We start from the raw sequence: 72,089 nt of genomic DNA on the forward strand, positions 1-72,089 counted from the left end.
AATTCTTTGGAATATTACTTTTTATGAGGTGATCATGGTCTAACCACTGATAGGATACATTTGATTAATTTAATAATATGTATTAATACTTCCTCCCAATGCCCCCAGTGCCATAAAGTTAGAAATTGTGCAGACTTATTTCATTACACATTTTAGGTTCATGCATTTATTAAAATGTGGTGTTCACAATGACACGCACTGGAAGTATTTTTCCTAAAATATACATGAGCTTAATATTTATTTTCAATAAAAACAGAATGATAATTATTGAGAAGAAAAAGAAAAAATCTTAGTGCCATATGGAATCTACTGTCCTGGAGAAGTGGTTTGGGTCCTGCCAGCACTCTTTGACAGGTTACTCGGACTTCCCTTCTGCGTCTCAGGATGCGCAGCTCTCTGCATGTCACGGCCAGTGCAGGGTACGTGCACGCATGTACGTGTGCCTGAACTCACTCAGCAGGTGCGTGCGTGTGTGTGAGTGTGCATGCTTGTGCTGCCCACCAGTGACCTTGACCGCCATCGATGCTCTTCATCCACAGGTGTCACCTACGCCTGGGCCACCGAGATCTCACGGCGAGTGCAGCTACGTGCTGGACGTCAGAGCCATAAGCCCTCTTCTCCACGCCCCTTTTTCTGATAGTTTCTCCTGTGTGGAGAACTTGGAGAGACTGGGACGGCAATGATTGTGTTCAAACAGTGTGACACAGGCATGTGTCTCAGTCCTGTGCTTGGTCCTGGCTGGGATCTCATCAGTGCTTTGAGGCAACTTCGTTCTGTGTGGGTACCTGAGCTTCTCATATTGCTCTACCATTTGGGGTTTGATAATTCTTTCATGCGTTTGGCCTCGAGACTCCAACATTGGAAATCAGATGCAGTGCCTTCCTATAATGTCTTCCTTCTGATGTGTTTGGCCTGGTGTAAAATTAAGGAACTGGTGTTTCTGCCTTGCCTTCCTCGTTGCTCCAAACTCTATCAGTGGCTCCCGAGCCTGGCATAACCGTGTTTCCCACAGAGATTACACAGATATTTCTGTCCAGCTACATGTCCTGCAGGGCTGTTCTGTGGTCTTCCGATCAGTAAAAATGTAATAACATTTTCACATAGTCAATATTTAATTCTGTAAATGCAACTGGTAGTTGTAATCTAGGTTATTAACCACACAGTGATTTATGGTGGAGGGCAGACAGTGGTGGGGGTAAAGCAGCAGGAAAGTCCTCTGGTGACAATAAAAAGGTTATAAATTTCATAGCTCTGCCTGAGAAATGTATTTATATCCTATATTAAGAATAGCTTTTTATAAATTTTAATGATCTCTGTTATTAATGCGGCTGTCATCATCGTTGCCTACTGGAGACTGCAGTCCTTGTATTTTTTCTTTTACTTTTCCATCAGCTGAAGGTCTTGTGAAGAAAAAAACATAAAGAGCAGTTATTAGCTATTTGCAAAAAAAAAAAAAAAATTCTGTCAGTGTTATAAGCCTGGCCTTGTTTCCCTGGGCTGCAAAGGCTGTGAGCGGTAGTTTGCATAAAGTTTTATGACCAAGCCAAAGGTTGAACTAATTGGACAGACCACAATCAGTGCTCTATCATATTTACAAAAGCTGGATCAATATGCAGGGCCGTATCAAGGAGAGAAATGAATGCAATGGGAGCACTTCTCTTTGGCTGCTGCTGCAATCATTGGGACTCCTTTAGTTTCCAGCCAACACATAAATACACACACACGCACATACACGCGAGCATACACACCCACACTCACACACATGAGTACACACACACTCACTCCCAACTGTAGTTCTGCATACCCCACAACAGTCCCCTTTCCCATGTTTATGTTACAAAATAAGGGATGAGTAAGCCCATGAAACGCTTAGCTGGTGTCTCAGTCCATTTTCTGCTTCTATAAAGAACACCGGGGCCATGGGTGATGAGCGTGGTGGCCTGGCTTGAGGAGGCCTGAGAGCCAGGAGCTGTTATTGGCTCTGCCTCTAGCCGGAGCCCTATACTGCATGCGGTGAGGGTGGGTGCAGACATTGAGGGAACACAGAACAACCTGCTCTCTTGGGTCCTTCCTCTTCTTTAGAAGCAACTAAGGCCATTACGGGCATCCCCGCCCTGGTGACCTGGGTTTTTCCTGCTCATTCTTCAAAGGCCTCGCTTCTGAGGATTCACACATGGCCTTGCACACTACATTTCCAAGCTGCGAGCTTTGTTTTAGGGAGGTGGGACACCACCTGGACTGTGGTGACACTCACGTTGAATTTGGCATTGCAGTGCTTCCTGTACCCAGACATTTCCTGAAGCCAGGCGCTTGTGACGAAGCCCTGAGTACTCCACACCGGCTTAGCTCCCCATCCGTCGACGCTCTGATACAGCTGGACAGACAGCTTCCAGGTGCACGCCAAGGCCTGGCTACTCCAGAGGCAGACGGGAGCAGGCAAAGGCCTGTCTCCTAACAGATCGCTTCAGTCAACTCTTTATAAAACTGGCTGACACTAGTATGACTTCCAGTAAAATCTGCATGGCATGGGCAGTGAGGATCAGCTGGTTTTTAATTGAATGTTGTTAAGTAGTTTATTCTTACAAATAATAAGAAAAACTTTTGAAAAAAGTTTTTGAAAAAAGTTTTCTGAAATGGGCCTTATTAATTGCAGTAGAAAACTTTTTAATAAAAGGTACACAGGGATGTCTTTCTCCCCCATTTTTCCTTCTTGTACATTCTCTTTCTTCTCTGATCAACACTTGGTCAGTTTATTTTTCCAGATCCTTCCAGAAGGTCAGCTCTGCTCCAGTCGGCTGCCTTCTTTTCAGTCACTGGTTCATCTACTGACAGAGAAGCTCTGGCGCACGCTGTGTCTGCTGCACATCGTCCGTGCAGTGTCTTTGAACCTGTGCCTCGACCCTCTGTGTTATCTATACTCTGGAGAGTACCGTCCCAGGAGGTGCTGTGGTCTGTGTCACCAGCCATGTGCCCCTATTCAATGACATGAAGGCACACAGGGCCAGCTGGTCTCCTTGCTAAGCTCAGAACTACGCAGTCCTAACAAATACGCTGTTCCCCATTTGAAGCACATAGGCCATGGTTTGGACACCGACTGAGCAACTTTGCCTGCGCTAGCTATTGTATGGGGGTTGGAACAATGATAACTTTACTGTGATGATTTTTTTGTAAAGAATTCCCCTCCATCATCGACGGTTAGACTGTTCTTCCTCTTGATCCAAGGAGACAAGCAGCAGCCCGTGTGCTCAATTCTTTATTTACCCAGCTTTGCAGTACCTTAAGTGTACCGGCGAACTCCAACGTGGCCAGATGAGTACTCTGTGGCCTGCTTCCTCTTCGCTGGGTTACTGTGCTCCAAAGCCTCTTGCATTAATTTTATATTTTGATGCCCCAAACCTTTCTACATGGCAGGGTGAGCTCATCGCTGCTCCGTCTGTGCCAGCAGGTCTGTCCGGGCTGGTTTCTCTGCGTATCCAGACACCAGCTGCACGTCACACCTTGTCTGTTTGTGCCCAGTCTTTGGCCTGGTGGGGGATGTGGGACTCCTGAGCAGGGGTCACATGGACACACTGAAAATCCAGCACAGAGCATATCCTTTGCCCATGACATCACAGCCTCCGGAGTTGTCAATGCATAAAATTGGCAAAAACACACAAAACATTTTGAACATAATTATTTTGAACTGTTTGAATTGACTGTTTTCATTACTGTCTTTGATTTTATGCTCACATGTATTTTCCTTTGTACATAAATTCATGGTTTCAAATACTAGAATATATTTGCTTATTCTGTGTGAAATAGATGAAATAGTTTAAAATTCATGCAATACTATTAGCATGTTCCATAAAATGAGTGAGTGAAGTTTAAAGTAATTTTTATTCTTTACTTGTCCTTTGAACATGTCCCCCTGAAGAAGAGATGGGGGCCCATGCTGGGCGAACGCTGTTTGCAGCTCTGTTCTTCTCTGCGTGCCTGTGTTGTCAATCTGGCATGTTGTTGGGGTTGGACAAGGGCACTTCAAAATGTGGATGGAAAAAATGAAATTCAAAGATACTTTTATTTGATACAGACACTTTGAAACACATGCATAATGTTTCTCATCAGGCTCATTTTCCATGAACTCATTGAAGATAGATCCTGTGCTTCTGTTGCTTTAATTTTAGGAATAGGTTGTTCCCCTCTCTTTTTGCCTTAATTTGCTGAATGTCATACATTTGAATGCCTTAACTAATAAGCTTCAGGGACGAGGATTCTCAGGCACCTGACATGTGTACCCATGCCTCTAGCCATCACTACCAAATAAGAACCCCTCCAGCTTCTGGCCTGTGGTCTCCCTGTCTGCCTTGTGTGTCATAGGCACTCTGCTTGCTACCCTGGCACAGAAGTTCACCATCTCTGGGCTCGATTCAGGTCTCCTGTCCCGTGTCTCACTTCATAAATATCAGAATAGTCAAAAAACAAAACCAAAGAGTACCCATCAACTGGCTGTGATTGGCAATATTTCTGGCTTTGAGAGAGACAGAGGGAATGAATAAATGAGAGAGAGAGAGCAATGAGATGAGACACAGAGAGAGATCTACCTGCTGGCACACACCCCCACATGGCCACAATGTCTGGAACTCCATTTGGTTCTCCCATGTGAGTGACAGGGTCCTGCATGTTTGGGCCATCATCTGCTAATTTTCCAAGTGAATTAAATGAAGCTGAATCAGAAATGGAGCAACCAGGGCTTGAGCTGGAGATGGGGGCATGGTCTGGGATCAGGGCATCGAAGAAGGCTTTAATCCTGTGCCCCATGGGGGTGATTTGATTGAGTCGGTTTTGCCAGGGCTTAGAACAGCACCTGAAGTAGAGTGACCACTCAGCACCATAAACCAGCATGACCCTCAGCAACACTTCTTAACCTGTAGAGTCCAGTGTGTTCTCCAGGGGACACACGGGCAGCTCTGGAAGCAGTTTGAGCTGTGACAGCTGCAGAGGGCAGTGGTGCTGCCCCCAACATCTGACAGTGCATGGCACAGCCTTCACTCAAGGAAGAGGTGCCTGGTCCAAGGCACAGGGAGTGCTGATGTTTGAAATCACAGCAAAAGTGAACCATTTCTCCCAGGGGTCGACGTGAATAAAAAAGCATAATTCTAGTAGCTAAGCAGAAGTTTGTTTTATCACATCATATCTCACTAGAAATAATTACTCAGTGAATACAGCAATCCCCTTCTCTTGAGTTATTCATGCATTTATTTAATATTTACTTATTTTTAAAAGCATCACTTTTGTTTGAAAGGCAGAGTTACAGTGAGAGAAGGCAAGACAAGCAGAGAGAGAGGAAGAGAGATCTTCCATCTGCTAGTTCACTCTTTAAATGGCCACTGTGGCTGGAACTGTGCTAGTTTGAAGCCAGGAGCCAGGAGTTTCTTCTGGATCTCCCATGCGTGTGCAGGACTCTAAGATCTGAGCATTGTTTATTACTTTCCCAGGCACATTAGAGTGGAGCTGGATCAGACATGGAATCAGTGCTCATATGGGGTGCTGACATCACAGACCAAGGCTTAACCTATTGTGCCACAGGGCTGGCCCCACATCAATCTGTTTTAAAGATCTCTCACCTCCCTTCTCCCTAACGCAGTCAGTGGCTGCACCCTGGGTCTCTCAGACCAGCTAACACGGAAATGTTCCAGATACCTACCTTTAAACACAGGGCTCTGCAGAAACTGTCCCTGCCTACTGAAGTTGTGACGAGGACGGCAGCCTTATGGTCTAGAATTCTCACTCCTTTGTTCCTTATTTTTAAAAATGAATGTCAAATGTGTATATTGTTACTGAATTCTACTTATCTGCATATCTTGGGGACTAGGAAATGATGTCCCCTTAGTGGGTAGAAGGAGTTCCTTTACACGATTGGAAATTCATGTGACAAGCAAGGGTGACATGGGTCAGACTCAGGTTGAGTCCCAGCACACTGAAAGACCATGAGCCCATGCCTCGGGTGTGGGCGCCCTGGAAGCCAGGGCACCTTGTGACCTCAGCGTGCTCTCTGTTTCCCATCCCCGTCAGGTTCTCCAGGGGCATGCTGAAGAGGACAGCTGTGAGCATCCTCACCCCTTCTCCCTCAGGGTGCCTGACCCACAGCAGGAAGTGTGCAGGGACCCACGCTTGCACACAAGTGACCAGTAGCTGAGGGCAGCCCTGCCACCTCGTGGGGGTCACAGGATCATGGCAGTTGAGTCAGGAGAGACTCACAGGTGAAGGGAGAGAGAATCTGAAACTGACCCCATAGTGGCAAAGGGTACTTCATGGTTGGGGCGGGAGGGCACCTGACCCCACGGTGGCAAAGGGCACTTCATGGTTGGGGCAGGAGGGCGAGATGTTCCACATGACTGCACAGTGCATAAAGGAGCCAAGCCTCGGGACCTGTGAACTGACTTCTGAGAATCGCTGCCTGCCCTGTGTCCTTCCTGGCTCTGGGTTCTTCCAGGTAGTGTGTGGCAGTCTGGGCCTTCTCCATGAGCCCCAAGTGGCTCTTGGCCAACGGACCTCATGTCCTCCTGGTCAGCAGAAGGTTGTCTTCACTAACGCCAAGGGAACGCTTTAGCACGTGCATCCCTTCACCTCCCAGGCACAGGAGTCTCTCTTGCTGAGCCTCGGCTGTGGGGACTGCCCCTTGGCACAGGGCAGAGTCACTCACCACAGGTGCTGGGTGCCCCATCAATACTCGGTGGTTTGACTGATCTCAGGGCAAATGTATATTCAAAGCAAAGCAATAATTTATGTGTACTAATGTGAGCACAGACTCTAGTTTGAAAAGCAAATACAGAGAGAAGTGAAAATAAACGCCAAGGAGACAGATTTGAAGCAGAGCTCTTTAAGTGCACAGTAAGTAGTAATCTGTCGTCATCATCTTTGCTATGACATTTCTTTGGAGGTTAAGAGGGGCTCACATAAACAAATAATATTAGCCTCCCATCCAGTTCAAAGCTCCAGACAAAACTGTCAAGTCACACATCCAGGCAGAGTGCCAACTCTGCTGGGTGAATTTGAGCCTTCTCGTGAAAGCTGTGCACAGGGAAAAGCTCTTGTGAACATGAGCAGTTCAGTTACTGCTGGGTGACCGCTCAGCCATGGCTCTCCAACACTGCGCAGACAGTGGGAACGCACACAGTGGGAGCACAGACAGAGGGAGTGCAGACAATGGGAGCACAGACAGTGGGAGCACAGAGAGTGGGAGCACAGACAGTGGGAGCGCAGACAGTGGGAGCGCAGACAGTGGGAGCGCAGACGGTGGGAGCGCAGACAGTGGGAGCACAGAGAGTGGGAGCGCAGACAGTGGGAGCACAGTGGGAGTGCAGACAGTGGGAGCGCAGAGAGTGGGAGCACAGACAGTGGGAGCGCAGAGAGTGGGAGCACAGACAGTGGGAGCGCAGAGAGTGGGAGCACAGACAGTGGGAGCACAGACAGTGGGAGCGCAGACAGTGGGAGCGCAGACAGTGGGAGTGCACACAGTGGGAGCGCAGACAGTGGGAGCACAGACAGTGGGAGCACAGACAGTGGGAGCACAGTGGGAGCACACACAGTGGGAGCGCAGACAGTGGGAGCACACACAGTGGGAGTGCACACAGTGGGAGCACAGACAGTGGGAGCACAGACAGTGTCAGCTCCCTCCAGGTGTGAGTTCGAGAAGACTGGCTCCCCCCACGTGTGTCCTTGTGCACAGCTCACATAACCTGAGCTCTATGGTGACTATGATAAAGAACAGCATCACTCTCCTCAGTCAACATCACCAGATTTTGTTCAAATAAATGAAGTTTTGGTTGTGTGTGTTGGGCTAACTGATGTTGGCAGTGCATTCATATTAAATCTGCCTTTGTGGAGCCATTGCCTCTGACCAGGTCACATGGTTCTTCTGCATCCTTCACAGTAGATTGCCAATGATAGAAACATTCCTTGTTGTCTGTAGTGCATCCCCCCCCACTGCCTGTCTTCTGTTTCCTCTTTGTACCACCCTCCCCATGCAATTAGGCAGCTCAATACTCTGAAACATATCACTGACCCACTATGTACAAATACTGTCACTTTGCTGCCCAGCACATAGGAAAATGTTCTAGTTTATGTCATGTGCACATTAACAAAAGTAATAGCATTCCAGGCATGTGAATTAAAGGTATTTTGGAGACACGTTCTACTCTTGCATGAACACAGGTTGAGAATCAGTTTTTACCCTTAGAGATGGTGCTTGAAGTTTTATCCTTGGAGAGCCAGGTTCAGCTGTCAGACCAAAGGACTTTTGATTGCCTGGTGCCACCTCTGAAGAGTCTGTAGTAACATCCACCTCCAGTGAGGTCTTTCATGAGAGCTGTGCTGAGAGAACTTCAGATAGGAAAGGTCTGGGGCATGGACAGGGATCATGACGCTAATCATGTCAGCCTCGCTGTCTCCATCCACCTGGCAGTGACGTCGTGTAAGAGCTGCTAACCCTCTCCCACATCACACTTATTGGAGTGGACTCAAAGGAACACCTAAGACTTAGCAGAACCTGAGAACTCAGCGTAGCGTGTAATCTAGGGTGGACCTTGGAGGAACCTATAGGCCCTAGCTATCAGGAAATGGTTAGTGACACGGAAGCTGACCCATTACTGGACAGGGCGAAGGGCTGGCTGAGAAAACTCAGCTGGGAACACCAGCAGGGTGAGGGAGCCCCAACTGTGGAGGCCAGGCCCAGGCAGGAAGACCAGCAGGATGGGAGGACCCTGAGGGTAGCAGCCAGGACTGGAGGAGGCAGGCAGGACTACCAGCAGGGTGGAGGCCAGGGTTGGAGGAGGCACCACACTGAATTCGGCCTTGTAACACGCATGAATCTGGGTTACTACATGCATGATTTGCACATGTGTCCTTGGAAGGCAGGATTCTGTGAAGCTGTGTGTGCAATATACTTGGAAATTGCATCTAGGGACACCCACATGGTTGCATCCTGTAGGTTGTGTGGAAAGGAAAATGATGGTGAAAGCCAAGGGGACCATGCTGAGGGAAGAAAGGACTGAAGCAATGCGCAGAGGAAGGGGCTATAAGGAGGGTCATTGTGCTCCAACAGGCAGCTCAGGGTAGGCAGGTCCGGGCAGAGCCCGGTGGTAGCGCCAGACCAACCACAGTACCTGGGATCTGAAAAGTATGGCAACAGAACCAACGTGAAAGGTGATCCGTAGAAAGGTCAAGATCCACTGAAGTACTAGAAGAGGGCAGGGGGCATAACCAGAGGAGAGACCGATGTAGCAGGAAAGAGGTTTGCTAAAATAGTGAAGAATGAGAATTGTGAGCAAGGCTACCCTGATGGGTCCTGGTGAGTGGCGATTCCCAGGGGACACCTGCTAGCTGATGAGTAGTTACCTGAGTGATTTGTGGAGTCAAATCTAGTGCAGGTTTGGGAATCTGCAGTCTGTGGATGGTGATCAGAGTCCTGCCACGCTCTGCATGTGCAAGACCGCATGTGGTGGGAGGATCGAGGCTGGAGCTGGTGGCAGAGGAGGGATAGACAAGGAGACAGTGAAGGAAGAGATGTCACAGATAGAAGATGAAGGGGACAGTGTCTTGCCCACGCCACCTGCTATCCTGCCGCTGTGCAAAAAGGCATTCACAGAGTGCAGCAGTGTGGCCACCCTCAGCCTCCATCACTCCTTGTCAGACCTCCCAGTACCTTCTTCACCCGACTGTGGGCTTCCCAGGTCCTTTCTGGACTGTCACAGTCCATATCTTCACCCCACTCTTGCATTCCCAAACTCCTTTAAGTGAAGGATATTTCTCTATTTTATGATTTATTTACTTTAATTTGAAAAGATTTACAGGCAGTAGGAGAGACAGAGAGAGATCTTTCATCTAATGATTCACTCCTCAAATGGCCATGACTGCTGGAGCTGAGTTAATCTGAAGCCAGGAGCCAAGAACCCCTTCATGCAGCTTGCAGGGACCCAAGGACATGAGCCATCCTCTGCTGTTTTCCCAGACCATATTTAGGGAGCTGGATCAGGAGGTCAAGTAGCTAGGACATGAACCACTGCCCATATGGGAATTGTACCATAAAACTAAAAATAAATAAATAAAAACTATGGGTAATCTTACGGAGGTATCCCAAAGCTCAATGGGTGTTGTGTCTACAGGGGTACCCCTTCTGAACTCCTACATGAGGCCAACAACTGGGGCAGCTCTGTCTTTTGCTGGAGAACACTCTGGGGTGCTAGGGTGCTCACTGTTTACTTTCCCGCTTCCACGCCCACTGCCCAGTTATGACAGGTGGGTCCCTGTGTGTGTCTGCATTTACCATGCTTCTATAGGTCCAAGCAAGAAGGCAAAAGACCATCATCTGCTCCTCTACTTCAAAGAAAAATCAGCAGATTCAGAACCTGAATTCACTCAGCAAAGTTGACCATACGTGGCCTCTCCCCACTCTGCCATCCCCAGGAGAGAGCCACATCTCAGCTGCACAGAGTTCAAGCAGCAGACCCAGAATTCTGTGTGGAAGTACAGGAAACAAGTGAGCTCAGCCCCACTGCCCTCTGGTCCTTCCTTTGCTGTCCCCAGTCATTCAGCCCATGGCCATCGGTCCTTCCCTTGCTGTCATTCAGCCCACGGTCATCCGGTCCTTCCCTTGCTGTCCCCAGTCATTCAGCCCTACGGCCATCCAGTTCTTCCCTTGCTGTCCCCAGTCATTCAGCCCTACGGCCATCTGGTCCTTCCCTTGCTGTCCTCATTCAGCCCCATGGTCATCCGGTCCTTCCCTTGCTGTCCCCAGTCATTCAGCCCCACGGCCATCGGTCCTTCCCTTGCTGTCCCCAGTCATTCACTGTCACAGCGATTTCTTCTGACATCCATCGTGTACTTCCAAAGCCTTGGGCTCTATCAGATGAATGAAGCTTAGTGTATTCTAGCAAATATGCAAACCTTTCTACAGGCAGATTGAACTATAGAATCTCAGAGTTGTTTGGAAGTTCATATGAGCTGATAATATGGATATGGGAGTGATGACTAAAAGGATGAGTGCTTTTATCGTTGTAATAAACATTTTTAAACTCACCATTATTTTAGAGAAAGTTAATACACTGGTAACTATGGCAGAACAGTGACATTTGATTATGAAAGTGAATGAATGAATTGTATGGATTTCATTGTTTACATTGTCCTCACAATGCAGTGTCGTACTGCTGTTTGGTTAGTGCGATCTTTGTCCCATATCTGGGGGCAGGAGTGTTTCTGCTCCAGCCTTACGCTACTGAGCCAGGAGCTGAGCAGTCGGGCGGCTCTCATTCTGATTCTCTTAGAAGTTGACAGATGGCCTGGGAAGTTAAAGCAGAGGTTTCCTTGCTGTGTCTGACTTGCCCTTTACCACAGAAAGATACACATAGATGACTTTACCCCATGCTGAAGGGTTGAGGCTGCCTAGAGGCTGCCAAGACTTCCCCAGGGTGTGCACAGAAGCAGGCTGAGTGCATCTGTAAGAGCAGAGTTATCTCCATGACTTCAATGGCCCAGGGCCGTCAGGGTTTCTGGAGCCCACGCAGAACACTCAGGGACACAGCTAGGGGACAAAGCCATCCGCCCGCTCCCTCCTACTCCTGTTCCTGACAGCAGGCTTTACTACATATTCCTTCCCCAGTGGTGAGTGCTAGCTTTCATTGCTGTCACTTGGTTTTAGATTTGAATATTGGTCAGGATGGCCTTTGATGAAAATGTGCTCACAATTAGAAAACCAAGTAACATGGAGAAATAGAGGCAGTTACTTCTAAGTTAGTTTTTGGAGCTCTCTCTGTTTCTGCTCAAGCCAGAAGGCAGCGTTTCCAGACCTCAGGCCCCAGCCATTGCGGAGACCCCTCTGTGGCCCTTGGTTATGGTGGCCTGAGCAATCTGATAGCATCCTTGCTTGTGGCCACCCTCTCTGCTCTGGACCTTTGTGGAATGGGAACACCCAGAGGGCACATAGCTTGGCCATGGCCACTCTGTGGGGCTGGTGGCATTTTAAGTTTGTTAATGTGGGGAAACACCATGCTACAACTTTCCAGGTTTAATATTATCACTTATGTTCAATTTATCAGACTAAGAAGGTAGTTTTGCTTCTGAAAAATAATGGGAATATTTTGTTTTGTTTTTAATTAAGGCCAGCGTACAGATTGCCACAAACAGTTAATCTCCTGCTGCTCCGCGACACCAGGCAAATTACTGCATGTGTAAATTGCTTCAGTGCTGGCATCCCTTTCCCCAGCACCCCGCGGTGATTACCGAATGTGGTGAGGACGGTAATGAGAAATGAATTTTTCTCTATCTTCATGGAAAATCGTATTAGGTGTAATTGGATAAAACTGCGAATAAACAATCCATCATCCCTCGTTTGGGCTCTGCTATACAGGGAGACTGTCAGACATTGAGGACAGCACCACCCTGCATCTTGTTTTGAGCCCCATGCTGCACTAATTACTCGGCCAGTCAGGGCCTGAAGACATGCCTTGAAGGTGTGAGAGTTGAGACTGCCTGAACTAGAATAACTGGGAGAGCTCCTTAGCATAATCAGTATTCCATGGGTGGACTTGCTCCTTGTCTGAGACAGGTGGGTTTTCCCAATCCACCTCTGTTCATATTCACAGGAGGACTGGGTGGTGATGCAGGAGGTTTGGGCCTAGATGGAAGAGGTACCATGCACTTGGCTGAGCCAGAAGGCAATGAAGGAATGCTGGTGAGTTCCATCCCTTTCCTGGGACCTGTGGAGCCCCCAGCATCTCCAGGAATGGCTTTCACAACCATCAGCCCACAGGCAGGTGAGCAGGCATGAGGCTGCTGCACGCCCTGCAGAGCCAGGATCCCCAAGACAGCTGCTCGACACAGCCCGGAGCTGGGATCCTAAGAAGAGTGTTCCCCTGCGCCGACACCAGTAGACCGTTTTAACCAGATATTCCACTTTCTACATCAAAGCTGAGAACAACTCCTAATGTACATGGTCTACATGTGATTCATTCCAGGGCTGATAACAGAAGAGTCGGCAAGGAAACCTTGCGGTTGCAGCAGCTACTGTCAAAGGCACAGAGCAGGCCAAGATTCCAAGTTCTCCCTTTGGGTGTGCATGACCTCAGCTGCATTTCTGTGATTCAAGGTCTGGTTACCCTAACCTCATTCACATGGTGATTTGTGTTCTACTTCCTGCCAGGTAAACCCAGCCTAATCATGGCCCAGTCCTTCCAGGTGTCATTCAGATCAGTGCAAGATAGCAGGTCCTTGGCCTCCTGTTCTCTCCACTCTGAGGGACGTCAGATGCTTCCTCAACTGCCTTGGGCCAGCAGGGCTGAGTCTGGGTCTCCCATGCCCTCTGCCAAGGCTGTACACAAATCCTCAGTTTCTTTTTAAGTGGAAACTGTAGACCATGCTGTTCTGAGAATAATATAAAGATCCATTCTTGATCAATAGCCACAACCTAAGAGTTGGACTCTACTCATAGCAGTGCCAGGGGGCAGGGAGCTCAACTGACTGCTCACACCCATCCCACAGCTGGACACCTGGGTGATGCCCATAGTCATATGCTCTTGAGGGTTCTGGGACCTAAAAGCCTTATCCACCACATTGTGGGTACCCCATCCTGCTGGGAGTGAGCAGAGCACCACCATCCCTCAGCCACACCATTGTGTGCTGGACCCCGTTCCTTGTTGCCATGCTGAGCTTCTGTTTAGGGCAACAGAGGAGAACTGGCCTTGATACACAGGAAGACAGAGCAAGTCCTCTGAGGCCCTAGGCACTAAATCACCTCCTCACTGTGGATACACCGTCCCAAAGTTCTTGCCAGGACCCCACTCTGTCACCCTTTATCCACCATGCTTCTGCATAGCTCGTGTTCAGGACACACGTGGAGTGAATCTCTCCTCTACTTGCAACAAGAGTGGGTACCAAACTTGGCAGAAGTTTCCCAGAGCATCAAAACTCTACTTCTTGCAGCCCCCAACTTGCTAGAAGTATTACATTTTAATTTTATCTAAGTGGTTTTTCTTATCCCTCTGACACATGCCTGGCTTTCACAGACATTTTCTGTAAGCAACTTGATGAGGAGGGGCTTACATGTGAAACTCGGGGTTTATTTAGGAATACATTTTGGCTGGTTTTGGTGTGTGCACACAACCATGAAGCCATAGTGGAAATAGCTGTGCCTTATGATTCTGGCACAGTTCTGTCCATCACATTCCATCTCAACAAGCACTGCTGAACACAGATCTGACCTCTGCCAATACATGAGAGGCATTTGTCTAAATGCGGTTCTAAGGCATATACTGTACCTCTCCTCTATGCCATGATCATTTTGAAATTCATTCCGATTGTACAAGTCAATACTCACTCACTTTTTGTTCCAGGTAGCCCTCCATGGAATGACTATCCTGCAATCTGCTTGTCCACTCACCTGCTGACCGGTATCTGAGTTGGTTCTAACTTGGGCTGCTGTGGACAGCCCCTGATGAGGGGAGCAAGTCTTTATTTTGGGTAAGTGCTTATAAAGAACTGCTCCGTGTAGTATAGACACATGCTTTATGCTTTAAGCGGTTGCCAAATGTTTTCCCAAAAACAGTTACAACCTATACTTTTAAATTTCCATTGTATTTGAGAGGCAGAGGGACACAGACCTTTTAGCTGTTGGTTGATGCCGTAATGCCTGCAATAGCCAGACTGAAGCCAGTCTGGAGCCATGTCTGAGTCCCCCGCAGAAGTGACAAGAAGCCAACCAGGCGAGCCATCACCAGTTGCCTCTTGGGTAATCACTAGCAGGAAGATGGACGGGAAGAAGGAGGTGGTTTGACCAGACACTGACGTGCAACATCACATTCACTTTTTACTCTTACGCTTCTTAAGTTTGTAGGTGCTAGACTCAACATTTGGTGTCTGTAACATACGGTTCTGTTTCTGCTGTCTCCTTTTTCTCTAGAGAGGCTCGGACATTTGTGCGTTTCCAGGGATGTCTCGTTTCTCTCACTTTGTCAAATGTTCGGCAATCTTTCGTGACAGTCTGTTCTGTTTTCAGTCTCTGCAGAGTCGTAGCAAGGTGGCCTCTCTCATTCTTGGTAGTAGCGATGCGTTTTTTCCCTTTAACTTTTTCCTAATGAGTCAATTTATTAACCTTCTCAAATAAAGCTTTGACTTCACCAAACTTTAGCTGCTCTTCTGTGTGTCTCACGTAGTCTGTATTGATCTCTACTGCTTCCATTCTGCTGCTTGTTTTGTGCCGAGTTTACTCGTTACTTTCTAGGACAACATCAGCCACTGACCTGAGGTTGCCCCATTGCAACAGTATTTCCCCACAGTACTGCCCCAACCTGTGTTAGTGAGGTCACGATTCGGTCCCTCCACCTGGCTGTCCTATCTCATCGTGCCTGCACTGATGCTGTTGTCAGGAGGCTGAGGCCACAGTAACCAACGTAGATGTAGGTAATCACCATTTCTATTGTCTCTCATTTATAATCCAGCTCTCTAACTGGCATCATTTTTTCCCCACCAGAAATGCTTCCTGTAATGTTTTAGGTAACGTATCTATGTTGAGCAATTCCTTCAAGTCTCCTGAATCTGGAGATGTCCTTGTCTCCCTTTGGTTCTAGAAAGTTTTGCTGGGTATAAAAGACTCGGTAGCCAGCTCATTTCCACTGTCTTGTCAATTTCCCAGTGGCCAGTGAGGGGAGCTCCCATCTGTCTTAGCTTTGTCCCTATGTGGACAGCGTGTCTTTCTCCCTTCATAGCTGTTAAAATTGTACTGGTTTTGGTAAGCAGCTACTGGAGTTGCCCTTAAGATTCAGCATCTTCTCCATCCACAGTCTCTATGTTCTCTTTCCCTGCAGAGTGGGCTGGACCTCTTTGCTCACTTGTCATGAAGACAAAACAGAAGTAATGAAATATCCCTTCTGATGTATCAAAAGGTGTGGCGTATTACCTGTGTCTCTCTCACTTCTTCTAATGCTAGCTACTCTGTGACAAAGCCCACGTGGCAGGCAAACGTTTCCAGCCAGCTCCCTCAGAGGACCTGAAAAGCACAAATGCCCCTTGCTTAAGTGAACTGTTGAATCCAGGCTTGGAGAGACCAAATCACTGGCATATAAACTTCGCCCAGTGTCAGGAGCCTTATCTGTGTATTTATGTGTTTATTGATTTAGTGGCACAAATAAAGTCCTGACATAACAATGTTCTGGGAGCTCTTGCTCTGCTGCACACATGCCTAATACAGACTTTACGGAGAAAATTGCTGTAGCATCCTGTGGTGTGTTTTCCTGCATCTTTGTTGCCCTTGGGGTTCGCTTCACTTCTATGATCTACAGTAAAGTTCCATTCTGTGCAGGTGTGTGAAGAGTTCTCGTTCAGTCTCTCTGTGGAGACTGGTTTTATCTGTGTGGGTCTGTGTGAACTCACGCCGCAAGCAATGATGCTCTTTTCAGTGGGTTAGCTGGTTTTCTGTTTCTCATTTTGCACACTCTGTTGCTCAAGCCCAATCCTGCTACATGTTCAAGTTCAGTTGTGTCTTGCAGCATGTAGTACTTACCATTGATCTTGTTAAGAGTATTGTTTATCCGAGACACTGAAATTTTTATCTTAGCTTGTGGTTAATTTCACTACTTTTCTGTCTCCTGTGTCCCTACCCAACATTTAGAACTTATGCAGTATCATGGTAAGAGTTGTTTTAGTGCGTTTACCCTCTAACCCTGCCAACCCTACGTCAACTTGGAGGGATTGGTTTTTCTTTTCATTGTGGGTCATATTTTGCTGCTTTGTGTGTTCTTGATGATTATTTTTTGATGGCAGCCCTTTTAAACCTTTCCTTATTTGGCCTAGGATAATTTCACTTTTCTGTAATAGTCACTGAGCTTTGTCACTAGGTACAATCAAATCGGATAATTTAATCCTTAGGCGCCTCAGTTTTAGAACTTTGTGTTGGGCTCATCATCTCCAATTGCCAAGAGAAGGACTATTTCTTGGTGCTCTTTTTAATGTACCACCAATTGCAAGATTCTACTTTCTGCTTGACAGAAATGATTGCAGCTCCCGTGAAGGATACACTTTGCTTTCTCCTTTCTTCTCTGATCGTGGTCTCTGCACATGTAAGAGTAGAGGCTGATGAATCCCTAAGGGACATTGTGCAATGCCCCTAAAAGTTCCTGTGTGCACCCCTGTGACTGCTGTCACCCCACCTCGGAAGCTCTACTATGTTCTCTCTGCACCTTCCCCAAGTGTTGTTAGGATTAAAAGGTAGAATTTCACCCAACATACAGTGGTATTTTCTTGACTCTGTTCTGTCTGTGAAGACAAGTACAATGTAACCTGAAAATTACCTTGGGGACAAAAGAAGCTGGTGTGTCCTTAGGAGACACGAGGATTGTGGAGGGACCCACGGAACTTTGCCCCTCCTCTGGTCACAGGAAATGTGGCTTACTATGTGGCTGGCTACTGTTTTCAGCAATGAAATAATGCCCTTTTAATGTACTTCTCTTGCCAAAAACAAAACAAAATGAAACAAAAAAACACATACTCGGTGACATGGCCAGATCTCTCAGATCTCTGGATAGTTCTGCTTTCCATTTGTTTCATATGTGTCTACAAAAAGATGTTAATGAGACGTTTATTGAAATATGAGATCTGCTTTCTAGGATGAATGAAGATTGATGACTTTTGATAAAGGAGCTATTTAAATCTAATTATTCATCTAAAATGTAGGAAATTAATGGGAGTATTCAACTTTGGGTCAATTTGTATTTTTACTTGCCAGTCTGTTTTACCAAGATCTGTGCTAAATTCTGCTGAACTTGGTTATTTGAAACTTCCACAACTGGTAGATGAAGTCATTCTCATAGCACATTCTGCTTTCTTATCTTTATGCCAAATATTTTTATTTTTAATATTTTACTTAATATGAAAATGCCTTAGGAGTATATATTACCAAAAAATTAAAAACACTGACAGCCCTGACACGACTGTGTTCTTTATTGTAGTAACCCTTCCCCGATTGCAACGTCCAGCTGTTCTCATCTGTCAATGTCCAACTCAATAGATCCTAATCACTGGCACCGAGTTTATTTTAATTAGAACTTTAAGCTGGGTTGTTGCATTAGCTCTTGCATTTATTCTTTGTTTCAATATCTCTAAATGATAAAACTTTCAGGCGTTTCTTGACTGTAAGGTGACTAAATTACTCTAATGGATAGTATGCAGCAGAGAATTAGAGTACTACCAGCCAAACACTCAAGACACTGGGAAAATTATTTTACACAGTATCTGGGGACTTGGTGTGAAATGTCATCCTCTTAGGTTTGAAAGCCATGTGTCGGACTCATGTGTTAGAGGACTACAGTCAAACTGCTTTCTCCAGACCTTCAGGCATTTAACTTTAAGTTCACCCCCAAGGGAGAGAGTTCAATTCCCCTAAAATGTTTACACCATGCAAAGCCAGTTCCGCACAGAGACTAGAAGGATTAGATCATCAAGTTTGTTTAGACGGATTCTTGAGTGCCTGCACTGTCTGAAACAGGAGGATACTGGCCGTGCGTTATAGATGCCAACAAACACTGTCCTCTTCTGGTGGTAGCTGAGCCAAGGGCGGCAGACCGGCAGCCACACACTGCGAGGCTCCCTGACCCTTCCACATTGTTGGTTCTGTTAGCTTCTCCTACTCATAGAAAAAACGGTGTTTCGCTCCCATCAGATTAACAACCAGCTTTGGAGGCAGCAGACACTGAAACGCACAACTCATGTCGCGTGCCCCATACAAAGGCATACAATCCGTCCCTTGACTGTGCTGTTCACCCGTTCCCTCAATGACATATGCACATCAGACAATACTACAATGAAAATGCCAAGTTTTTGTTGGGATTATTGTTTTGCTGTGTTTTCTTGTTTGTTGTTTCTTAATAGAGTCAATCCACTCACACGTACGTCTGCAGCTACTCTTTTAAGAACAATGACATTGTCCCAAGTGTTGCTGGGCTCAACATCGTGGCACAGTGGGTTACATTGCTGTCTTTGACAGGGGAATCCCATAGAGGCACTGGCTTGAATCCTGGCTGTTCCACTTCCGATCCCTACTAACACACCCAGAAAAGCAACAGATGATGGCCTGAGTGTCTGAATCCTGCCACTCACATGGGGGACCCTGGCGGCTTTCCTCCTGGCTTCCGGCTTTGTCCTGGTTCAGCTGTGGCCGTTGCAACCAGCGAAGAGTAAACCAGCTGTTGTACTATAGCTGTGTGACAAGATGGCTCCCCCCATCACAGAGTCCCATGGCCATCTAAAGGATTGGCTCTTAGAGGAGCATCCAGCCAGTTTGCCATGGAAGGGAAACAGACTTGGGAGTAGATGGATCTCAGAGCAGTGGTCAGCCATATGCTAATAGGCAGCCTCTGAGGCTGGGGTGCCCATGGAAGACCAAGTCAGTGGACCCCTTGTCTTTGTGCTATCCACTCAACGGATTTGTAATTGAATTTTTTCATGTAGATGCCATAGTCAGGCACACAGTGGTTGGCTTGTTTGCCCAATGGAAAATGCAAGCATGTACGGTATTGCTGGAAAATAGTGTCAGTGGTGTTTGAAGTTGGTTTGTTTTTTAAGATTTATTTATTTTTATTGCAAAGTCAGATATACAGAGAAGAGGAGAGACAGAGAGGAAGATTTTCCGTCCGATGATTCACTCCTCATGTGACCACAATGGCCGATGCTGTGCCAATCCAAAGCTAGGAGCCAAGAACTTCCTCCAGGCCTCCCATGCAGGTGCAGGATCCCAAAGCTTTGGGCTGTTCTCCAGGCCACAAGCAGGGAGCTGGATGGGAAGTGGAGCTGACGGGATTAGAACCGGTGTTAATATGGGATCCTGGTGTGTCCAAGGTGAAGTAGTTGCTAGGCCACCATGCCTGGCCCTGATTTTTTTTTTTTTTTTTTCAAATCAGGCACAAAACTCCTCTCTAAGCTGGGGTTTCCAAAGTGAAATTCTGACTCAGTGCCATTGATGAAACAACAGTAAATTGAATAGTGAGTTTTTCTGTTGGGTTGCAGACAGCCTGAAGGAAGGGACTGGACCTGAAGCCAGTCGCGTGTTCCGTGATGTTCCCAGCATGGGCTGTGCACATCACAGGAGCTGAGCGAACACTTGGTAACAGGGCTGGTTTATCTTGTTGATAGTCTCTCCCTATGGCACATGCACTCTAATTCATGTGCTAATGAGCCAAACGACTGCAAGACTCTGCTAGCTGACAATACAAACCCTACACTGGTAATTAAATGGCATATTTAACAAGCATTTCACTTTGTCCCAGGTCTCCGCCCTCCCTGCCCTCTCTGCTTTCCTCCTTCCTTCCCCGTATTCACCTGCATTCTTCTTCCCCCTCTTCCTTCTCCCTTCCCCGCCAGGCTTACTGGCTGACTCTTGTGCTGCCCCTCTCACGCCGGTGGGATGCGTTTTGGCTCATGCCATTTTGAAGGAAGTGAGGTAAAGGGAAAACTGTAGATTCATCTGTTTGTAAGAACATGATGTTGAGCTCTCTTGCAGGGGCTTTCTTAACACTTCACTTCTCTTGTGTAGATGAATTTTCAATTTCCAATCTGCCTCCTCCCTGCCAGGAGTGTTTCATGGTTGCAAGAATGAAAATGCTCATTGGGGGGGTTCTGAGGCTCACAAACAATGGATTTATGCGACTTTTCACTGTCCAAGCTTTAGGCACATGCACGTCTCTAGAACAAAGTCATTAGCAGGGAGATTAAGTAAGAACACCACCTTTTCTTTCCTTGGGTCAGGCTGTTTTTTACTGTTTGACCCATGGGAAGAGTCTTACAAAAACTGCCCTGCCTCAAGCATTTTGTAGCAACTATCCAGTAAAAATGAAAGATCAGTTTACTGATGTTCTGAAACACATCCCCCACACAGTGTTGCGATGACACACGCTCTGCTTCTGACACATCTGGGCACTTGCTGTGTAATGCTGTGTGAGAGAACTGTCCTGTACTGGGCACGTGCTGCTCAGGAGTGGTGGGAAGCAGCCTGGCCTCCTATGACACTCTCTAGGAAACTCTCCAAATTCTTGCATGGAAGATGTTTGGAGGTGGATCTTTTGGAAGCCAAAAGAGACTAAATGAAGCTGTAGGAATGAACTCCAAACAGGGAAAACTGGGAGGAAATGAGAAGTGGAAGAAAGCTAATACGCCCTTTCTCTGTCCCCATTGGTGTGATAAGGAAGTTCTCCCAGATGCCATGCAGATGCCAGGGCAAGCTCTTAGACTCTGCAATCTCTGGAGGCATCTATTCTTTGTTAGCTGTGCAGTCTTGAGCACCTTGTTCCAGCAGCAGAAATGGAGCAAGAGAGAGGATGACCACCTCTCCTGCTGATGCAAGTTCGGTTTCCACAGGCCTGCTCTCCAGCCTCATAACTCTTCAAGTTGTGGTCCTAAGGCCCTATGAAGAACAAAAGTTACTTTAAATACCTAGGTGCTTTGCATCTGGCACAGAGATTTAGGGTATTTGAGCATTTATATATTTATACAGAAGCTGAGCTTCCATGGAGTTTTTTTTTTTTTTTGGGGGGGGGGTGGACATTTTATCAAGAATCATGAAACAACGTGTAAGTGAATGTGAACTTAACAGGAAATGGTATTTGGTGTCTATACAATTGCAGCTCTGATGGTGGTGAAGACCTATTGTCAGATGAAAACAAGCTGGATATGTTTCTCACAGTGTTAGAAGTATCAGCTTACCCATATGCACGAGCGCATGCGAGAGAACTTCAGAAAGCTCAAGGGAAGTGGAAATTAAAATATATGACTACTGTGTGTAAAACAACTTTGAGATCCATTCATGCTTCTCCATGAGACGTCTGGAGATCTCTCCTATGCTAGCTTTTTAACTGTAGTTCTGTACTCAGACCTCTCCATTGTGGGGGGACTGATGTCTGGGGCTCGGTAATTTCTCAAGGCAGGTGCCCTCCTGCTCCCGGTAGGAGTTTACCAGCATCTCGGATCCCACCCACTCTGGACAGCAGTCCTCAGGGAAGGGAGCCTCTGGTTGGGAGACCGGCATGGGCTGTCACTTTCGTCCTCAGTCTTTGAAGAGCTTGGTGCTGGTTTGTTCTCTGGTCCTGGACCTGCCCTGAGCTAGCATGGACCTGCCTGCTCCTGACACAAAATGATTGCTTCGGCTCATGTGGCACCGACTTCTCACAGCATGGTGCATGTATCTGGTCGGTCATGTTGAGCAGGCCACCCTGCTCAGGCCACACTGGGCCATAGCCAGAATCCCAACATGAACAAGCGGTCTGAGCCTCAGCTCTGGAGCCCACCACATGCTCCTTTCTACTTGGGTGCCCACTTCCTGACTCCCCAAGAGATCAGTCCATGCTGCTCAACTCGTCCCCACATGGCCATTCTCTTTTGGGCAGGTGCCACTTGTCTCCATCCTTGTACCTGAAGACACTCGGTCACTCACCATTTTCCTTCATACTCATGATCTCTAATGAATTTTATTTACATATTGCACATGGATATTTAGATTTCTAAGTGTCGTGGCAAAAGTATACAATATGGTTTGCTCAATCAAGAGTTAGTTCGCCCCACGTATGTCAGCAACATCCTGGAGATGTTTATTACTCTCCATGAATGCTAGAGAGACACTCTATGGCAAATGATGCGAGATGGTCATGGTGCTGCTAAGTGCACAGCGCTCCCACAACAAACAACCTGGCCCCAAACTCCCTCTGACCGTGATGCTGAGGTTGGAATCGCTGAGTCTGGTCACTCCAGACTAGCTGCCTGCAAGACCCAACTGCATCACTGAGCTGAACTCAGGTACATCGCTTGGTCTCTTGCGACTGCTTTCCCATCTCCTCCGTGAGGATCACAGCATCCGTCTGGTTAGGGAATCGTGGGACAGACTGCAGTGATGGATGAGTGCTCAGTGTAGGAGCTGGTTTCTAGTCCACACTCGGCAGGGCGTGGCGAGCGCTGTGAGCACATGCAGGTGCGCAGTGTGAAAACACCAGCAGTTAGTTGTAAAATATTGCAAAGGACAAAGTGAGGAGTTTTAAAATCCTGTTTTCTCCAGATTCTTTTAAAAACTTCAATAGTATCAAACTTTGGTACGATATCATTGATTAGGTTCGTGTCTCTGCTTCTCTTTCCAACTGACTTACCTCTCCTCTCAAGATAACCTGCTCCTACAATTCAGTACGCGGTTAAGCCATTATTTTGGCTTTTCCTCAAATGTGTATAACCGCATGGCGGACATTTCCCTACTACATTCATCATAATCATCATTTTATAGTTATTATGTGTATTTTTAATATCGGAATAAGTTTGTTACTTGTCTAAAGTTATTTTTTGAACACCTTCAGAACAAGGTTAGCCCAGCTGACTTCATCTCTTCTGCAAACAACCTCTTTTCTCTTTATATTCTGATTTATATGACTGTGTTTAGTGTGGCTTCCTGTTAAAAGTTCACAAATTAAAATATTACTTTAGTTGGATGCAGATTTTTAAAATCTCACACACACGGAGTCTCCAAAAACTGAAGGGAAAAGTGCATATTACAAAAACGTTAAGCATGGGTCAATCTTTTGTTGACCAAAATAGAAGCTTCCTTTCTAAATTTCATTTTCCATAAACTTCACGAAGCTCCTTTGTATATGTAATGGATGCAGTGGTTGTTCAGATGATGTGGGCAGGGTGCTCACCCTCCCGCTGACCCTCAGAAGAGGATGTGTGCAGGTGCAATCCTTACTCCAGCCTTCCCCTCCTTGTTCTCCGTCCAAGGCCTGTGGCACATTTGACTGTAGGAAACTAAGGTATCGACTTTTTGAAATGTTAATAGATTAATTTCCATGTTTTCTCACGTGACCTGAACTTCTCCAGAAGGTCTGGGATGTCTGGGGAGACCTTAGGGACAGGTGATATCTGGAACAAAGAGTTCCTTCCCCAGGGTTGGACAGGGTGGGCAGGGTGGGCTCCATGACCGTGCAGCTATGAGCCTCAGCACCACAGAGGACCTGCTGTGTGTGCCCACAAATGTAATCTCTCAGAACAATCTTGCCACTGACATGTTTCTATCGCCCCTCTCCATCCTTAGTATGAGGTGACTTTATTTCTATTCAAATTGAACTAGAATGTTCCTTGGAAATTCACAGATGATTTCATACCGCAGCTCCAAAAGCGGCATATTTAACTGAAGCCTTGAAGGTAACTTCCATAAAATGTGTCATTTGATAGCATGGAAACAGATGGGAAGACGCCATCTTCGTCTCCTCCTTATGGTGCCCTGGAATAAAGTTACAGACTTGTGGCGAGATGAGTTCTATAATTAAAAACGATTTAGGTTGATTTAACAGTTGGTTAAGCAATTCTTTCAGTTCCTTTTTGCATCATCATCGCCTGAGACAGAAGCTTCCTCTTTGATTGTTCATTATTCTCTTTTATTACAGTCACGGCACCTAAGATGTCCTTTGTGTTTCCGTCTGCTCTGTAATTCAATGTTATGGTTAACACGCGTATTCCTGCAATACCAAAGACGTCCTTTTAAAGCTTCTAGCGGGAAAATTACCTCCACTTCTCATTGAAAATTGAGAGCCCAGCCAGGGCCTCTGTGACGGGCATTTTCACTGCCCTAGCGGCCACAGGATGTGCCCTCCAGGACCCCTGCTCTTAGGCCCTCCACATGCTCACTGGTTTCCTGCCAGGGCTGTGCAGTAGGCACGTCTCCTGCCACTCGTTGAGTCTTCAAAGCTATTTCTGTTCTCAGTATCATGCCGTAAGTTTTCCTGCTGGAGTACCTGGAGAAGACAGAAACATAAACAGAAGGAAATCAAGCTACTGCAATTGCATCGTTGAGAGGAAACTGATTATTTTTAGAGGTGCAGCTGCTCCCTGAATATGAATCTTGAAAACCAGTTAAACCAGATTTTACTGAGTTTTATCAGCACTTTACATTTAAGGGTTCAATTTTTTTTCTTTCTTAGACTAGGATCAGAGTGCACTTGATTAAGAGGAACTAATGGAGGGCAGGTGGTGCTTTGTTGCCATGGTTATGCATCCCCTCTGGGAGTGGCCAGCTCAGGTCCCAGCTGCTCTGCCTCTGCTCCGTCTTCCTGCTAATGCCCCCTTTGGCAGCAGCAGGCTGTGGGACACCACGTGGAGCTCCTTGGCCCTGGTGTGAGCTGCTCTGCCCTGGCTGCTACAGCCATTGGCGCATGCAGCCAGCAGATGGATGGCATTGCTCCCTGCCTTCCATCCTGCCTTTTAAACAACAGCAATCAGGCTTTTAAAAGAATAACTGAATAATGCTCATTTGCAGTGTCTTTGGTTTCAGAAGATGTTTAGAGTGAATCGCAGCCACACAGTGGAGTTGCTCTGCTCACTGTCTCTCTTCTCCTTCTGGAATGTCTGCTGGTGTGGGTGTCATAGCTGTGGCAGCTCAGCAGAGCAGGAAGCCCACGTGGAGGCTTGGGGGGTGGGGTGTGTGAATCTGCGAGGTCATGGGACTGGGCATCTTGCTTAATGTGGCCGAACAGTACTGTCCAGTACAGATTGAGTTCCTAATCCCAGGTGCATATTCTTATAGCTTTACCTGGAGCTAGGATCTTTGCTGATGTAGTCAATGGGGCTGGAGTCTGGAAGCTGAACGTGGGTCCCCTGAGAGAGTGTACTTAGGGAAGGGGGGACCTTGGATACAGTCACAGGGACAAGGCTGTGTGGGGGATGAAGAGCCTGGAGTGATGTGCCCATGAGTTCCGTCAGAGCCACCAGGAGCCAGAAGAGAGGCTTGGGGCAGGTCCTGCTCCCAGGGTCGGGCCTTTCCCCTTCATCCCTGCTTTTCTGTATGCTTCCTCCTTCTCTTCCATGCCCCAAAACAGTTTCAAAAAAAGTTTTGCAAACTATCTGAAAAATATTTGCACAGGAGTGGTAAAAGACTTTCAAACATCTACCAACCACTGTGAGAGAAGCAAGCAAACACCTGTGTTTGAAGAATGCCTACAGAACGGAACATTGCTGAGTTCTTCCCCCAGTGGGCCTTGCAATACCTATAAAATGGGGAAAAATATGCGATCTCATTGGCCATGCCATCACAGACAGTGGCAATGGGAGGACTCATTAGAAATACACAATTAGGGCCCGGTACGATAGCATAATGGTTAAGGTCCTCCCCTTGAACGCACTGGGATCCCATATGGACGCCAGTTCTAATCCTGGCAACTCCACTTTCCATCCAGCTCTTTGCTTGCGACCTGGGAAAGCATTTGAGGACGGCCCAAAGCCTTGGGACCCTGCGCCCGTGTGGGAGACCAGGAAAGAAGTTCCGAATTCCTGGCTTTGGATCGGCGTAGCACTGGCCATTGCGGTCACTTGGGGAGTGAATCATCGGATGGAAAATTTTCCTCTCTGTCTCTCCTCCTCTCTGGACATCTGCCTTTCCAATAAAAATAAATAAATCTTAAAAAAAGAAATACACAATTATTGCAGTAATAATTATAAATTGACCAAAGTCAAATTTCTACCAGCACATCACTAAAAAGAGCCCACTTTCTCCTTATTTCACTAGCATTCTTTTTCACTAACTTGGAAAAAATATTGAACAGGGGTCAAAACAGTAACTTAGGCTTGGAAGAGAGTCTGGGGAACAGAAGCTCGTCTGCAGCACCTTCCAGGGTTCTCACGCACCAATCAGAAATCTTCAAGGCATTTTTTTTGATCTTCAGCTGAACAAAAGCCTTATGGCTAGGGATGGAATTCAGAGACCCAGCTCCACCTAAATCATATAAAACCAGATTTCAGCAGAACCTATCAGCACGCCTTCCCAACGGGTTAGCACTGCTGCGTGTGTTGAAATCCTGGATGGCAAAGCGGCTGGGGTAGCCTGGTTCTTGCCCCTCCCCCAGGTTAGGGCTGGTCTGGGTTTGCACTTCCGGAGCAGACACTGCGGTCTCTGCCTTCTCCCTGGGGCTGGAGCAAGCCAAGATCCCCTGCACAGGGCTCCCAGTGGGGTGGACAGGCTGGTGGTCACAGATGGGTTAAAGTAACACCAAGCGGTAACCAACCAGCATGCTGCACAGAGAGAAATTCCCAGATAGTAACAGCGACCATCAGGCGATGGCAAGAATGTCAGTGTGATATAGAGTTCCCTGGGAATCAATGATTCTGATCAGGAAAAGTACCAGGGGATGTCCCAGCTGCCGGAACTTCCTCAGGGTCAGCGCGAAGACGGAGGAGTGGGGGCCGCATGTCCACCCTGCTCCTGGAGCCCTTTAAGTCTCAGACATATGGACATACACATGTCGTTGTGTCCTGCTGTCCAGGGCGGGTCAGCAGCCGCAAGTGCTGCCTGGGAGAAAGCCAATGAGGCTGTTGAGCAGCCGGGAGGGAGAACTTCAGCAGAGCATCTACAAGGACTGCACGGAGCCTGCACTGTTGGAGGCCAGGGGACAGGTGCCAGGGAGAAGCAGGATCTGTCAGCATCCCCCGGTGGAGCAACATGAAAGGAGACTCCTGGCTCTGCGCGCCCAGAGCCTGCGGCAGCACGGCTCGCAGACACCCCAGCAGCGTCGCCTGTCCTCCCAGGCCCCCAGGGACCTCACTGTGACTCACTCAACCTCCACCTCCAGTGGCTCTGCACTGAGCCAGAGCTCTCACCTGCCCTCACCCACCCCTCGGCGAGCCTTATGTTTGCCGAAGTGCTGGCTCCCATTGCCACAAACACAAGAACCGCCTCTGTGTGCCCCGTTCCCACCACTGTCCCTCCCATGTTGCTCTGGCTGGCAGGAAAGCCTGGCATTCACCAGCTGCAGGGCTTCCATACTGGAGCCCTGTCCCGGCCGTGTGCTCCTGAGCGGTGCAGAGTCCAGCGGGCACCCCAGGTCCAGGTCAGGGATCTGTGCTCTAGGGATCCAGGAACCCCTGTCTTTCAGGGTCGCTGGGACTTTCACACTCCCTCTGTTTCGGGAAACAGACTTCTGGCCTCCAAACGGTGCTCTGCATTTTGAGTAAGCGTGCAAGGACAAGGATGGCTGCAGATTTTCTGGCAGGTTCTGCAGATAGCAGGGGTCTCATGGTTTCCTGTGTTGAAGCTCATCCCGCCCCTGCAGGCCACCTCCCTGCAGAGCCTCCTGCGCAGACAGCGTGGGCCCGGAAGCAGCAAGAAGGAAATGTGGGCCCCAGGGATTGTTGCAGGGCGGGTGGTTCTCAGGACCCGGACAAGCTCGCTCCTGTTCCGGGCTCTGGCGCGCAGCTTTGAGTCAAGGACTGAAGCCTACCCTGTCAAAACGCCCGTTGACTTGATCCCCTTTCTTAGAGGGCTGGCTCTCCGCAAAGCCGCCCTGTTGCTGCGATAAAGGCCTATTCAATGTGGGGTCTGCCCCATGGCGACGGCCTGGCCCGGCTCGAGTGGAACTCTCCCACCCCCTGCAGGCCGCGGACCGCCAGTTCTCCGCGCAGTGACCGCCAGGTGCTCTTTTTTTTTTTTTTTTTTTTTTCTCTCTCTTCCTGCAACTGAATCCTTGGATGATTTATTCATCATGCTGCATTAGCGAGTTTAAGAGGACTTTATTTGTGGAGGCCCCAAAGCCTCTGATATGCAAACGAGGGAAGCCTTCGCCTTTGCAGGGCTCCAGGCCTCTGCAGGCTGGACGCTGCCCCCAGCAGGAAGGGACCAGGAGGCAGCGAGCTGCTGAGCCAGCCTGGTCACATTTGTCTCTGAGCTAGGCAGGGGCCCTTGGCCTTTCCGGCAGACACAGGTGAAGCCGGGAGAAGCCTCTGCCCGGTGGGGGGAGTTGGGGTGGACCTGCTCCCCTGAGAGCTGGGGTTCTGGTGACAGCGTCTGCCAGCCTGGAGAGCCAGCTCTCAGACAGGACACACACACACACACTCACACACACACACACTCACAGGCTTAGACTCAGACAGTCACACATTCACACAATCAAAAACACACACGACGGCTTGCACTCACATGTACAGATATACATAGCTACAAATTCACTCACATGTACTCAGACACACACACACGATGTCTTGCAAGCCCCGAGCCAAGTGCCTGCAGTGGGCTTGGATTGCTGCCTATGCTGGACAGCGAAGGCTGGACGCCCCGTGTGAGGGAGGCCAGGCCTTGCTTGGGCTCTATGGACCTCTGGTAAGCCAAGAGCCTTCGCCAGCCAGCCAGCCAGGCCCACACGGAGACCCGGGAGGACAAAGCTTAAGGGACAAGTAATGCATCCTGGACAACGAGTGCAGGTAAGTTCGTAACTTACACACAAATAGCAAGACACATTGGGAAGAGGCCTGGAACAAGCCTCCCTACCAGAGCTGGGCAGAGAATCAACCTCACTGCATGCCACTTACCGCATGCCACACGTCATGCACCAGATGCCAAATGCCACAAGCCACACGCCACACGCCATGCACCACATGCCAAATGCCACAAGCCACACGCCACATGCCACACGCCATGTACCACATGCCAAGTGCCACAAGCCACATGACACATGCCATGCGCCACATGCCACGTGCCACAAGCCACACGCCACACGCCATGCACCAGATGCCAAATGCCACAAGCCACACGCCACATGCCATGCACCACATGCCAAATGCTGCAAGCCACACGCCACATGCCACACGCCATGTACCACATGCCAAGTGCCACAAGCCACATGACACATGCCATGCACCACATGCCAAGTGCCACAAGCCACACGCCACACGCCATGCACCACATGCCACATGCCATGCGCTGTGTGCAGCTGGACACACACCACAAGCTGCAAGCTGCACATCATGAGTAACCCTCCACAGGCCTTGTGCAGCACAAGCAACAGTGTCCACTGTCCTCTGGGGAAGATGCTGTAGGTCTCTGTGTGTTTCACTAAGACACCCGAGCAAGGCAGCAGGAGATGCGCGACGAGGCTGTGACAGTCAGGACCCAGAGACGTGAGAGCAAGCACAGGTGCAGGGGAAAAATCCTCACTTATTTCTGTTTTGTTCAGGATTTTCCTTTAAAGTATCTGAGAATTCTTTATATAGATTATAAGATGAATTGCTGTCATTATTGGAAAGTTAAAAGAAAGAGCATATTGATCTGTCCATTTTATGGTTAAAAGACCAAAGTAAAAATGAAAAGTGCACCTGTCCATCAAATGTTGTTATTCGGAGAGAAAAGGGGTCAAATATGGGTGGAGAGCGTCAGCATAGGCCTGCGTGAGGCAGTCTCAGGGCCAGGGGGTGAAGAGCACAGCGCTTAAAATGAAAACAAACAGGCAAGAGCTAGCAAGCATGCCAGCGGCAGAGAATCCAGCCAAACTACCACGTAAAACCGTGGCTGGTGTCTCCTGGGGCTGAGTAAACACGCAGCCTGCATCTGGCCATCCCTCCTAGGTCTGTGCCCAGCAAAGTGCAGAGCTAACATCACGTGAGCTACATTTGGTACAAGTGTAAGAACGCCGATGGCACCGGCCTTAGTCGCATCAGCTCCAGACAAAAAGCAACCCGAATGTCTGCCAACAGTGGAATCCCCTGGAATACTACACAGTATTGAAACTGGAATGACAGCTACTACCCGAGATGTCAGGGGAATGAATCCACAGACTGAAATCCTCAACTCACAAAGACATCCCTTGGGTGGCCAGAAGTTAAACAAACAAACAAAAATTAGAACAGAACAAAACAAAAGCCTCAGGGTTGCCAGGCTTATGTAGTGCAGATCCTACCTGACATCATGTGACATTTTGATACAGGGGTATCCCAGTGTGGGACACTGAACTACTTCTGTGCTGTGGTTGGAGAATGTCCTGGGGCCTTTGGGGTGCTCCTGCAGCTCCTAGGGGAGGACCTACAGCCTCCATGCTGTGTTTGCAGGTGGCTTGGTGACCTCTGCCCAGCTCTGGTCCTCCACTTCAAGACAGGCTCAGATGATGAGGGATTCTTCACCAGACAGCACTGGAAAAATCTCTCAGTAATCATTTTCTTTTAAAGATTTATGTTTTAATGTTTATTCGAAAGTCAGATATACAGAGAGGAGGAGAGACAGAGAAGATATTCCGTCCTTTGATTCACTCCCCAAGCAGCTGCAACAGCTGGAGCTGCGCCAATCAGAAGCCAGGAGCCTCTTCCAGGTCTCCCACATGGATGCAGGGTCCCAAGGCTTTGGGCTGTCCTTGACTGCTTTGGAATGCGGGGTCGCTGGGACATAAACTGGTACCCATATGAGATCCCGATGCGTGCAAGGTGAGGACCTTAGCTCTAGGCTACCATGCTGGGCCCATCAGTACTCTTTTGTGAAAAAATTTTGTTCTATTTATTTAAAAATCAGAGAGAGAGAGAGAGAGCACACTTCCCTCCGTTGGCTATAGCTGGGATTGACCAGGGAGAAGCAGAACCAGGAATTCCATTTGGATCTCTCATGTAGGTGTCAGGGTGATGCTTTGGCAGGTGCGTTTACAGAGAGCTGGGTTGAACGTGGAATATCCTGAGCCCGCCCAAACCAGCACTCTGATAGGGCATGCTGGATGGCTTACGCCACCATGCCACAACACCTGCCCCTCATCAGTAATTTAAGCCCAATCTGGGGGCTGGGAAGTTGATGATGCTTCCAAATTGTGAGACAGGTGTGGGCCAATGAACACTCTGAGATCCAGGGCCATTCCCTAAGAGTCATGGTCATTCCCAGTGACCCACAGCCATTCCTTGAGACTCACGTCCATTCCCTAAGGCCCATGGCCATTCCCTGAGACCCACGACTATTCCCTGAGACCTACGGCCATTTCCTGAGATCCAGGGTCATTCCCCAAGACCCATGTCCAATCCCCAAGATCCATGTCCATTCCCCAAGACCCAGGGTCATCCGCCAAGACCTGTGTCCGTTCCCTGAGACCCATGGCTATTCCCCGAGACCCAGGGTCATCCTCCAAGACCTGTGTCCATTCCCCGAAACCCACAGCCATTCCTCAAGACCCATGGCTATTCCCAGAGATCCAGAGTCATTCCCTGAGACCCATGGCCATTCCCCGAGACCTCAGTTCATTCCTCGAGACCCAGGGTCATTTCCTAAGCGAAATTCTGATAGCAGTATTCCAAACTTCTTTTATATATATATGTATATATATCTTGGTATGGCAGAGAGTAAGGGGTACACAAAGACAATGTTACAAGTGATGACATCACTCTGGCCTCTGGGTGCACACGGAACAGGGCTGTTGGTGTTGACATTACGGACATGGCAGATCCCTACAAATGCTGTTCACTAGCACGAAGAGGAGCCTTGGTCTGTCAAAGGCTATTGAGGACTTCTAACACCATCCAACGGCCATACAGAAAGTTAGCCTGCTGTGTGTATGTTAAGCTTGAGTCCTGCCTGCTGCATCTAGGTCACACCAAATGGTTTTGTAGGCCTTTTATATTCTCATCCCATGGTCTCTCCTTGGAGGGCTGGGCAACCTTCAGATGCTCTGATGGTCAATGTACTGAGTATCACTTCACCAGATATCTAGAAAAGACGTGGGTGGAAACTCTGGTGGCCAAAACTGAGATTGACATTGTCTTTGTCAACATGTGGCTGTGGATTTCTGTTTTGTTGTTTGTCTCCTGGGAGTGGTTACTCCATCAGAACAGAGCCGTTCATCTCTGTTGTTTGTCATTGCCTTGACATGACCTCCCAGAGCTGGCTGCACAAGCTGTGCTCAGCACGCACCTGTTGAGTAGATAGAAGGATAAATCACCACTGTGCTATGATTTTCCTTCTCTGGATGGAAGGAAGGGCTATTTTTATATGGTCAGAAGCACATGTTTGTGTCATGTCCATGAGCAAAACGATCTGTTCTCTTCCACTGATGGCTCTATGCTCTGTTCAGTGGGATCCGACTCCCAGCATAGGTAGTGTTTCCCCCTTGGTTCAACTTGGAAGTAAGGCTTTATCTTAAGCATGGGAGAGGCAATTGAGGACACTGGGCCCAGATCTGAGCCATCATCTCACCCTCATGCCAGTGGCCTAAGCTGCAGGGGATAAAGGCAGAAGGGACAGCAAGTTAGACAGGATATCAAGAGGCTAAATGGACTTGATTTTGTCTTCTTCTGGGTGATCTTGACCCATACGACCTCAGAGTTAGGTGTTTGAAGACTCTCCAAGCTCACACCGGTAGGGAGTTTTAGATCGATTATCTTTTCAGTCAGTCAGATAATGATCCTTTGTATTGGATTGACATGTTTCTGGCAGCATTTGATAAGCTATTTAACCGACCTGTCTGGAGGTCCTGCCAGTGCCAGGCTTTCTGCTAGACATTTTCCAATCTTTTTTTCTCATTCAGTTTTACTGAATGTGTTGATGGAAAAGAATATTATTACCCTTTGGGCACTATACAACTTAGGACTGTATTAATGTGTAAGTAACAAGCAAGGGGAAAACCCCAAATTATAGTGGCTGAAATTAGATTTTTATTTCTTATTCCTGTTGAGAAAGTCTGGAGGGGTGAGTTCAAGAATGAGTCCCTGTAGCAGGTAAGCAACCAGCACTCCACCTTGAGGACATATTGTAGTCCAAGCTGTGGCTGCTGAATGCCAAGCGATGTGGTCACAGGCCTGATTTTTGTGAAGCCCATTGGTCATGTTTTGATCACATGGCCCCACATTTTTGTGCAGAATGCTGAGAAGTGTGGACTTTGTTCTGGGCTGCCATGCAGGGAATAAAATCAGTACAGAAAATGAGCGAAGTAGACATCATTGGGTAATGAGAGTTGTTTGCCACAAGGTAAACAAACATCTGACAATTTAATGCAAATACATAAATCAAATAGTCTTCTATTGACTTCTGCTGTGACACGGACACATTTTTTAAAAATTCAGTGTCGATACTTGTTACAATACCTAGTTCACTAACTGGAATTCTGTCAACAGAAATACCGTGTATTCTGAGGAATTCTCTACAATATAAAAATAGTACTGAAACAGTAACTTTAGCATACTCTCACAATCTATGGACACCATATGTGGAGTGAAACAGAACAACACAATGATTTGTAGGAAGGAAGGGAGAGAGGAAGAAAAAAGGGAAGAGGGGGAGAGGAAAGAAATTACTGATGCATTAGCAAGGTCCCCCACTCTGCTGGAGCAGAGCTGATCAGGGAGCCCCTCTTCCTTCCTAGTAGAAGATTCTTTCCTGGACTCTGTTTACCATACTCCTTCTCAGTTCTACGCTTAGCAGCAGGTTGGCCCAGGCATGCACGAGGCCAAAGCAACGTCACTTCCCCTCTCTGAGCAGAGAGATGTTCAGCAATACCCAACCTCCTCCCCATCCCGCATAGGGGTCTTCCACACAGACATGGTTGCTACAGTCTGACGCTCTAACACAGTCCCAGGTCTTTGGCCAGCAGCGAGGTAGTACTGTTTTTGAATATGTAGTCTGCTTGCTTTTGCTCATTTATCTTTTTGTTCTGATTCCTTGACTCTGCTCATAACACAATACCAAATATGAAAATGGTAACACAGTCATGCATGAAGCCCTGGGATGTACTGGGAGCTGGCTCTGTCTGGAAGAGGAGAGTCTTGAAGCCCTGGGATGTGGTGGAGCTGGCTGTGTCTGGAAGACGGGAGCCCTGCATTTCCACTAGAGCCCCTTCAGAAACCAGGACACAGAGCACTGAAAGAACAAACTAGAACATTTGAAAAACCTTGTAAGGTTGGGATTTCTGTAACTTTAATAGCTTTCCACTTAAATTTTTGGCTATCAGGCACCTTAGCTAAGAGAAAAAAAATAATGAGTTTTACAACATTCAACTTGCTTTATAACTTATTACATAATGGTGTAAGCTCCATAAAGAAGGTTATGTGCAGTGTTGTAAAACTTATTAGGTCACCAATATTTCTGGTTTCATATTAAGAAATTAGAAATAATGGTGCAGATTAGAGTTACCAGAATTATTAAAAGTCCTTTGAATTGATTCAGTCATTCCCAAGGATATACTAATGAATTTGTAGCCTGAAATGGGTGAAAAAAAGCTTCCTTTATGAACTCACCTGAGGTGAAAGAAGCCATGTTAACATTCTACAGTTTATGTGGAGTTTCCACGAGCTCGAGTGCCTGCTCCCTCTTGCCTCCTGAGCTGTAGAGTTCACCTTCATTTCCATTTTGTAGGCCCCAACTGAGAATGAGTTTTTCAATCAGACTTTTTGTCTCAGTTCAATGCTGGCGCTCCATCCTCCTTCCAACGTTATTTTAGGTGTGAAGCGCTGGAACCCCACGAAGTGGCTTCGGGTCTAGCTCACTCCCAATTGCTTGGTTTCCCTGCACGTTTCAGACATCCTCCTGTGTTCTTTTCCTCGACTGGAGTCATCTCCCAGCAGTGGCCTCTGTTGTTCATGGAGCCACACAGCTTCTGCTGCTGTAGTCCCATGTTTGGGTCTGCTACCTCCACATGTTGGTGAGCCTCTTCAGGTAGGAAATTAGGTGGAGAAGGGTGTAGAATGTTCTCAGAATAGAGCCTTAAACACACCTTTCACTGAACGTGGGAGGGGCAAAACGATAGCAAGACAGAAGAGGAATGCTGTAATCTGTGCTTTATATTGCCTCGACAACCTGACAATGCCTCTTGGAAAGTTAATGTTGCAATAGAAAAAAACATGACTGAATCCAGACCCAGAATGTAATTTCCTTGTCCAGTTTTTCCCCAGAGTGTTTTGATTGTATCAAGTAACTCGATTTGCTTTTCAGAGAAGTGTGGCAGAATACAGGAACATTAACATGTGCTCTGCTCCTATGTAATCTTACTAATCAGCCCATCCCCTCATCTACTATCCAACTATCCGTCATTTATATGCTCATCCACCCAACTACCAGTAGTCCATACTTCTTCTTTACTTTTCATTTATTTTCCATCTATCCTTATTCATCTACCCATCCAATATCTTTCACTCCATCTTTATCCATCCAACCACCAACTATGTACCTCACCCTTCCACACTGTTCATTCATCCATCCATTTTCTGTCCATCACTCATCTTACCACCCAGGCAGTTAACCGGCTAACCTCATGTGGGCATACCTGATTCTACAGCTCTACAGGCAGGTGAGAAGCTGTGTTTGTCTTTTAGAAGCTCCCTGTAGGGCTGGGGAGCCATCTAGGTGATGGCGGGACAGGCAGTCAAGGCCATTGACTGGATATGCTCTGTATATATGGGTTCTAATGACTACTCTGGGCAAGTCTGGTCCATCTAGCTCCTTGAGTAGTTAAAAGGAAACAGGTCAATACTTATTAACTGTCCATTTATATTCAACCAACTTCATGGCCAACCAAGGGGTTGCCTACATTGTATGCTGACCTGAAAGGCATGTCTTTGAGAACTGAGCCATCGATGGCAATCTTGAAGTGCTGGATAGAGATGGGTGATCAATGAGGGCTGGTATTTGTGGTATCTTGGGTGAAGCTGCCATTGAGTTATTGGCATCCCATTATGATCTGCAGTGTGAGACTCAACTGCTCCACTTGCCGACTAGATCCTGGGATGGCAGTGGAAGATGGCCCAAGTACATGAACCCCTGCCACCTGTGTGTGAGATCCTCGTGGAGTTCCAGGTACTTGTTTTGAGGGTTTTGTTTGTTTGTTTTTGTTTTTTACCCAGATGTTGGGTGGTTAATAATAAGCCACTATAATTTTTTTGGCAAAGCTATTAAAATGTCTCAGGTTAGCAAAATTGCTATAGCAGAATATCTAAAAGACATGGACAACAATTTTTTGTTATTTATGTATTTTAAAGGCAAAGTTACAGAAAGGGATAATGAAAGAGAGAGAGACAAAAAGAGAGCAAACTGGACCAGCCTGAAACTAGGAGTCAGGAGGTTCATCTGGTCTCCCACATGGATATCCTGGGGCCCAAATACTTGGAGTCAGACACATGAGCAGGGAGTTGGAACAGCCAGGACATGGCCCTTGTGGGATGCCAACATCATAGGTGGTACCTTTTCCAGCCACAACATAATGCAGATCCCAGGACAACAATTTTCAACACCAAAATTTACCATTGGGAAGTGCAACAGCACTTCTCAGAGATAACTGTGTGACTGGGAGCCAGTAACAGTAACAGCTCAGAGGCCCACAGTTTCCTGTCCCATTTGAGAAGTGTGTGGAGCAAGCAGCTTTTCCAGTTTCCGAGTGTTTGTGTTGTGGTAATTGATGGCACCTGCCCCACGCAGGAGGTACTACTCTGGGGGCTGAAGGACAGTGGAGGATGAAGGCTTTGTTACCTGGATGCCAAATTCTGGAAATGGCCACCTTGCGTGTTCCTCTTGGAGGGATTCTGTGTACTGGTGACTCCAGAGGTAAGATAATAACTATCGCTGCTGTGAAAACCAGATAAATTCAGGGGACTTGCAGTCACGGACTTGGCATCTGTGGAACATCTCTGAATGTGGTGCGTCCCAAAGTGAGCACTGGGACACTTGGAAGAAGAACTTGTCTCACCGGGAAATGAAAACGTTTCTTGGCTTGTTGCTAAAATGCAACATAAATCAGCTATGATGCACTTCTGTGACTTCTCACTTTATTTTCCCATGAACATCTGCCACATTAACGGTGAGATGTTTGTTTTGCCTTGGTATGTAACTAGCATGTTCTGTGCATTCCAAGCGTGTGGAGCTGAGGGGACATCCTGGGAGAGGTGCAGGGCACACAGGCCGACAGGCAGGCAGATGTGGAAGGAAACACCCAGGAGGGTGTGACAAACCTGTGATGTATCTGTGAGAGGAGGGAAGGCTGGCTATCAGGAGTAAACATGTCTGCCCGGGGTGGGGGAAGAGGGCGAGGCTGGCAGAGGAGGAAAGCTAATGATTGGAACATGGGCTGGATTCTAAGGAAAAGATGGCTGGTCATCCTGTGAGTCAGCTGTTTGTTTCAACCTTGTGTCTTTCTAGATGTTTCTAGATGCTTAGAAGAGGTGCGTGCTCCCAGGAACACACAAATGCAACTCCTTCTTATGTTGCAGTGGCAACTTATAGCTTCACAACATCTGCCTGTCTTCAGCCATGCAGACACTGAGCCCACCCCCCCCCCCCATCCACAACTGTGTCTAAATGGAACCCAGCAGCCGACAGGGCCAGCCAAGTCAGGGAGAGTCCAGGCATTCCTCAACATGCCTACCCTAGAATGCAGTCCTTCATGCTTGGGCTGTGAGACACTAAAAATAGACCCCAGCTCTTTACCAATGGACCTGGTTGTGCTCCATTCTTGCCTGGGTCTGCCCAGCAGGCCCCACTGGCTCCCCTGCATGGGGGATCCGTCACACTGAAGCTCTTGTCTCCAGCACCCTTCTGAAGATCTGAGGGTTCTGAATTCTTTGCCTTTTAGCTCTTTGCCCTGGACCCCAAAATCATGTAGAGTTTGCCTCCTGCTACTTTTTAATGGATCTACTTAAGTCACGTTCCTGACGCTCTGAATTAAGGTTTTTTTTTTTTTTTTCAAATAAAACAAATTGAACTTAAAACCAACCACATGTCTCAGTTTAACCAGGCTGGCTTATGATTCTTGAAAAATAAAAATAAGTGTGTAAGTGCTTTTCAAAGTGATATTTTAACCTCCTGCCAACACTGTTGTAGTAAAATATAATTTTTTTATTATCATTTGAATGTGAGTTTGGGGACATGATTGAGGTTTTCCTAAAATCAGTAAAAATAAGGAAACAACTTAAAAATGTTTGGGCAACCTCCAAATAGTAGGAAAAAAAGTTTTTAAAGGTGAATGAGTTAATGTAGCACATGTTATAATAAAAACTCAACAAAAAGTAGCCCTTACAGCCCAATATTCTGGCGCACAAACTCAGCCATTCTTCGCAGAGAATTTACTACCTTATTTCCAATAGGGAGCCTAATTATAGCACAAACAACTCGCGAGAATGCTGGGAAGGGCTGGATAATTATCTAGTGCCACAGTCACAAGGCGGGGGGGATGCAGGCTGTGCCCCATCTTGGGGTTTTCCACCCCTTAAAAATTCTTTCCATTTACAATGTGTGACATTGGAGGGAAAAAAAGTCTTGTCACTAATGGTAAAGACTGAAGGAGAAAAAGCCAAGATTTCAGTCGTGTTGAAAGCGATCTTTTACCCTCGGTGATGGTTTCTCTGTCATGATCGCAGGTTAGCTTCAGACATCACATGCTCTCAGCAGGACTTCTCCTCAAAGTATTGGGAAAGCAGGTTTGTTAACATGCCTCTGCTGGGCACAGAGCTGTACCTCAGTGTGATTTGTCTGGTCTCCATCACTGTCAAGGACGGCTACCTAACTCTCCTGTTGAGCCTCAGATTCGAAGTTTATCACCAAAACCTGATTTTACCACCCATGAATGACATGCATTTCCACAAAGAGAAAAAGTGTTTAGACACCAATTTGCCTAATGTCTCAAAACGTGGTAAGCTGTGTCTGTGGCTTGGCCAACTCGCTTGGTTTTTGTTGTGAAAAGAACAGAAAAATATCCCTTTTCATGTTCAAGAGCAAGGGCAACTTGGTGAATCCCTGTGTAGGGTCCCTGAAGCATCTTAGCAAGCCTTGTTCTGCCAAGAAATCCTCCTTCAGTGTGTTGCTAAAGCAGCAAGTTGATGAAAGCAGCCGTGGGCATCACTGAGTTGGATCAGTGCAGGCTTTTCAAAGACCAGATAGGAATCAGCATCACTTTCAAATTACAAAGGAGTGCTGCCAGCTGCAGAGAACGAATCATCCCTGACTAAATGGAGACTGGGTGAGGCCAGAAAGGATGCCGGGCACCTCAGCTGGCATCCTGGAATCATCATTCTTCCTCTGATCCACACAAACAGAAACTGAGAACCAGGCCACCATCCAGAATTGAAGCTCCATGACTTCACTGGGTCGAAACTGCTGTGAGCATGCTGGGTCCTTAACGTACGTTGGTGCACCCTTAACGTACGTTGGTGCACCCTTAACGTACGTTGGTGCACGATGCAAAGGAAGGATTCCCATTCAACGGAAGCTACCCTCCAATATCTGCATCTGGCCTCTCCCTGGATGATGTCCTTGTGTCACTGAGATGGACATGGAACATGTCTTCATATAGCAAACATAAACACTGGCCTCCTGAACAGGCTGCATGCTGTGCTGCACGGAGTCGAAGGCTGGCTGCCACACTGGGCCTCCAACAGATCCGTGCTGCTGCACGGAGTCGAAGGCTGGCTGCCACACTGGGCCTCCAACAGATCCGTGCTGCTGCAGCCTGGGTGGGAGGACTGAGCCTATCTCTGAAATCAGCCCTGCACAAGCTCTAGCATCCAAGTGAGACCGACAGGCAGTACTTTTCCTTCTTATGTGTTATTGTCACCAAATCCCAAACGCACTCCACTTTAATGGGCTTGTTTATAAACATGTTTAAAGGCAGCGTTACAGAGATGGGAGAGAGGCAGAATGAGATCTCACAGATGTTTGTTCACTCCCCAAATGTCTGCGAGCCAGGAGCTTGAAACGCCATCCAGATATTGTAGGCCCAAAGCAGGGGCCTGAGCAGTCTTAGCAACATTAGCAAGGAGCTGGCCTGGAAACGGAGCAGCCAGGAGCACAGCCAGCACTTGTATGGGACTCTGGCCTTGCCGATGTTGGCTTAACCTGATGGAATACTAAATCAGTCCAACTGATGGTGAGTTTCTAATCAAAACAAGAGAAAGGTTGAGGGATGTGATCAGTATTTTCATTTTAAGAAGTGCTAACCCAGTCATGTTCCACTGGGATAATTCAATTAAAAAAAAAAAAACACGTCTTTGTAGAGAACTGAGTTAGATTCTAGGAGGCCATCTTCCTCTTTAAGCAGGAGCTACAACAGGGAAGTGGAGAGTTTTGTGCAGCCTGAAAGTGAAGCTTTTTATTATTTTTTAAAATGAATCATTGCTCTGGAGCTGTATATTTCTTTTGGGTGCATTTTCCCCTTTTATAGTTCAAAGCTTAAAGAAGTTGCTGAAAACCTAGTTGGGAAAAACATAGTTTGCCTAAGTCTAAAGTAGAACTTTTAAATTATGTTAAATGTTAAGCCTAGAGGTTTAATTTTCATGCTTTCTGGTCTTAAGCCAGACAGACTCCAAAAATTCACTTAATGTGCTTTCTTATGGTTTAATGTGTAGTAATTTTAGCATTTTAAAAATTTATTTTTCTGAAAAATGTGTTTCACTGGAATTTCTGGGGTGGGAAAAGGCGTAGCTACAATCCTGCTGATTAGAATTATGAAGCTCATTAGCATAATTTGACCCAAAAAGTGTAAAATATTCCATGTGATTTTTTTCCATTTTACCAAATCTCACTCGAAGTGTTGAACAGAGGAATGCAGAATAAAGCAGTAATTGTGAATTTGTATTCAAGTATAAATTATAATACAGCCCTTCCTCTTTATCAATGGGAGACTTGGCCCAGAACCCCTGTGGATGTTAAAGTCCCAGGTACCCAAATTCCCTCTGGAAAACACGTGGTGTTGGTGCATAGCCTGTGCTCCTTCTCCGTCTATATCGAATCCCCTCTAATTTATCTGTGATGTTTAAGTCAATGTGAGCATCCTGCAGTTCACTGTTGAACTGGGTTGTTCAGTCTAATGATGAGAACAATGGAATCCGTGTGCACTCAGGTCTGTGCGTCCAGTTGGTCCTCCTGAGTTTTGATTTTCAAGACATGAGCGTTTCCAGTTTATTTTCATCCAGTGCCTGTTCGTTGTCTTGTTCCCCTGGCAAGCTCCTGCTTTGCTTCTTTGCGTGCTCTGCCTGCCTTCGGTAGGATCCTGGACGCAATGTGCTGCTGAAGGGAACCCAGGAGGATGATGTACTGCTGGCTCACAGTTTCTGCCTGACACCTCAGCTCAACAGTGTCCACTCTTCGACCACAGCTGTGCTGCAGCAGCCATCCCCTAGAGCGGGGAAAGCTGTTCAAGCCCCCGGAGTTTCCTCACTGGCCTGACAGCAGGAACAAAGGGAGCTCTGTTTATTTCATGTGATTATCAGATGCGAAGTCTGCATTTTACAGGTGAGCCATAATTTAGGAAGTGATTTCTTCAGGGAAGTTCACATAGAAATACCGAGCAACTTTTGCAAACACACTCCTAGGACCCATCCAAGGTGCATCAGAGCTTTCAAGAAGCAGCTCAATTGCCCATTCCAAAAAAGGACACTGGAGATGAATGGGCCGTGCTGTGAACTGGATTCTTGTTCACACACCTGTCCATGGACGCTGAGGTGGACAGGACACAGTAAGCCCATCTTCTCTATCAAGGCAATGTGGGGTTCACTTGTGGTGTGTGTGTGATTCTGACAGGGCCATCAAGCGGAACCACACTTTCAGCCATGGCTGTGTTTTCACGGTCTGCATCCACTTCCGTTTCTCTGTTTTCCTTTCTACAGCTGGAAATGCAGTCTAGTCTTCCACAGAAGCATTTCAGCACAGAGGAGCCAGAGAAAGGCCTGCAAAGTGAGTGTGGCCACAGTCAGGTTTCCGAAGGTTGCACACAGGCTGGAGTCAAGGGTACTGGGAAGAAACTGGCCATTCTGTGCCAGGAACGGTAACAGCGAGGCTACTGCCCTGAGGTCACCCCCTACCTTCCTGTGCACCTGTCCATTGATCTTACAGAGCATTATGCTAAACTGGAACTAGAAATCTTGAGTGCACTCCGTATTGGGCAATCTTGGTTAACTCACTTTCCATCTCAAGTTTCAGTCCTCCGAACTCAAAGTGGATTCCTCGCTGGAAATAACTTCCTTGGGGGACCCATCACAGACGCATCACAGCTGTGGTGCCATTGTGGGTTGCTAGGAATCTCAGTTTTTCATTCCTTGTTGGAAAGAGCCAGTATGGGAAATGTTCTTGACCAAAGCCTGTATGTCCTTGAACGGGTAACTCAAAGGCAATCTATTTCCTTGCCACCATTTATTTCCCCTCTGTCAATATTCCATGCAGAGCATTGTGCTGGATTTTCAAATCGATGGGTATCTGCACTAAAAGAACAGGCACATGAGCTGCTGGTTGGTAGACAGTTTGTCTTTAGACATATTTGGGATGGTCATATAGCAGGCTTAGTTGGATTACTAGCTCATTCACAGTGCAAAGAAACCCATGTATCTGGCAGAAAACTCAAAGGGTGTAGTTATTTTGTGTGGCAAGTGGCTAAGAGGCTAATAGACTATATTACTTCACTACCAAGAAAGTCAACCACATTTGACACTTTCAACATATTTTTACATCATCCTCAAGTGTGCCATTGTTTCAAAGGGAACTTGGACCCTCACTGCTCACTCTCGGTGTGTGAAATACCATTAGTCAAATTCCACACCATCCGCTAAACCGACACCGGGGGCTCCAACCACAGTGGGAAGAGCTTTGCATTCTTCTGCGTAAAATCAGACATGGAGGCGGTTGGATCCCCTCTGTGACGTGTGGTGTGTGCTTAACAGCCGCAACTTTTCCTCTGGCTGCTTCCTCGGCACCTGAGTTTGCCTGCCCACTGCACCCTGAGTCTATGGGTCATCTTTCCCCCAATCTTACCTCTCCGGAATATTAGCCTGTGTATGGCAAATGCAGTGTCACTTCGGAAATGCCAACATCTGGCAGAGGAGTTACACAGAGTAAATGCTTACTGCATCCTTGACAAAGAGTTGAAGAGTATCCATGAACCTCTGTGGCCAAGAGTGCTGAACAGGTACTGGGTAGAATTTCCATGAACCCCTGTGGCCATGAGTGCATAGAGTTTGGTGTTTGTTATTGCTGCTCTTGCTCTTGTCTTTATTCTTCCATTTGGTTGACTCATCATTATGTTGGTGTTGGGCTGTTTGTGTATACCTCGCCCATTGCAAGGAATGTTTAAGCTCTCATACAGCTCACCTCCCATGAAAACCTGAGGGTTCTGAAACTGAATGTAGGGTAGGGAAGGTGGCAGCAAATGAAAACTGTGCCTCCCTGGACCCTGCATTTTATCTACTTGTACATTCTGTGCTGCTGCTGTCACATCCATTCCATGACTGCCTGGTCTACAGGCTCCTTGCTTCTCCTTCCTTGGAGTTGCAGCTTTCTATTACGACCGAGGGCTGCGATCCAGCTGACCAAAGCGTTCTGACTTAGGTGCCTCCTTTGCTTCATTAGTTAGGCCTGTTTCTTGGACGGATGATGGATTGGATGACTGTATGTGGAGAAGACGCACATTAAGCAGCAAGCTTTTGCCTTTAGTCTTTACCCAAGGAGCTAGGCCTGGAGAGAAACCCTCTTATTGAGGACCTAGTGTTGCAAGGACCATGTGTTCTGCGCCAAGGGCTGTAGGCTGTGCAGCTTCTCTGATTGGCAAACCTTTCTCTGCAGCTTTCACAGTGTTAGGTGGAATGCTTGGATTTTTAAAATTCTCTTTCAGCTTGCAGCACCCAATAAATGATGGGGTTGATTTTCTACACTGCTTAATTTTCAAATCCTAATGTTGAAACTTGAAAACAGATTTTTTATGGAAAAACTTTGATCATTGAGAGTAAAATTTTCTTACTTGCTAAGTGGTAAGTATAAAAAAATGAATCCACTGAGGTTGTGATAATTAACGGAGAGATCATGCCTGTATGGACAGCTCTCATCCATATGAGCAGCACTGATTTGATCAGAACAACCTCTCCTTTGAACACTGATTCTAACTATATGAGGCAACAGCCCTTCTGTGTTGCAAACTCCGTGTTTTCTACATCCTATTGTCTCTGTATACTCACTACTAAGAATGCTTCAAAGACAATGGATGTGTTCATTACGCTTTCCCAGCTAGGAACTGGCCTAAATTCACGATCCAGTAAGTCTCTGTTGAGCTCCTCCTTGGCCCTAGTCACTGTGCGGACGCCTGGAACTGATCATTCTACGAGACGGGCACATCCTCATCTTCACGGGTTGGGAATCTGAGAAAGCGCTGTCCAGGAAGGCTGGACATGTTCACGAGGACCAGAAAGAATGTGACTAGCAGAATGCTTGATGAGGAATGTCCCTTGTATTCACAACCCTGAGTGAAACTGTCCTTGTCACGGACAGCATGGGGGGCAGTCAGCACCAGCGATGTCATTTCCTTTTTTAGAAGTCTGCTTTTGTGTGCTCCCATAGCGACGCAAGTGTCTACACGACAGTTTTGAGAAGGGTTTCCTCTGAGTAGTGGAATTATAGATGCTGTCTGCTTGGTGTTCTCTCTTCACCCACAAGTTTGTCCAACTTCTTCTAAAAATAAAGGGCTGATTGAGTTATGTGTGAGCTCTCGTCAGTAACAACAGAAAGATGCATGGTATCCCATCTCATCAGCAGACGCATTTCAAAGCTCACTGTGCATCCTGCAGTTAAGGATACAGCAGTGCACAGAGGCCAAGATTACGAGCTCATACTCCCAGTATTCACAAGGAGCACAGTCTGGGGTCGCAGCTCGCACCACAGACAGAGGCAGCTCCTTCCTTCAGCCCTGAGCTAGCCTGCCTCCTGCCCACAGAAGTGATTCCTGCCATCCAGGCTTATGAACACTATGGGCACTGCTGTATACCACCCCCTGGTTTTCCGTAGGATTGACTCCCTGTGTCTCAACCTCATCAGGACATTTCACCCCTTCGAGATGTCCCAAGAGGAAGCTGAAGGCTTTGAGCACATCAGCAGTGCAAGTGCCCCAAGGAGGCCGTTTTCCATGAGCTCCCAATTGTGATTTGCAAGCCGACTTAGCATAAGCCAGCAGCAGAGTCGACCTAGGCGGTGCAGTTTTTCCATCACATTAGAGGCATCAAGGGCTCATGACCTTGGGACTGGGGTACTGTGCATATTCCTTTCCATGTAGAATAGCAGGCAGTTTCCCAATAGATCTGAGAAAAGCAGGGCACTGCAGATCTTTGGGTCCACAGGGCCCAGAAGCAGGAGGATCCAGCAGACAGTTTGGGATGTGTCCACTTAGCTCTTCTCGCAAGAGGTGAATTGCCAGGCATAGACCCATCTTCGGGATGGCAGTCCAACAGTGCTCCTGGGATTTCCGGCAGCTCCAAAGTTGGAATGAGTCCTAATAAGCCATTTGAGATGGATCAACTTATTGGGGATGGATGTGACCATGGTCCATGGTGTGGTAATGGCTTTCCTTGGAAATTAGAAGCGATAAGTGGAACAGTGCTTTGTCAGAGGACAGCCAATGGCCAATTGTTCTAACGAAAATCATTTATTTCCCGTTTCATGCATAAGATGGCCATGAAGATGACGCGCATCCCCCTGCTAATCTCTCATCTCACACATGCAGTTCCCAAGGAAGAAAAAAAGAAAAGAAAAAGAGGAAATGTTATCAGGACAAGAATTGCATTCTAACTTTTATTGCACAGGTTGTCAAAGGCCAGGGGGCTTCTATTGTGCAGAAACAAGACAGCAACAATGTTTCAGCAATTGGGGCTCCCATGACAAGCCTGCTCATTTATAGCGAGGGGAGGGCTGCATGCAGCTGTGGCTCTGGGGCTGATAATGGCCATGCTGATCTTCCACCTTGGAGGTGACATGCCTCATGGTGCAGCAGCCGCATGCTAAGCGGCCTGAGCAGAGGTGCTACGCCCAGCCATAATTTAAAGGACTATGACATGAGGAAAGTGTTAGGATGTTTAACTTATAGGGCATCCAAATGTCACAGACCCCAGCAAGTTCCTATTAGCAATAACTCAGGCCCTCTGCAGGGAGTTGACATTCAAAACTGATGAGCGTCAGTCCCCGGGGCCTGCTCCGACCTAGCCTCGCCGAGGCCACTCGGTAACCCAAGTGGCCCAGGGGTCAAACCCTGCTGGCCCTCTTCAATTTAAAGAGTGGCTTCTCCAGGCTGCGGGGCTCCGACTCGGCACAATAAATTTCCCGGAGAGCATAAAGAGCCATCTAGTGTATATCAAATCAATATCATAGTGGCTGGCAGCGATATCTGAGGCTACAGTTCACAAAATAAACTAGACCAGGGGCTGGATTTCCGCCCTTGGCAATCAATCAAGCTCCTGGGTCATGGATTTTAGTGTAAATTAACACAGCAGAACCATCATACTCCCCAGACGAGGACATAACACTGGATTTGCTTTAAAAAAAAAACACTGAGTTCATGGCTGGTGCTTGGTGGTGACGTTATACAAAGCACAAACAATAAAGACCAGTGTTTCGGAAGGTGGAAGATGTGAGTGAAATGTGCGTCTTCCCCTGACAGGTGGTGGACGTGAAGCCTGTTACATTGGCTAAGCAATGAAGTCCGGGGACAGAATGAAGCCACATTGGAACATGATCAAGAGTGCCCCTGCCCCCCAATCCATCTACAGTCAATGCTGCTCATTCCTTCAGACCACTGTACTGTGGGCTGTACCTGAGTGTTTGATAAAAGGGCCCCGAACTCCCCTCATTGCTCGTGTTTGTGACATGAGGCACAGGACACCCTGCATATCATGAGATAACCCCGTGCAAAATGTCTGCTAATTATCCAACGTTATTTGCTTCTTGGGTCAGAAAGAACAAAAACAACTTGTAGGTTACCAAAAATTCTAGAAATACAGAGTTGAGTTTGAAAGAGGAGAGTTAGCTGAATTTGGCTTGTTTGAAGAACTACAGACTGTAGCACACCTTGCGTTATATAGTCTGACCAAATTGCACGTGTCCAGGCTGAGGCACAGGGCAGGCTAGCCTGGACCTCAGGGCACTCAGTAATGCAGCCTGGTCAGTATCAAGATGGGGTACAGGACAGGCGTTGGGCTGGGGGTTGGGACACAAGCCAAGATGTCTACATCACATACTGGCATGCTTGTGCCTGCATGCTCGCTCTTGCTCCTGCTAGCTTCCTGCCACTGTGTACTCTGAGAGGTAGTAGGTGAAGAATCAGGGCCTTGAGACCCTGCCACCCAAGGAAGAAGCTTGGATTTAGTTCCTGGTTCCTGGCTTTGGCATGGCTCTATGTGATTGTGTTCATTTAAGGACTAAGCCAGGGGATGGAGGCTCTTTATGCTTATACATTCCCCTGGCTCACAAATAAAAATCTTCGAAACAGTGTATTTTAAAATAAAATATTTCAATTCAATGATTTTTTTTTAATAATGAAGACCTTTTGCAGCTTTTGAAAGTGTAAAACAGTGAGCAAACTGGCATGCTTTCTGTAACGCCTGGAGAGAGAGACGGTGAGCTTGGCAGGGATGCGCAGCAGCGAGGGGGCGGGAGCCGTGCAGCCTGCCCCTTCCCGGGGGGGACGGGCCTTGTTCCTCAAGGTGTGTTTGACCCCTCAGCGAAGCAGCGTGTGCCGGAGCACTGGGGAGAGTCTAAAGCAGGACCTGAACTAGGATCATCGTCAAGACTAGGCTGGGGGGCACTAGCACCTGTTCACAACCTGGTGGGAAAGGCTAATTGTTTTCCCAACTTGTGAGGATTTGTCTGAGACTATTTTGGACTCAATCATGTTTCCAAGACAAATACCACCCAACTGGGAAAGCTTGCCGTAGTCTTAAATAGAGCAAGTAATAATACAAAATGTAAGAATAAACAGTGCTGGCTCAATACATGCATTATCGGAAGGAAACTGCAAACAGAGCTCAGAGACATCGTGACTTTACCTCAGCTGAGTCGCAGAGCAAGGACTTGCGTTCATCCCCCAGGCAGGTGCGGGAGTGTGGGGAGCCTTGTCATGACCGTGGGTTCCATTTTCCAAGCTGTTAACGCCAGGGTTCCCAGCACTTTATCACATGCTTGTGCTTCACAGGCGAGCTGTAGAGATTCTGGTGCCTTCTCCAGCTTCTGTCATCAACTTTCTCACCATGAAGAATGGCGGGAGAGTGTCAGTGCTGGGATGGCTGCTGACATCCAAGCCCGGGTGGGCACGTTACCCAGGCAGCTGCTCAAAAGAATGAATGAAAACAACACGGAGGCTGTTCACCTGTGTGCTGCGGGTTCTGCCTGTGAGGTCGGCATTCTAACTGAACCACTGCCATGACTTCTCCACTGATTGACCATAATGGTAACGTTGGCATTGTGTAGGAGAAGGACGGCACACAACTTCTTAGTATACTGCAGGTAAAAGCCATTAGCTGATTGACTGGGGGAAACTCCGTTTTCATTTTTCTAACAACAATTTTGGCAACTTCCAAAGGAAAGCCAGACCTTGACTTGTCATAAAACATATTGGAAGAGCCAGGTTGTATTTTATCACAAAATTCTAAAAAGGTCCTTGGAATGGGGTATTTTCTTCTACATGGAGCTTGGACCATGCAGCAGTTTCCTAGTAACGTTTGTGTGTTTCCTGGAGTTTATAACAACAGTAGCTTCAGAAATGCTCCACAAAGGACATGGTGTGTCCTTGTCCAAGAAGAGGATGGAGGAAGCCTGCAGTTGGGGTCAGGCAGCAAACGGAGGAGAGGCCTGCACACTCTTGGTGAAGGGAGGTGCTAGGAGTCTTTGACAGGTCCAAGGTCAGCAGGGAAATTGCACTGTAAGTGAGGAATCCCTGCTAAGAAAAGTGGGGTGGCACCGACCATCCTCCATACCCAGGCTCCTGGGGTTGTCTTTGTCTTTCCCTCCACCTTCCATTTCCAGGACATGCTCTCTGCCATGATCCTGGGCTGCAGGTCCATTGCCCTTGACCTCCAGTCATCTGGGCAGTCTTGCAAGGTTTCCTGGCCCAGCCTTTGCCCTTGGGCACATATCCAGACAGCAGCCGGAATGTGGCTGCTGAACAAGTGCTCCAGATTGGCTGTCCTTTGGAGCACTTGTTGTGAGTCCCCGGGACCTGCCTCCTGCTGCTTCCACAGGGTCACCCAGTACCAGGCCTGCTGGTCTCCTCAGAGTCCCTCAAATGAACTGGGGGACAAGGCTCTGTCTGAACTTACAGTATCCTCCAAAGTTTGACTCGTACCAGCTGTTCAGCACTCAGTTCCAAACTGAGTTCCAATAGTTCAATCAAAATGAAAGCAAGGATTTTCAAGGAGGCTACTTTGTATTATTTATCTAATCATTTTATAAAATCAGAACATTTTCTCTGTGGCGATTGTTTTATCATCCTAGTCCATTCTGGCCTCTATATCAAAACATGATACACTAGGTGAATTTGAAGGCACAGGGAGGCTGGGTGGCAATGTCACAGAGCAGGCAGCTTTGATGGGGGTGGGCACTGGGTGCCTGCCTTCTGGCTCCTGGACAGTACCTGCTTGCTGTGCCCTCACATGGGGAAGGGGAAGGAGTCGCTCAAGAGCCTCCCGGCTTCCCCTCCCCATGAGAGGGCAGTGGTTCCTTTCACAAGGTTCCACCTTGATGGCCAACACATCCTGAAGACCCCGCCTCCAAGCGGCACCACCCTGCAGGGAAGAACTGCCTCCTGCACAGTCTCCAGGGCTGTGTCTCAGCTGTGTTAACAGTGACATCAGATCACAGCTAAGCGTGTATCTGCCTTAGGCTCAGGGTGACTAGATCCTCATCTGTCTATTTTGATATCACAAAGAAATTTAACCTCTTTCAGAGTGCTTTCTAACTTGGGAAAAACGCTTAGACATTATGACAGGGACAGGGTGAGTTCGAACAGCCAAGAGACGCTTCATATGGTGAGGTGATACCACCACCTGAGCTTAGCTGGTTCATTCTCCCACCAGACGGCAAAGTTTCCAGAGAGAAAACATTTGGCTCATAACCTGACATAATTAGCCCCAGACATTGTGCAGGTTGATTTTCATTTTCATTACGGCTTCTTCATTATGGCTCTTCTTCTTTAAGCTTTATTTGCTTCCCTGGGAAAGGCAGATACACAGAGGGAAGGAGAAACAGAGAGAAATATCTTCCATCTGCTGGTTCGCTCCCCAAGTGGCCGCAACAGCTGAAGCCGAGCCAATCTGAAGCCAGTAACCGGGAGCTTCTTCCAGGTCTCCCATGCAGGTGCAGGGTCCCGAGGCTTTAGATCATCCTCGACTGTTTTCCCAGGCCACAATCAGATAGCTGGATGGGAAGCAGAGCAGCCAGGACATGATCCAGTGCCCATTTGGGATCCTGGTGCACGCAAGGTGAGGATTTAGCCTTTGAACCTGCATAGCAGCCCCCATTACAGATTCCACACGGTATCACTTGAGTATTTTAGATCATAACAAGACATATTCAGGGTGAGTGCTTCTTCCAGGGCTTATTCTCAAGACCTTTCTCTCAGAAGTTGTGTCAACAGTCACCCAGGGTGGGGAAGGGTGAGTGTTGGCCAGCAAAAAGACAGATAAACGCGTCAGGGTCACATGACATGGTCCCAGTGTTCCAAACACCTGAGTAGAATACTGATGGAGCAGCCTCTTCCCTCACCCATGGCTAAGGAAAGACACTATCCAACTTTACTGAACTAAATACAAATTTGCATAAAGTAAGGACAGCACTGATAGCAGGGATGCAAGGTTTCCAGACTGATTTCCGTGGAAAAGTAGACATTACCAAAGCCTGCCCTTCAGTAGGACGGATGTCAATTTTATTGCACATTCCTGCTTTCTGAGTCTCTTTCCCCTTAACCTGATTGGCAATGCGCAGTTACTCAAGCTATTCAGACCTGAAAGTCTTTGGCGCTGTTATATTGAGACTATTTGATAATCTCTAAGTAGATGATTACTTCAGCATATCTTGGAGCATCTTGAACATGGCTTGTTTTCTTTTTATTTGAACTATTTATTTCCGCTTATTTTTTGAATTCATTGCATGCAGCAAACACGTCTAAATCAGTTTCTTTCACAGTAAGTTTTCATTAGCAGTTGAGTTCCAGTTTTCAGATCAAGCTCTTTAAAATTCAACTCTTTCTTTTACTCACCTGACTATGGATATTATTTAAAACAAAAGTATCAACATTATGAAAATAAAACGAGGATCTCAGAGGCAGCAGGACATTTCAGAGAATTGGAATTTCAAATAAGCAATAAACGGCTCTTAGCGTCAGAATGTTCTGGAACCAGCACTGTGGTGCAGTGGGTTAAAGCACTGCAGCATCTTGGTAGAGGCTGACTGAAGCTGTCCAGTTCCTACACAGCGCCCTGCTAATTCCCCTGAGAAAACTACGGAGAATGGTCCACACCTGTGGGCCTCTGCCGCCCACGTTAGCTTCCGGCTTCTTCCTGACCCAGCCCTGCCTGTTGCCGTCATTTTGGGGAGTCCACTAGCAGAGAGAAGGGTGTTCCTTTTTCACTCTCTCTTTTCTGATGAGTGTGTGTGTCCCTCCCTCTCTCTCAAACTCTGCCTTTCAAGGAAATCCATCTTTAAGACTGTTCCAAATTCTGCACAAAGCACACCGCACTAAAAATAAATGCACTGTTTACCACAAAGTGGCACTTAACTGACTGTTCTGTACTTTCCTGGGAACCTAAATGAAAACTTCTCTGTTACTGAGATGACATGGAAATGAAATGTGTCCTTCATATATCATCTAAAGATCTTTTTAAAAGGCTTGCTGGATCCCCAAAATCATGCGAGCCAATTCTCTGCACTAAGTCTTCTGTTTGAATAAAAGCATGCAGGGAGGGGAAGAGGGTGGCAGCGGATGTTGAAATGGAAAGCTTTGGCACGGCACCCCTGGGGACCTGCCAACCCTAGGGGCCCTGTGCTGTCTTGAGAGAAGCCTCCAGTGCTGGCAGCAAAGTAGGTACACAGAGTTCAGGTGATGCTCTGGAATGTTGGGGTGCACAAGCAGCACCACTACCTCACTCCACAACCCTGTACGAACTGGGTGATGAAAGCCATAGGTCCAAGCAGCCTCTCACAGCGTCCCGCAGGAGCATCCGCCACGGGCCGCTGTGTGGCAGTCTGCCACAGGGAGACTGCTCTTCCTCCTCCCTGCACATGCTCCAGGTAGGGCAGACCGGTGGGAAACCGAGGTCTTCCTGCCCAACATTCAAAGTGCCCGGATGCTCCTGCCTCTCTAAGAGAGTAAGGGGTCATGGAAGCTCGTGCCGCTGTCACTTGGAGATGTTCTTAGTTTTAGCTAATTTGGAAAATGTAAAAGGAGTTGAGTGGAATAGTCCGCTCTGAAGTCAGGCCTTGTTCCACTCAGCACTTCTGTACCATCTCCTCCCCTTTCTCAATAATCACACTTTCATTCATCTTTGAAAGATGCATTTTACATATTTGAAAGGCAGAGTTTCAGAGAGAGACAAAGATCATCCATCCAAAAGACGGACACAACCTGGGCTCAGGCAGCCAACCATGGAAATTCAGCTGGGTCTCCCACCTGGTGGCAGGGGCCCACTCACTTCCCAGGTGGTCATCAGGAAGCTGGCCCAAGGACTCATGGCCGCCAGCCTCACTGGCTGCCCCCACAGTTTCCCCTTGTGTGAGTCTGCACCTCCAAAGGACAGAGGGACTCTCTGAGGGTGACATGTCCATGGTTGCTCTGCCCTTTCAAGGGCCTCGGGTCACTGCACCGCTGAGCAAGGGGGCTCCCCTCTTCACACAGGAGCCAATGGAGGAGAGGACCTTGCAGGAGGAAGCTGCCCTGCTGGCAGCTCCTATCTGCATATGTTCAACACACAGAAGCCATTGATTGTTTTAATCAGGCTCAATTTGTCTTTGAAAGAGACGTTTTAAAAAGCAAAAGAGCTTAAACAAACATGAAAGTAATCTAATTCAGACAGAAACATGAAAGCTAATATGATTACAATGAATTGATCTAAATATTACTTAAAATAATTAGAAATGATTTTGATGGCATGCCATTTCAGGCGGGACACTTTTAAGCTACATTAGGAGGCAAACAGATTATTGCACTCTAGAATATTTTCTTGTTGTTTATGACCTTCAAAAGAAGTCCCGGTGTCGGCAGGCCTGAAGAATGGAGCAGGTGGAGGCCATGCTACGGAAGCCTGTGACCCTCCTCCCTAGGTCTTCATGCTAAAATGGGGCCTTGTTTCTAGCTCACATTAACTGCTTTTTCCTGATGCCATTCCTAAGATACTGTTTCAGAATGCAGAATGTGGTGGTTTTTGATGCTTTTCAGCAGCACAGGCACAGCGGGCTAGCAATTGTGGAGGTCTGTGAGGAAGCGGAGCCCTGCCTGTTGAGTAACCACACCCTGGGTACTAGACTGGGTCTGAGGCACCATCAACAGCGAATCCGTTCTGCCTTCGGCTGCCTTCTGGGAAAGGCAGCACCAGAGCTGCCACACATACCCAGGTAGTTAGTAGTACTTAGCAGCAAAACCAACCCTGGATCCAACATGGATGTGGAGCTGAATGAATTGTCACACTGTGCTAGGGTTGCAGCAGACTCTGCAATTCTTAATTACTGCTTTCATGCGTCCAAGTGAGAAAACTGTTCTACAGTCGATGTGACTCATTGCCATGGTGCTAAACATTCAATCCAGAAATACAGCATCATAATTAGTGCACACATTTCTGGTTGTAACATGAGAAAATAGGCAGAGCAGGCAATAGCACAACATTGCAAAGTTAATAAGATAAACAGTGGAATAATCAGACATATCGAAGAGCTGTTGTGGAAATAGTCTACAGCTACAAAATAACGACTACTACTGCTGTTTGGATCTGCCCCTGCAGCCCCTGGACCCGAGGACAGCACGTGCCCACTGCGCTTCTGTGGAAACTGTCATTCCATTCACTGCTGGCTTCAGATAATACTCCTGCCCAAAGGTCCAGAGGCTTCAACCTGAAGGCAGTACAGACCAACACGAGCCCCAGGCATGGAGTGTAGACGAACAAGACCACATGCCACGAATGGTGTGAAACGCTTCAGTGCTAAGAACCAAGCAGCTGCTGTTCATTTGAGGGATTGGGTGTTTGGAGACTTGCCTGCCCATCTCTGGCAATAACCGTAGCCTTGGTTTGTTAGTTCCTTTATTCATTGACTTGTAACACCACAGGGTCTAATTCACAGAAGATCAAGGAGCTCAGAAAGCACATGTGCTCTCTCTCACAGATCCAGCAGCAAGAGGACCTCTGCACAGAGCTGCAGCTTCTTCATCCAGAGTGAGTCTCCCGACTCCTGGTAAGGGCTAACCTGCAGCATTCCCAGTAAGGAGCACACCCATGGTAATACTGTGAATTCCATTGTAAACCCTGCAACCAAGCATCATACCCCATGGGGCCAGGGCAGTGGTTCAACAGGCTAATCCTCCACCAGACATCCTACCTGGCTGCTCCATTTCCCATCTAGTTTCCTGTTAATGGCATAGAAAAGCAGAGAAGGGGCCAAGTTGTTGGACCCTTGCCCTCATGTGGGAGACCCAAAAGAAGCTTCTGGCTCCTAGCTTCAAATCATCTCAACTCTGGCCATTGCAGCCATTTCAGGAGTGAACCATCACATGGAAGATTTTCCTCTCTCTCCTCTCTGAAAATTCATCTTTTAAATAAAACTAAATCTTTTTTTAAAAAGTGCCATATCTCCTATCTTTGCTCTCCTAAATTTGTATAATCCTTTTCTTTAAATGAGTCGATACATGTATAAGAGATACTGAAATACAATGGTGACCTTCCATCCTATCTTTGAGTGAAGAAATGAAAACACATTGTTTTATGAGTAATTTATTGAATATTTTGGTCTTATTGAAGAATATTTTAGAAATGGTGAAAGCAACTGACTTTAGAAAAATATGCTGTGCACTGCAGCAAATAAAGCTGAACAAGAGTACTACAGAAAAGGTCATGGGAAGGGAATGAAGAGGCAGGTGTATCTGCATATAAACACTTTTTGAAATCCATAAATTCATTTTTCCTAAATGTTCATTGAATAGCTTCTGAAAGATGGTCTGCTGAGGATGTCTAACCACACAGAATCACCACATAGAGGAGGGCATTTCCTCATCCCAGCAGATCCGCTGTGTGCCACCCTGCGACCCACGTCTGACCCAACCTCCGCAGCTCTGCTCCCTGTCCCCCATGTGCCACCCTGCTCCCTGTCTCCTATGTGCCACCCTGCTCCTCATCCCCCATGTGCCACCCTGCTCCACGTCCCCCATGTGCCACCCTGCTCCCTGTCCCCCATGTGCCACCCTGCTCCATGTCCTCCAAATGCCACCCTGCTCCCCATCCCCCATGTGCCACCCTGCTCCCCATCTGCCCTGTGCCACCCTGTGACCCACACCCGATGTCCATTTCTAAGACTCTGCTCTCCATCCTGTGGTTGTCATCTAGGCTCCTACCTAGAAGAGACATGCAGGTTGTCTGTCCCACTGCCTTGCTGGGTGGCATTGTACCATTTCAGATGCAGCCTGAAATGTATGTGTTGACTTCCATCTACGCAAGACCCGGGCACATCCCATGAAGATTTCAATCAGTTGTCGCTCACTTTTGCTCAAGTGTGTTGCTGTCTAAGGGTTCTGTCTCCATGTGAAACAAACTCAGTTTTCCTTATCGTGCAATGAGCAACCAGACCTCAGATCTTGGAATATTCACTGTCTTGGGGCCATCCCAGGCACCAGGGTCTGGACTACAGGTGGCATACATCTCAGCCAATTATCACACATCCAATGATGCACAAACCTATGGTGGCAAAGCAGCAAGGGGAGATTTTTTTCTTTCCATCTTCTGGAATCTTTTACAATCTACTGACCTTGAGTAGGCATGACTCCGAAGACAGCCCGTGAAGTCAGGAGAATGACTGGACTGCTCTGGGGTACACATGCTGCCACCCATGGCAGCCTGGAAACAGCTCTGCTTGCTGTGAGTCCACAGACACAGAGTGAGTCAATGTCGGCACAGGATACAAGTGTGAGAAATGGACAAAGGTTTACCAATAGACAGACTCAGAATGCCCAGTGCCCAGTGGCCAGACTGCAGCTTTCTAACAATACCTTATCAAAACATTCCCAATCACACTTGATAAATTCATCAATATGGCAACAATTGGACACTTCGCTCTGTCAGTATTCAAAAGCAAAAAGAACAGAAGTCTGACACTTACTTTAGAGGCCCTGGTAACAAAAGGCAATTATAACCAAGTGCAGACATTAAAAATATTTCTGCTCCAATAAATAAGAGTGAGATAAGAAGAATATGGCTGTAATTGGAAATGGGCTCATTTTTGGAGAAAAGATGAAAAGAAGAAAAGCAACAGTAAACAGAACCTTGACATGCAGTAATTGGAGTTGTCATAATGCAACCCATGCAATTAAAGTTTGGATCCATTTTCTGAGATTGTATTGTTTAATTACAAAAGTAAATAAATACAATTAAAAGCTAAATAAATACGGTGAGATGCACTGTCAGCAGAGAATTGGAATACATCAAAAGATGTGTCGAAAATAGTTTTGTCATTGCAAATAATTATGAAGCTGGTTTGTCACCACAAATGATGAAAACAGCCAAGATATTGACATAATTGGTTATTTATACTGTTTATTCTTGGGTGGCTTGAACATAAACAAAAGAAAATGCCTTTTCCCATTGAATCTCAAATGGGAACCAATCACCTGTCAGAGGAAGCAGAGAATCTGAAGGAAGATGGATGATCTTGCAGTCTGATAATTCGACTACCCGTAAGAATGCCACAGCCTGTGAGCAGCATTCAGCAATCCACTTACAGGGGCATCCACGCTGTACCCACACTGTGCTTTCCAAGGAGACAGATGCAGGGGGCATCCACGTTGTATCCACACTGTGCTTTCCAAGGAGACGGATGCAGGGGGCAATCACGCCATACCCACAATGCGTTGCTTTCTGAGGAGATGAAAATTTTTGTAAAGAAAGGAATGCTTGTTGATTTCATCTAGGTATGCAAAAACAACCAGTATGTGTAGCAGTGGGTTTTTGTTCTTACAGAGCTGTCACCAGTTTGTTCACCAGCCTGTAGCCTGAATTCTAGCTTTGGTTCCCCACATGTGGGTCTACAGCCAGGGTTAGGAGCTATCAGCTACAGGGCCCATGTTGCCAGGAAGAGAGGCCCAGCAGTACAGATGTCCTGGCACCCCCCACGGGGTCTCTCTGACCCTATGTTTAACTCCATGTAACAGCCTGTCACAGTACCCTGGGCTGTCACGGCCAAGTGGCAGGGACCAGCTTACACAACAGGTACACACAACCTTGGGTTCCTCCCTGCTGGAGAGGATAAGAAGATTTGGTTATTTTTTATTTTAAGCCAGAACTTCAGAGAGAGTGAGAAACAGAGAGGAAAGTCTTCCTTCTGCTGGTTCGCATCACAAAATGGTCACAACAGGCAGAGCTGGGCCATGTGCAGCCAAGTGCTTCCTCTAGGTTGCACACGGGGGGCATGGAGCCAGGTTCTTGGATCTCCTGCTACTTTTCTTGGGTCCTTAGGAGCTGGGTCTGAAGTGGAGCAGCTGGAAATCCAACCATCACTGCTGGGGGACACTGGTATTTAGGCAGCTGCTCTGACTGCCTGCATTCCATGTGATGTCTCCTGAAATGTAACCCCAACAGCATCTCCTGGCCATGCTCACTTAGGGAAAAGAAAAAAAAAATGAAATTAGCTCATCAGTGTTTATTTTTGACAGTTATTCTCACAATATTTGCTTGTGATTCATTTGTCTTTCTTTTAAATTCTGAATTTTCTTTTAAAATATGGAATTCTGTTCTGGGTTTTTGTTTTAAGAAAGCAGGTCAGGTAACCCAGGAAAGATGCTCTTCTATCTCAAATTGCATATTCGATATTTCCAAACTCCTAAATGGAAAGTCCTTTAGTCGGCTCAGGGAAATGAGTTGAGCAGAGAGCAATTTGCCATTTTGTAGCCATCTAGTGGCATGCCACTTCTAGAGTCCGTTGGATTTGAGGAACGTCTTTCTTACTTTGAATGAAGAGGATTAAAATATTGAAACCAGCACATTTAGCATCTCCAGCAGAGAGACTAGCCAGGAAGAGAAGCAAGGTGGAGGATGCGGAGTCCCACCTTTATTTGGGGTGCTTGTCAGCTCCAGGTGGTGGAGGGAGGGTGATGACCATCCAGTGCCCCAGGGCTGGGGCTGCGCTTTGTAATTGTGCTAATCTCTTCCCAGCCATTTCCTGCTACAGGCTGTGATGTTTTGAGGTGAGAGAACCTTGGATTTTGCCTCAAGCTGGTCATTAAGGGTTGCTAATGATAGCTTTCCCAAGAAAATTGAAAATAACAGGATTGATTTAGTAGAAATATAATATGTCAGAATCTATCTTCCCCTCTCCTTTCCCTGCCTTCCCGGATGTCATCACTGAAGTGGGAAAGCCCGTGCTATGCAGGAAACACTGCTCCATTTTCAAATCGAGTAGACAGCAGTCTGATGCCAGAGCCCATCTCTTGCACCTGCCATTTTTTTCATCAACAGCTCTTCAGTTGGGGAGGAAAGCCAGCCTTACCTCGGGTCCTGAGCTGGTGGTGCATGATTCAGCTGCATGGCTCCCCTTGTCTGCCCAGGCCACACATGTCCACCCAAGGCTCTGCCTCTCCAGAATTCAGCTCAACTTGAGAGCAGATAAGATCAAGAGCCATTAGGATTGGTGATATTTGGAAACAAGTCATTTGGCTATGTGGGTTGACCAATTTTGCTTCAGGTAGAAATTTGCACCTTCTTTAAAAGAACTGGGACTAAAAGAAAAAAAAAAAACCCAAGCCCCAGCAGAAAGAACAATGTCGCTCAAGATTTTATTCTGTTGCAGTTGTACACAACAGCTCTTCAGTGTTGATGAACCTGTGGTGTGAGAGTGGCATGACTGGGCCTCATGGCCATGGTGAGAGGGTTGGCTTCCCCTGAGCATGGGCTCTCGCCACCATCCTGCATTGCCCTGGTTGTGCACACACACACACCACTTACAGCCTTGGCTAATGCATGGACCCTCTTTGTCTCTGCTCCTGTTTTTAAAATTTATCAAACTGGGCATTGCCATCTACCAGCAAAGGCAGCAGCAGATGGGAAAGAATCTAGCTTGGCACTCTGCACCTGCTAAGCCAGCCTGCACACAGCACGTCCATCACGTCGGAGTGCTCCCTGCCTGCTGCACTTTTCTTACTCACTTGTGTATCTTCACAATAAGCAAGCATCATTTGTAATTAAAAACTCAACATTGCAGATGCTTGACTGCGTGCTTTCCAATACGCAACACCTCTTTTCAACCGCATTCTTTTCCAACAGATCGTTTTCTTCATGTTCATTTATTTGAACATGGCAGTTACAGAGGGAGTAGACAAGAGAGAGAAATCTTTCACGTGCTGGTTCACTTTCCAGGTGACCATGCTGGCCAGCCCTGGGCCGGGCTGAAGCCAGGAACCGAGAGTGTCGTACAAATCTCACACAGGGCTGGATGAGGTCCAAACGCTGGACCATGTGCCATGGCTTTTCCCAGACTGTTAACAGGGTACTGGATCACAGGTGTTACAGTCAGGACATGACTGTGCCCAGATGGGGAAGCTGGCATTGCAGGCGGCAGCTTCTGTTGCAGCATCATAGCAACAGGTATCCACGTCCCTCAGTGAGTGGTGCCCCTTCCTCAGAAACTCACACACAGGCAGGACCTCATAGTCTTCCAGACATAACCAACATAGGGTATATTCATCCTGGGGTGGGGTTGGCTCCTCCAAGAAGAGGAGCAGACACAGCTCGTAGAGACATAGAAAGGAGAAAGTTGTGAAGACAGCTGCGAAAGTGGCAGAGGCAGCTGTGAGTGAACCCAGGGCTGACCAGGGCTGCAGGCAGCTGCACGAGGCCAGAAGTTCTTTCCCGGGCCTCTGGGAAGACTCATCACTGTTGCTTGCTGTGGCCTCAGACCCCTACCCTCCAGAGCCAGACAGCCCACATCACTGTTGCTTGCTGTGGCCTCAGACCCCTACCCTCCACAGCCAGACAGCCCACATCACTGTTGTTTGAAGCCGTCTAGTTGTGTTCCCTTCTTACAACAAACGCCATGTCCCCATTTCTGCACAAATAAAGGGCAACTCAGAAGGTCAGTGTGCAATGTTCTGCGAATAAATGCATCAGCCCCATGCACAAGGATGGCTCTATTTATTCCTGTGATAATGGGACGGCTATGAAAACTGTTCTCACGTTAGAGCAAGATCAAATGCAAAGACATCTTTGATGATTTCTGCAAGTAATTTAGCAAGCATTTAATTCCAGCTATTCTTGCCACCTTCAGAACCCATTTCATGTACGTTTGAATTCAAAGTGTTTGTAATGTAACAAATGGGGTTTCTAACAGCTAAGACATGAGAAATGTCTGCTTAGAGTGCAATAATAAATCCATTTGGTTTTTTGAGAGAGACTGGGTAGACATCTCATGATTTTTTCTCCTTTTTTCTTTTAAAAAAAGAATATTTGTTTATTTGAAAGTCAGAATTGCAGGAAAAAGAGAAGAGCCAGGCAGGGTGATTTTTTCCATCCACTGCTTCATTCCCCAGGTAGAAGCAATGGTCGGGGCTGTGTCAGGCTGAAAGCAGGAACCAGGAGCTCATCAGAACCTCCCACATGGCTGACCCAAACACTTTGTCCATCTTCAGCTGCTTTTACTAGGTCATGGGCAGGGAGTTGGGCAGGAAGTGGAGCTGCCAGGATGCAACCTGGCACTGACATGGGATACTGACCTTGCAGAAAGCAACATCAACTGCTATGGCACAACACTAGCCTATCATCATGCCGCTTCCGTGGAATTTCTGCATGATAAAACTAGTCGGTGGCTCCATGGGGGCAGTATCTGCAGAGCTGGGATAAGCTCAGCTTAGTCCCCCTGCCTCCAGGAGAGTCTCCTGCTCAGGGCTAGGCTGTGGTCAGTGAGGGCTGCATAGGACGGCTACGCCTAAGTGCTCTTACATCTCCTTTACTCTGTATGTCTCATCCTGGCTCACTGTGTTCCTTCTCTCTGCAGCTGCCACACCCTGCATGCCCCTGCCCTCTCTCTCCTCAGTTTCTCTCCCCTAGAGGTGTCCTACTCAAGGCCAGTTATGGGAGTCACCAGTGCATCCTGATGGCTTCCTAGGACACACTTACAGGAGCTGCCCCACACACCCTTGCTGAGGTCCAGCGCTTTTACTTCAGTGCCATGTTCCTCCTCTGGTGTCCCTCAACTGCAGGCAATACAAGATCCAGACAATAAATTAGAAAGAATCAGGGATTATTTTCTCACTCAACCACACACTGATCTCATACCTCTGTTCCAGTTGCATCCCACACAGTAATTTGGCTAAACTGTAATCATGGAGAACGTTCGTTTCTGTGGTGTGCATTTTTCATCTCACGTGACCATTAATCCGAGTATTGTGCAATTTTGTGCACACTGTAAATGACTCTAATATTTCTTCCATTGAATATACTGCAGTTTATTTTTCCCCTATTCATAGGCTAGTTTATGTAGTCTTTTCCTCCAAATAATTAATATGTTTTCTTCATGCATTCCTGTTGGGCCTAGACTATAAAGATTAAGTGCACAACTTGAAACACATGTTTTACAGTTTTGCTTATTTGTCTTAGCAGACACACGTGTATGGGGATAATGTTGTTTTGCTGACCTGGAGTGGATCACTTCCTTGGAATCAAATTAGGTCTTCCAAAGTCCACGTGTCCTCGACGTTGCTATTGGATTGTGGCTTCCACCCGTATCTGTGTTCAGGGACAGTGTGACTGTGTAGATGAGTCACTTTTCTTTGCTGATTTTCATATGGTAGAAAATAAGAATTACTGAGTCAGCACAGCTCAGTTTTCTCAGCAGTAATGCCCCATTCCTGTGATGAAAGGTCAACACCAGTCCCTTCACATGTGGGTGAGAGATAACATCTCCCAGAGCTTCCCAAGCACCCACTGACCCCAATGCCACTGGAGATGGGAAGCCACTGGGCACTTCCAGAATCAGCCTGGGATGAGGGCCATTTCACGAGGCCGACTTAGCTCCACATCATCTGACATTTCGAGAACAGACTCGCAATCCTGTGCCCAACCAGAGCCCACCATGTGCCCAAGGATGCCGACCTGATTCAGCCTATGGAAGCAACAATGTCAGGAACCAATCCCAGTGCAGAGACAGGAAGACAAGCGCGCAGGCACAAACATCGTGAGTGGGAGCCAGGAGAAGCTGGGCAGCCAGGGCTGTGGTTCTGGGGAAAGGCCTCTGCTAGTGGGTCTTGGAAGCAGAGAAGAAAATTCAGAGCTTGCTAAGGATGGCGTGTCATCCAATGGCACTGGGAGCCCAGGGAAGGAAAGGCATGCTGGATGGGACAAGAAAGGTCATTGGCCGACTGCCACACTGAAGCAAAGCGCACAGCATGAAACTTTCTGCTTTTTTTTAAAGGTATTTTTATTGGAAAGACAGATCAGACTTTCAGGGAGAGGAGAGACAGAAAGCTCTTTCATCTGTTGATCTGCTCCCTAAATAGCTGCAATGGCCAGATATGGACCAGGCTGAAGCCAGGAGCCTCCTTAGGGCCTCCCACATGGGTGCAGGGTTTCAAGGCTTTGGGCCATCCTCTACTCATTTCCTAGGTCACAAGCAGGGAGCAGCTGGGACACACACTGGCGCCTGTATGGGTTCCCAGTGAATGCAAGGTAAGGATTTAGCCACTGAGCCATCACACCAAATCCAGCTTGAACCTTTCTGGAAGCAGTCTCAAGGCTCTGAATTCATGGTAGCCTCTCAAGAATAAGATCTAAAACTTATCATAGCTCAGTAAAAACATCTGCTCTGTGCAATGCCCTATTCAAGAGGAAGGGACAAGACATCAGGCTGTGTAAGGAAGGGACAGACTCTGCACGAATGATTGAAAGCCATTGTTGTGCAAGCCTCTTCAAGCCTCTTCAAGCATCTTTTGTAAAAACCTAGAAAGAATCAATGAAAAGGAGAGGGGTTGGAAGCCAGTGAACTAGGGGTCAAGTGACCAACCATGTGTTAAGACTTCAAAACCCTGCAAAAAAGCAGGGTTCTTTCCACATTCTCACTTCCCACAAATGGATGGCATAATGCAGAGTACGCAGACTCAAGGCCGCCAGAGTCATCTTCAGGCAGGAAATGATTGCAGAGGAATTCCAGGGAAAACACATCTCAGGCCACGACTGGGAGGACTTCCTTCTGCCGGGGTTGGAGGAGTGGTAGCAGGCGGCAAGCAGCTTGCTTTGGAAACCCGCCTGCAGGAGCTCTACCAGCACATCTGGCTCACTGCAGCAAGCAGAACCCGTGTGGAGAGTGGCTTTTCACATCTGCACGCGGGGCTTCCCGTTTCTCATGGCAGCCCAGTTGCATTCACCCTGTCCGCTTGCTGCACTTCACTCAAGGCTGGGCCTGTGGAGCAGCATGACAAGCACCCTCCCGTACTGCCAGCCTGTACGCCTCTGGGGAGCCCCACACTCCAGACCCACAAAGCTAGGTCTTCTGAGACTTCCTCTGTGGTGGAGGTGTATGAAGAACATGGCTGTTCATAAGGTGAAGTCCACCTGTTGAGGATGTGGGAGGCACGTGTCTGCACTTGATGCTCAACAGCAGCAGAGGGGCTACTTCCTGGGACAGGGCGACTTAGCAGGTGCACATGCTGGGTCCCTCCACACCATGCGGACTCTGGATTTGCTGAGAATAGTTTTCCGTTTTTACTTCGTATGAACAGGAAAGTTTGTGTTGTTAGGCTTGTTTGTTTCAGTGTTGTTTGTTCTTTTTTCATTCGAAAGGCAGAGGATGAACGAGGACAGTGAGAAAGAAATCTTCTGTCTACTGATGGACCCCTGTAATGCCCTTACACACACACACACAAATGAACTCTGTCCTCATGCATTATTGCAACAACAGCTGAAGAAAGCATTGGTGCTGACAATTCTAAGCCAGGGAATAGCTCCTCCACTGGAACCAGACATTGCCTGTGCTTTGTCCTATTCCTCTCATGTCCATGCCAAGTCCTTGGCCCCCGATCCCTTGTCCCAGGGTGCCACCTGCCTCTCTTTCCCTTGCTCAGGCTGCTGTGCCCAAGGGAAAAGCAGAAGGGAGCATTTTGATTACCACCATGCTCTCCATTCCAGAAAGTTTGTGTCCAGGTCACAGGGGTGCCTCTGGGATTGCTCCCCCAGCCAGCCTGGGCTGAGATGCACAGCCCTTCCTGCTGCGTCCCCTCAAGGCTAGGGGAGCTTTTCAGCCATCTGGGCCCCTTCAGCACCCCCTGCTGTGCTTCCCTTCTTTTCATCACCCTGCTTTGTTGGCACTGTCTACAGAGATTTGATCCCTTGGCAGGACAATGCTAACTCAAATCAGTTTGTCCTCCAAAAGGACAATGTCTAGCTCAAAGATTTCTGCCCAAGAGTTCAGCCTGCTGCTGTGTTTCTCCCAGGGCCATGTCAACCACCACCACAGCCCATCACGTGTGTAGGGAAAGCATGTTCTCCCAGGCGAGGCCATGTTGACATTTGCCAGTGCTGGTGTCAGGTAGCCTTTGAGCCATGGCTGGCAGCAAGAGGCCCGGCTTTGGCTTCAGGAGGTACAGACAGGGCTGAATGCTTCCGTCTCTGCTTCTTGGAGACCATTGGTGATCTGGACTTTCTACAGCCACTTTGGCAGGCTCAGTGGACACCCATCAACCTTCAGAGTGTGAACTGTCTTCAAGTTGCAGACTTGTAACTGACAGCTGGCACTACTGTGGCAGAAGGTAGATCCAGAGAGGACTTGAGAATATGAAGATCTGAAAGGATGGTTCCTGGGCAGCCCCTGGGGTGGGCCACAATGGATCACGAGGATTGCAGTGAGCGTTGCCAACCACAGCTAATCTTAATAGAACTTTCTTAGTGTGCCTACATCCCTTTTTATCAACTCCAAGTCCGGCTGTTACCATTTTTCTAAGAGATCCTGACTACCTCGCACCTTACACCCCTTATTGTTTTTGTTGGAACAAGAGGACTAGAGCCGACCTCGGGGTGTCTTACCTCTGGGGCTTGGGGTCCATGTCGAGCAGAGGCAGTCAATATTGGTTAATACACCAGGTCACGGTTATAGCAGGCTTTGCGACCTCAGCATACTTTTATTGTATTCCGGATTACCACGAAGACCTGGGCTCTAGCTTGTCTAGACAATGCCTACATAACCGTTCAAATTAATCATGTGCCCAAATTATCTTACGTTTAAAGCAGCTGGCTCTATATTGACTCTGGAAATTAAATTTACTCCTCAGTGCTATTGACAGCTGGGTCTCTGGCTTAGTTAATGGATTCGGATGAAGACAAGGGCTGTATCTTTTGCCTTCAAGCAAAATGTTGATAACTCATCATTTTCATAAAAAGTGAAGACAAAAGTGCTCTAGGTATAAATGCTTTGTCTCTTGGTAGATCGAATCAATGGAAGAGGGGTGTGCAATTGTTTGCACTCACCTTTGTGCGTGAAGACAAAGGGGAAATTCTTCCGGGCTGTCTGTACAACAAGTGTTTGCTGCTTTAGTAAATTTGTGGTTCTGGAATCTCAATGTGCTTCAAGGGACAGTTTCAGTTCTAAGGAACGAAGCAGCATCCTGTGAGTTAAATCTAAACATAATGAAAATTCTGAGTGTCTGCTGGCTTGTTTCAGGCAGCAGGAAAGAAGAGGACAGCCTCTGAGTTCTGCTTGGACCGTCATTCTCAACCATGATGGAAAGATAAAGACACCCTCGTGGGAACCAGCTAAGGAACACAACCATGTGATGTTGGCGGACTGGACTGCACATCCACAGCATCTCAACCAGCACTGCTGGGCCTCACTAACGCACCTCCATGGGCTCACTAACTCACCTCCATGGGCTCACTAACTCACCTCCATGGGCTCCTGACCAAAGGGTGTGTGGGGAGGTGCACTTTCCCTTCACCCACAGGCTTGTTCTGTTGTACCTGGGTATTAAGGTAGTTGAAATATTAAGTCATCCTATAACCAAAGTCCCCAAGACCGTGTGTGAAGGCAGACATATGTACAGAACAATTCACACATCTGTCCAGGTCTCTTACACCCTAGTCCCCCAAACACTTCAAGGGGTGTGGATTGCCATCCACGCTCTTCACGTCACGTGGGTGTGGACATCCACGCTCTCACGTCACATGGCGGGTGGACATCCACACTCTTCACGTCACATGGGGTGTGGACATCCACGCTCTCACGTCACGTGGCGTGTGGACTTCCATGCTCCCACGTCACGAAGGGTGTGGACATCCAAGCTCTCACGTCACGTGGCGTGTGGACATCCACACTCTTACATCATGTGGGGTGTGGACATCCAAGCTCTCACGTCACGTGGGTGTGGACATCCATGCTCTCATGTCACGAGGGGTGTGGACATCCACGCTCTTCACGTCACGCGGGGTGTGGACATCCAAGCTCTCACGTCACGTGGCGTGTGGACTTCCACGCTCTCACGTCACGAGGGGTGTGGATTGCCATTCCCACTCTTCACGTCACGTGAGGGCAGACACGCTGCCAAGGGCTGTCGTGGTATCGGCACTGCGAGCTGTGTCCTTCCCAGTGCCATGCAGTCCCAATTTGGTCCTTCCATCAACCTTGGTTTTGCATTCTTTTTGTATAGATTTAAACCAGAAAACTGAAGTTCTGGTGAGAAAGTAGCTGTTCATTTGGACAGAAAACATCCGTACTTACCTTTTGTGTGTTGCAAACATCTCACACAGGAGAAACCATATCCCTATGTGAAGTGCATGCTGCAGTATTTACTTGTTTCAAAGATCTATGTTGTTTTTATTCGGAAGGCATATTTTAGATAGCGAAGGAGAAGCAGTCTGAGGGGCCTTCCATCCACTGGTTCATTCCCCAGATGGCTGCAACGGTTGGAGTCCAGCTGGTTCAGTCAGGAGCTTCTTTTGGGTCTGCCGCAAGGACGCTGGATCCCAAAGCTTTGGGCCGTTCTCTGCTGCCTTTGCAGCCCACAAGCAGGGAGTTGGATCAGAAGTGGAGCAGCCAGGGCATGAGCTGGCGCCCCTATGGGGTGCTGACATGATAGATAAAGCATTAACATGATAAGCCAAAACCCCAGCTCCCAGATTTAAGTTTTTTTTTATTTAATTAACAAAAATACATCCCCTTATCCTCATAAAGAAATGGCATAAAGTGTCTTCATCTCACTGCTTCAGCTACTTCAACATGAGTCCTGGAACAGAACCCCACACAGGTTTGACGCAGGAAATGTCACATAGGGCACCATGGCCAGGAGGTCTTTTAGGTGCTTTTGTCCTCTCATATTCATGTCCTTGGGCAAACCCTGCAGTGTCCCCACCTGTAACATTCCAGCCACTCATGATGCTTTCTCTAAGTTGGAGTTGGATGGATTTTGGCACTGAACAATGCTGGGACATGGCTACTGTTGCATTCATGTAGTGGTGCTGTGCCTGGGCATTTGGGAGGAAGCTGCCTGGTTGTTAGTGAGGGGAGACCAGAGGAGACCAACCTGTATGCTCTGTGCGGGAGAGGAGGGGGCATGTGCGCCACGTGGCGGGGGGCATGGAAACCCCCAGAACAACTCTCTTCAAACAGTGCCTCAGGGTGGATCAAAGTTCTCTTCCTCTTGGAAACTGCAGGCCTATCCCCTTCATCTCAGGGGGTTTTCCTGTGGAAATAGTTCACCCTCCCACATGAAGGGAGCGCTGAGCTGAGGTATGTTCACATGTTTGTGCAGTTGTGTCATTTACATTGACCATATGTTAGCGGTATGTACCCGAGAACCGGGCTCTGTGTAAGGGGTTGTGCATCAGTGGTTCTGGGAAGCAGGTCCACAAACGGGGCTTTCAAAGAGCATGCCTCACTGCATAGACATTCCTAGAGCTCTGCTATAAAAAGATTTTCGGGCACGCATTCAGCACTTGGTCTTAATTTTCGGTTGAGTTCTAAGCCCCAGCAAACCGCAGGCAGCCTGCAGTCTCCTGCGCCCGGGCTGGGCCCGCATGTGGGGCTACAGTGGTGCATCTTTGCAATCAGAATGGCATGCAACCGGGAGAGGACCCAGGGAGGGTGTCGAGTCCAGAGGCTTTGCACATCCCACAGGGGAGGCAGGGTACCATGCCTGTGCCTCACACTGGTGAGCGGACACACCATCACACGCAGGCTCACCCGTCTTGGGATGCATTGTGCTCTTTTTGACTTCAAGCAGGTATTCCTCTGCCAAAAGGTGTAGGTGAGACTAAGGGTTTATCACTTCTGTAATAGGAACACCTTATTCCTTAATTAACTTGTCATCAGATTGCTTTTGGAATATTAATTACATGATGGGTGTGTCAAAAAGCCCCTCTGAACAAGAAATTATTTCTTCTCTAGTCCTGGTCAACAGCTTTTGTCTTCTTCACCTCCCCTGGCTTTGCAAACCTGTTTTTCTGGGATTTATGAAACAGCCCTGAGCTGGTCTCCCCCACACAATCGCCATCAGGTACCAATCAGGGAGCAGCTCATTGGAGGTGGGAATTGTAACTGCACCTGACCTGCATCCAAACGTTTGTGTGGTGTCCTGCTGGTTACTCCCATGGAGTGGGTCAGGCGGTCCTCAGCAGGCCATGGGATTAGCTGATGAGGACCCAGGGGCCTCCCCCTGTGCCTGAGCACTAGGACCTTGAAGAGAACACTCATGGGTCCTAGTATAAAGAATGAGACAGTCATTGCATCCGTCTCTGGGCACAAGGAAAGTTCACTAGTGATCACAGGCGTGTTTACAAAAAGCCAGCCAGTGCCTCACCCTATACAAAGCTGTGTATGTTCTCATGTCCCTTTATGAAACCAGATTTTTTTTCAAGTGTAACACTCATTCGTTTTCTGAATTATGTGGAGGCTTGCTAATAACCAGGCAGTGCCCAGGGGAATCACTTTGTTAGCTAACTCGGACTGAAACACATCTTGAAGATTAATCATCCATTTTTAATAATACAGGCTATATTGTCCATGGCATTTCTTCCCTCCCTTCCTCCCTTCCTCCCTCCCCTTCCTCCCTCCCCCTTCCTCCCTCCCCCTTCCTCCCTCCTCCATTCCTCCCTCCCTCCCTTCCTCCCTTCCTCCCTCTCCACTTCCTCCCTCCTTCCTTCCTTACTCCCTCCCTCTCCCCTTCCTCCCTCCCTCCTTCCTTCCTTCCTTCCTCCTTCCTTCCTTCCTTCCTTCCTTCCTTCCTTCCTTCCTTCCTTCCTTCCTTCCTCCCTCCCTCCCTCCCCCTTCCTCCCTCCCCCTTCCTCCCTCCTTCATTCCTCCCTCCCTCCCTCCCTCCTTCCTTCCTTTCTTCCTCCTTCCTTCCTTCCTTCCTTCCTTCCTTCCTTCCTTCCTTCCTTCCTTCCTCCTCTTGTTTCCTCTCCCTCTCTCAGCTCTTGCTTCCCCTCTCCCCGCTTTCTTCAGAGCACCATCTGAAAGGGGCCCAGGTGAGAAGCAGAGGCCGCCCTGTCTGCTCTGCTGCCACTCGAAAGACCAGGGGTGTGGTAGCAAAGAAACCCTGGCAGCAAATACGGGCTCAGAACTGAGTCTACTTAAATCTATCGGTCTCATAACCTGAGGCTTTTCCAAATGAAGAAACACTGCTTTATTTTATTATATTGGATCAAAGTTTCCAAGCCTATTGCCAAGAAAGTGGCCAGTGCAGAGTAAAGCCTGCATTTGAAAGAGATGAGAATACTGCTAGCACAGAGTATATTACTGAGTTCAGAGGCTGTTTATTTCTAGGAAAATATGTGATCACCATAGTTATGGGTTCTAAGACTCTGACTGCCACCTGACACAGGGCAAAAGTTGAAGTGACTTTGCATTTAAACATAATAAAATTAGAACATGGCAGCTTTCACTCTGCTTACAGGAAAGCAAGCCACTGCCAACCAGCTCTCTGATATATTCAGGGCAGGAACACACTCACTGTGTACCCCAGCCATCAGTTACAACTTAAAAGCCTCGCTATGTTTACCCTGGGAGGTGTCTACCTCTCTCTGCTGTCCCACCATGCCCACGTGGCTCACCACAGCCATGGGAGCTGTGTGCTGCTCAGTCGTGGGAGCTGTGGGCTGTGTGCTGCTCAGCCGTGGGAGCTGTGGGCTACTCAGTCGTGGGAGCTGTGGGCTGTGTGCTGCTCAGCCGTGGGAGCTGTGGGCTGTGGGCTTCTCAGTCGTGGGAGCTGTGGGCTGTGGGCTGCTCAGCTGTGTGGGCTGTGGGCTGTTAAGTCGTCTGGGCTCCGGGCTGGTCAGCCATGAAAGCTGCATAGCTCACAGTCTGGGATGCTAATCAATGCTCTGGACCTTGTTGAGTCACATGCACTCTAAGGTCGTCTTAATCTTTCTGTCGCTCTCTTTCTTAGTTCTCATCAGTCAAAGAAAGTACCAGGTATAGCTTCTATCGGATACTCTGTAATTTTACTGGCACCTCACAGACTCCAGTGTCTCATTACATTGGGGGACATGTAAATCTCAGAGTTTTATTTCCCCTGCTCCATTTCACCTTTGCTATTTTCTTGGTGACTTAAAATCAACATGAATTTGTGCTCCCACTATTGGTCTTGGGATAACATTGCATGTAATGACAACTAGCAAACAGTCTGCTGGGATTTTCTCGGTATTTTTCAGGTCACACACGTGCGTGAGTGTGTGTGTGTCTGTGTGTGTGTCTGTGTGTGTGTGTGTGTGGAGCTGAGGAATTGGTCTTCCTGATACAGTCATGAACACGCAGGTAATCTCTAGCTTTCAGATTGTAAAATGTAACATGCTGACTTGGTTAGTGCATCATAAACTCATTTACTAGTGATGTTGGGATCTGACATGATGTGAATTGGTTAGTTTTTGTAGGATTTACATAGTTTGAGTCTGATAAAGCAAAATAATTTAGAAAACATTTTTTGCCTTGTAAGTTTGGTATAGATAGAGGACATAAAATGAACTGGTAGAAATAAGTGGTATTCAGAAAACTATTTCTCAGGATATTTTTTATTTGATACCTATAGATTATAGAACCTAGTTTTATGTTGACTCTTTCAAAGACATCTAGGTCCATTTGTAACAGAAAAGAAATAATACAAATCAACCTCAGGATGTAACAGAACAAGCGCAACTTTGGCAATTTCACAGAGAAAATGTGAATTCCTGTGTCGGCTCATGCTGGTTTTTGTAGGAAATTGAGGAGATGGCCTGACCAATGCATGGGTTCATCTCCAGGACGACCAAGGGAGCTGCTCAGCAAGGTGGGCATTGGGTGTGCCCTCAGACCAGAGAGCAGCACCAGAGGCAGGCATAGGCTGTGCCCACAGATCAGGGACTAGCACCAGGGGCAGGCATGGGCTGTGCCTACGGACCAGGGGATAGCACCAGGG

Source organism: Ochotona curzoniae, unplaced genomic scaffold (assembly GCF_017591425.1).
Source record: "Ochotona curzoniae isolate NIBS_2020 unplaced genomic scaffold, NIBS_Ocur_1.0 contig_2754, whole genome shotgun sequence".
NCBI classification, from domain to species: domain Eukaryota; kingdom Metazoa; phylum Chordata; class Mammalia; order Lagomorpha; family Ochotonidae; genus Ochotona; species Ochotona curzoniae.